The following is a 72089-nucleotide window of genomic DNA, read 5'->3' as shown; positions in this document are numbered from 1 at the left end:
GAGATAGGTTAGAGGGCTTGAGTTGGTTTGGTGGAGGCTCTCTGGTTGTATGGAAGGTACTTAGAAATTCCTGGATACTCTGTAGAAGGAAGTGCAAAGTCAGGGTCTTGTGGACAGATGACCACAGGGATCATCACCACAGTGGAGGGAAATGGCCTGTGGTCAAGGGCAGCCACAGCCAGGAAGCAAGTGGCAGTCATGGCCAGGTCTCAGAAGGATCTCTGGGTCTAAAGAGAGGCCCACCAGGGCCTGACCAGGCTGAGAGAGAAGAGGGCTCAAGTTTACAACAGCAGATGCCATCTGAGCAAACACGAACAGTAAAAGGAAAGACAGTAAGTCCAGTGAGACCTCGGGAATGCCAAAGCCCGCCTGAAGGCCTCGGGGCCATTCCCGATCGCCACTGGGACAGAAGATCTCATCCCTCTACCATCTTGACAGGGAGGATTCTGGAAGTCTGAGCATCTAACTGAAAAGGACTATTTTAAACCATAAGGAGACTGACATATTGTTAATGGACTCATTTAAAGTTCACGTTTGCTTCCCCACTACCCCAGGGCTGCAGGATCTTGAAGAAAATTCAATCAGTTATGGAGGAATAAAGGACTTACATTTTCTTTGCACAATTGGATTGTATGAGTAAATTTGTAATCTCGCTACACCTGCTATCTAACAGACACTACACACATATGTTTTCATAGAGTGCTTCCCCCCAATCCTATGAGATAAGTGTTATTATATTCCCATTTTACAAATGAAATTGAAACTAGGAGAGGTTGAGTAATTTGTGCAAAGTCACACAGCTGGTTAAGTAGGAAAGTTTGTAGAGAAGCCAGAACTGTCTATCTCTAATACTTAGTTTTTTATTTGTGGTACCTGTTGGAATCAGAGCACGATGATTCCTATAACAAGCATTGCTCAGACCTCAATGGTATAGCACAGGAAATCTGGATTATCATTTCAGACTAGGCAAGTTGGTGGCAGAGGCTAAGCTTTATATGGTCATCCTGAGATCCACACTCCTTCCATTCTCTGGCTTCAAGGTCCTCTAAATCCTCAGAGTCCTCTTCATTCATCCGTGGAACGCAGGAGGAGATACCATGGGGGGAGAGTTTATGGGACAGCTAGAAATGGCAGCACACCACTTTTCCCAACATCTATTGACTGGAACTCCGTAACGTAGTGCCACCTAACTGAAAGTTGCCTGGAAAACAAAGGAATGTAATTTGGCGGACACACAGTGTTCTTTGCTGCCACCTCACGTACTCATAACCTCAAAGACAGATATGACATCTTTCCACCTTAATCCAGCAGAATAAAATTTTCCTTCCATTAAATATGAAAATCAAAATTCAAAAATTTAGTCTGATCATAAAATGATGAAGATAATAAATACAATCAGAAAACTTTAGGCGTGGCTTCATGGTAACCTATAGTTGCTAGGAGTTATCTGTGATCTAATTTGGTTTCATACAAGGAACTAGAAGCTGAGTTCCATGACCAGCACGTCCTCTGAGTTTTTTTAAAGGAAGAAGGTAAAACTCTAATTCTTAGTTGAAATCGTAGTGTGAACTAGCTTTGTAATGTGTCTCTGGCTTGGATGTTGGAGTTCCCATGTTAGAAGAAACCCAAGGGAAGGCTATTTTCCTGTATTCTTGGAGAGGCTCTATCCAGCTGGGCTTAAGCCATTCAAATAACTGAGGATAATAATTATCTTGTAACAGAATACAAGTTACTATGTCATATTGAATTTTGTTTCCCAGGCTACTAGGATATAGATGAGTGGTTCTTGATTTGATCTGACCAGATCACTATCTTTTAAAGACAACAGTAGGAAAATGGGCTCAGGAAAATGCATCTTTGGATGAAATAAAGACAATATTCTATTGTTTTGTTTTTAAAAATCATTAATGTCTTCAAACTATTAATGATAAATACAGAAATAGAATAAATAACTATCCATTTGAGGATCACTGCAGTGTATGTGTCCCTGACTTGGGATGAGACTAAGAGATATTCTAGCTGTACTTTGTGGTATTTCTCAAGGTTTAATGGAGGAGATGAAGAGACCATGGCTCATAGGAAGTAGAGCAGAGGGCTAAAAAAGAATACTGCTCCCCTACCCTTTAATTCACTCATAGTAGCTCTGTTATGGTCTCTCATACATATTGGTTACCATGTAAAATCTGAATAATGGATGCTGAAGACATTGGTAAGCCACTGTAGTAAACCAATGAATTTGCATAGAATGTCCACTGTTCTATAAATATTTTCACTTATTTCTTTTTGCCTGAGAAAGAAAGAATTGGGCAGGTGATGGTAGGCAGCTCAATGTCCGTCTTCCTCAAAGGCAACTTAGAGAGTGAAAAGAGTATGAGCTTTGTAGGTAGAAAGGCCTGAGATCAAAATGTGGATCTTGTTAGGCATATACAATAATGAATTGGCCTTGTAGGATGGTATGGAAGACCACAGATTTAAAGGAGAGGCAATACATTGCAGTGATTAAGGATATGGGGTGGAAGTTAAGACTGCCAGATTCAAGGCTTCGACGCCTCCTCATTGGGTAATCATCAGCAAGTTAGTTAACCTCACCAATCCTTAGTCTCCCCATCTATAAAATGGATTTTACAATAGTATGCCTCTCATAACCTTGTTAGAAGGATTAATCAATGCCAAGAAAGCAATTAGCACAGGTTTGACACAAGGTAATGTATTATGATGGGATATTGCTAAAAATAATAATTAATAAAGTTCCAAGCTTAGATTTAGAAGACATTTAACTATGATAACTTTAATATAATATCTCTTATTAGAAAAAAGCAAAAATAAAGTGAAGAAAAAGGAAAGGGTGATAGCTGGTAATACAGAGTAAAAGAGTGATTTTTTTTTCCCTAAAAGTCTTGAAGATAAGCAGAAAAAATTGCATCGGTAAGTAAGCAGACATGGATTTGGGGACCATGGTAGTGAATAGAGGTACCTCGATTTCATGCTCAAATATGGTTTATGAACATGCAAAAAGAAAAGGTAAGCATCCTGACATAACTCACTGGACCTCATTCCCAAAGCAGGACACTCTTCAACAAATACCAACAAAATGCATGCATGTCACAGAAACCAGGTAAGGCACAGATAGATCACTTTCTCAACTGGATGAACCCACACCTGTGTCCTGTGGGGAAGATTATCGAGCTCAAGATTCAGGCAGGCAGCAAGACAAGGAGAGTCGAGAAAGGAGGGATGGCTAGCTGGGAAAGGGATTCTTTCTCCAGCTAGGGTTTTAGTGTTGTTTTGAGTAGCCTTCCATGTTCCACTTAATAGGAAAGTGTGTGGTGCCCAGTTGTACAATCTGTGCATCAGATGATAAAGAGAATTGTCTACAGGTAGCTCCTGCCCTCAAGCATCTGGGAATCTAAAATCATCAGAGAAGCTTTTTCCTAGGTTCTGCCTCTAAGACAATAAGTTCAGATGGCAACTTTACAAGCTTATGTATTAGCTTAATAATATAAAAGCCAATCCCCTCAAACTATCCATTAGAGGCAGAAGGAAAAAAAAATCACCCTATAGAAACTTAAAATTCAAACTGATTAATTTCTCAAATAAATAATTTAGATCTTAGACATGAAATCATTTGGAAAAGAGCTTCTACTTAAGTAATTTCATTCTATACCTTTCAACACCAATGGATATCATTATTTCATATAACCCCACGCTTGTCCCATCTGCAAAATGACTTCCTATGTAAGCAACCAATGGAGAAAGCAGAGCCTAATGGCAGGGCAGGGCTCCCTTGTAATTCTGAAGAGGAAAGGGCATGATGAGGGTGAGTTGCACCCTGGTCAATCTCTTTAACCTAAAATAGTTTCTTATGGTCAGGAATTGAGATGTTAATCTAGAAATATTAGCTGGAGACTTGATGCATTACCTATCCCTAAAGCATTTGAATAAAATAGATTCCCCCAACAAAGACTTGGTGATTATGTGTAAATCTGTCATTCATGATCAAGTTCATCATATTAAACATAAATTGTCATTATGTAGTAGCCATGTGGAAGGACATGCTAGTAACATATGACAATACAGGTGAGTTCGACTCCTGACTCCACTATTTACTAACTGTGTGACCTTGACTCAGCTCTGTGCCTCAGACAAAAGTCTCTCTCCTTTGCTAAAACTTTAGCTCAGAGACCTCCCAACCCTGGCTTCCCTCTCTGACCTTGTAGAATAAATTTTGAGAAAGAATGCTGCAAAAAAAAATTCCCCGCCCTTTGTATCTGATCTCTGTGGCCTGCCTTCAGCACCAATCCTATCAAGTTGGTTTGGCCAGAAACCCTGTTATCTTTGATGTTCCCTCTTGGAAAGCTCTCCACCTTACTCCCCACACTGCTCCCTGGTTATAAATCCACTTGTCCTTGTTGGAGTCAGTTTTAAGTCTAATGTCTCTCCTCTACTGCAAAAGCCCACTGCAGTGGTCCCTGTACCTATTGCCATGACCCCTCAAGAATAAAGTCTGTCTTAACAACTTTAGCAAGTATCAGGATAATTTCTTCTTTAACAGGTCAAAGTGAGAATTAAATAATTGACAAAATCAAGGTATAGGATTTAATACAGTATCTGACAAATCTTCAGCATCCCCTCCCTCTCTTAGTATTCTTACTGCTGGTCAATGGAGCATAGATTGTTTTTAAAAAGTACTATTATCTCTCTTACACTTTGCCTTTATGATTCTCTAGACCCTTCAGATATTTAAAAGAAGAAGAAGGAGGAGAAGGAGGAAGAGGAGGAAGAGGAGGAGGAGGAGGAAGAGGAGGAGGAGGAGGAGAAGGAGAAGAAAGAAAAGAACATTCTTTTTTTTAAATAGTTTTTTAGTTGTAGATGGACATAATACTTTTATTTTATTTGTTTATCTTTATGTGGTGCTGAGGATCCAACCCAGGTCTCACACATGCGAGGCAAGTGCTCTATCACTGAGCCACAATCCCAGCCCTGGAGAAGAATATTCTTATATGAGCTGCTCTACGTCACTTCTCTAAGACCTCTGAGTTTAGGATCCACCAAATTTGGTCTGACATCTAGTTGTGCCCATAGCTGTGTGACAGTGGGAAAGATGCCCACCCTCCTTAAATCTCAGTTTTCTCATCTGTTAAGTTTTGATAATGGTAACTATTCAGAAGGAACTTGTGAGGATCAAGTAAATTTATGTACTACACATGACAGCGCAGTCAATAGTCTTATCAACATTAATAAAGTAACAAACTTGTCCCTCTGCCTTCAGGGCCCTTTCCTCTAAAATCAAGGAATTATTCTAGATTATTTCTAAGATCCCTGTCAGAACTAACATTTTTAAAATTTCTGAATCTATTGCCACTTTATGGATGCAAAAAAAAAAAAAAAAAAAACGAGTCACATTTCACAAATAACAAATGCAAAGGTTTCCCAGACCATTACCCTCATAAGTAGACTCTAAATACTTTATCCCGCTTTAATTTACAGGCCTACCAAAGGCCCCCGCCTTTTGAATGTTCGACTGGAATGTTAATTATGGGAAATTCCAGAATCTGTGGCTTAGAGACAAGTTCTCATTTACTCTGTCCCTGGCACTGGGATCTCGCTTGCCTTGCCTTCAGAACACCAACGTACTTTCCAAAGCCCATGAAACTGAAGCCAGATGGCAGTGCTGCCTGGTCCCTGCTGCCGCAGGCCCTCCCAGCCATGCCAGTCCTAGGAGCTCCATCCTCTGGCCTTGGTCTCCAGTTCCTAAGCCCACCCTCACCCAGGTCTCAAAGGTGGCTTAAAAAAAAAAAAAAAAAAGCCTTCCTTTATACAACCTCCAGACACACACTCAAACCCTGTTGTAGGGCCTGAGCCACAACTAACCAGGGAGAATTGCAGGTTCCCTTGCTTCCTTTCAGATGAAACACCATTTATTTGAAAGAAATCATTTCTTGACTTGCTGCGGCTTTGCTTTTCCTTTGCTCCTTATGAGGGTGGTGAAATGTGCATGGTGGAATGGCACCCTTCAGACTGACTCATTTGGAGCATGCTTGATCCTTTCCCTACAAGGCAGCACAGGAAGTTTCCAGGGCATCACAAGTCTAGGGTTCCTCGAGGAAGCTGCACACTCCAATCCAGTTCCCCCTTTTGCCTCTCTACCCACTGACCTTTGCTAAGTTTGTGGGTTTCACAGACAGGCCAGGCTTGCCCGAGGCTGGAGGCCCTAAACATCTGCTTGGTGGTGGGAGGCTTAGGGAAGACTGGCATAGTGGGTACTCAGAGAAGAGTGAGGCTGTTCGCTGGAAAGGATTTTTAAAATCCTGAGAGTAATCAGAAGATAGGAAGGAAATCTTCGTTATGTCAACTCCCTAAATCACCAGATTCTTCCAGGCAATGACCTTCCTGCCCCAAGGCTAATCTTGCAAAGTGGAACCATTTTGAAGCGCAAAGGCACTAATTTACCCTGGAGGTGGATTGATGGGATGACAGGCAGGCATCTGTCAGATCATCCTGAGTTCCTTCAAGTGAGGAGACCAATGGGGGCATCATGTTTGCTTCTCTGTGGGCTGTGTGACTTGTGCCTTCAGAGACCCCAGAGCCTTGTTTTGTCTTAAAAGTAAATAACTCTTCACTTCTGCCTTTCACAAATGTTTTTAGGTTACCCTCATTTTATATAAAAAGGAGGCCTTTGGGGATCAACCTAAAGAATTTTCTTTAGGTTATGTGACCAGGTGAGCACAAGAAAAGATAAGAATAGTCTGCTCCAGATCCCTCCCCAGGTCCTCTCCCTACTGGAGCAATGGTACTCTGCCTGCTCTGTGCAGGGTCAGGGTTTGGGGTGTTGGCCTGAGATGCTCAGGTGGGCATGTCTTCCTTTTTCTCCTGCAGGGAACTAGTCACCTCAACAAGGGAAAAGGAATTTTGCTAGGACACCAGCAGAGACTTGGAAGCCTTTGTTTTTTTCCTCCAAGTATTCAACCTCCAAGTATTCAACTATCTGCCTAGTGTAGCAGAGACTCATGTCCATTTTTATTGGGAGGAAATACATACTAGCAACCTGCCAAGCACTGTTCCATGATCCCCCAGAGCCTTCCTCCCACTTTGGACTGATTTATGCTAAAAACAATTACACATCCTGGAGCTTTACTCCAGAGTTGGTTGTGAGGGGCACCCCATGGGGCCCTGTGAGAAGTCCAAGTGTTGGAGCTGCATCCCCTTGGAATTTCTACAGGTAGGTGCCCCAGGTGGACCCCAAGGCAGACCATGGTCTGTAGACCATGCATCAGTTTGACTGAGGCTGCCATGCACTGTGGGAAGAGATGCTAGTGGGGCCGTAGAAGCTCTCTGAAGTTGGAACAGACTGGCTGTCCCATCACAGATGCCCTCTAGTTCCTCTGGAGAACACAGGGCTGAGACCCTCAGCACTACGATATTCTTAGAAAGCAGGCCATTCTAGTCAGCCATATTTCTGCTCCCACATTCTGAATTATGTTCCTAACGAGGATTGGTTATTGTGTTCTCAGACTCCTTATTCCAAATTTCCTTGTTAATATGGTCATATAATTTTGGTCAATCTTATGTAACTTGATGAAATATGAGTTCAGGGGAAGAAAGGCTGTTTGGGATTTCTGGTTTTGTGAGGGTGTGGTGTGTGTGTGTGTGTGTGTGTGTGTGTGTGTGTGTGTGTGTGTTTAGTCTTAATTTTTTTCCCACATTTAAAAATGGGTACATTATAGTAGAAAAAAAAAGCCTGTTTCTATGAAACAATAAATAGAATGATTTACAAAGAATTGGTAAAGAAAGTAGCTAGAAAAGAATTGCTGGCTAACAAGGTATCAGCAAGAAAACTGTAACAGATGGGACAAAATAGCAAAAGTCCGGATTGGTTCTGTATTCGGATTGCTTCACAGGTGTCTTGAAGTTTGTATCATGGGTTAAAACCTAAGCTGAAGATCACAGGTATTGAATTAGGGGGTGCAGTTTAGGTTATATTACTGCTGAGCACCAATCTGGGTGCCTACTCAAGCAAGACACCTAAGCCCAAGACTAATAACAATAGGAGGAGCTTGTGAATAAAAGTACATTTATTTATGTTAAGAGAAAATAGCATTTGAGACATAAATGGATATTTTTCTATGATTCTCTTCTTTAGCTGATTTTTCTTTTCTTCTTTTTCTTTTTTTTTTTTTTTTTTAGGTAAGCAACTATCAGTCTGAAAAAGGGGCTTCTATTTTGCTAGAGATAAACACACCAACTTACCCAGAAAGTGAATTAGGCAAGAGTACGCTGCCACCAATCTAAAGGCTTTACTCTCTTTTATTGGTCATAGGGTCTTTGTTCTTTATGGAGTTTTTTAGTATCCTTAAGTCCCCTGAGAAAGGTACAGTGCCAGGGTCAGGAGAGTGGCCAGAGCAAGGTGGATGACAACACCCCCAAGGCTCTTTCTGGAAGCCCCAACCCCACCTTATCTCCCATTTTCCCCTCTACTGGCTTCCTAGCCAGATTCCACTCCTCCCCTAGGCTCGGCTCCAAGTCACTGTGACCCCATGACTTTGTCTCTGTGATCTCCTATCCCTGGAACACTCTACCCTTCTCCCCACCCAGAGCCTTCCATAGCCACCTCCTCCTCTGAGTGGGTCCTGCTCTTCCAGACAGAAACGTCCTCTTCCCACATCCTCACAGAACTTTGCTTGCTCCTTGTTCATGGAATTTACCATACTCTAACTTATTGTCTTAGATTGAACCCTTTTCCTGAATTGCAAGTCTGCACCTGACCAAGACACTCATTTTGGCATTTCCACACTGCCTGGTCCAGGGTCTTATTCATAAATTCTACCTGCTGCTTTGATTACTAAAATCCTGTATGTAAAGATTAACTAAGCATGGGAGAGGATTAGAAAAAAAATACTTGTTGATAGATTACAAATGTGTCCCCCTATCCCTGGGAAATATTGTGAATTGACAATGCAAACTTCAAAGCATCTTTTATTCACCAGCTAGTTTGCAAGTAATACAATGCAATCTGCTAAAAGGGGAATTCTTTGGAAGTTTTATTTGTTTGGGAACTTTGCATTCTATGGAGATTTTCTTTCCTGCTGGAAAACATCTGGATATAAAATGAAAGAAATTAAGTTTTCCCTCATATTTCTAGAAATATTATTCTTCAAGGGATTTTGTTTATTCTCACATGCTTAGAATGGAAAGGTAAGGAACTATGAAGCATATGACACCTCTTTGGAAATTTCAGAATTCTAGAAGTATCATTCTCCCAGTTGTATTATAAAGGTTGTGAATCTGTCTCATCATAACCTAGACAACTAAAAGTGAGAATGACCAAAACAGTTGCCCAAGATGTCCATGATTCCCAACCATTATAGCCTTTAGCCCCAAGCACCAAACACCCTTATAGGATTCCAAATTTGTACATCTCTGCAACACAATCATGTCTGATGAAAATAATGGCATTTCCATAATGCTCTTTATGTTGTTAATGAGACTTGGTTGGTCACCACACTGATCCAAGCAATATTTGCACAGCTTTGGCTAATGTCCATTACTTAGCACCAGTGAAGTACCTTATTCCTGGGAGGAAAGTTGTTTACCAGCAACCCCCTCCACCCCGCTTTTTGGTGATGTTGGGGATGAAACTCAGGACCCTGCATATACAAGGCAAGGTTAGAGCTAGATTCCCAGCCCTAGTCTACCTGCCTTTTAAGGACTTGGAGTGAAACAGTTATAAAATGCAAAGATCACAGAGCAGGGGTCAGACATCCCAGGCTGACCTCCACCTCTGCTCCTTGTGAGCTATGTGGCTTAAACTGACAGAGCCTGAATTCCCGCCTCTGCTAAACAAGAAGAAAATACATAGCTAGCAAAGTTGTGGCTCGTAGAAAGTCACTATGGATGAATTAATAAATTCCTTACTTTGATTTGTACTTGTTGTTCATAAACCATTTGTATATTCAACTCATTTGAGTCTCTTAAATTCCCTGTAAGATAGGGAAGGCAAATACTACAGGTCAAACTGTCTGAAATGGCTGATATTTGATCTTTTTTTTTTTTTTGGTACCAGGGATTGAACCCAGGGGTATTTAACCACTGAACCATATCCTCAGCTCCTTTTTTGTTGTTTTTGTTTGTTTGTTTTGTTTTGTTTTGCGTGAGATAGGGTCTCATTAAATTGCTGAGGCTGGCTTTGAATTTGAGATCCTCCTGCCTCAGCCTCCCAAGCCACTGGGATTACAGGTATGTGCTACACACCCAGCTAATATTTGACCATTTTACCTACCACAGTGGATTATGAGTCCACCTAATACTTTCCCTTTTCTATAGATAAGGAAGCTGCAAAACCCAGGAGTTCCATCTCTTGGGCCAGTATTTTGTTCTTCCAAGAGGTCTATCACCAAAGAGTTGTTCAAAATGGAAAAGGCAAACACACCAAAAAGTAAAAACTTAGGCAAAGACTATGAGTAGATACTTCACAGAAGAAACACAAATGGCAATAATTTTTAAAAAAGAGGCAAATTCATTGATATTCATGGTATATAAGTTAAAGCAAACACCAGATACTTCCCTCTCACCATCAAATTAGAAATTTTTAAATATTACTACTCACTGTTAAAGAGGGCAGAGGAAAGTTCATATACACATGGATATTTGATAGAAATATGAAGCTGTATAATTTTTCTGAAATTAACTTAAACTTATGTATAAACTCCCAAAATAATTCAGGAGTCAACATCTAGGAATTTATTTAAAATGACACTCTGAGAATTGAAAAATCAAAGATGGATATTACAGAATTATTGGTAGTATAAAATTATAAATAACCTTAATATTCACAATAAATAAATTTACCAGTATCATTATGGAATATAGACTGTTTCATTAAAAATCATACTTTAGGGTCTGGGGTTGTGACTCAGTTGTTGAGTTCCTGCCCTGCACGTGTAAGGCACTGAGTTTGATTCTCAGCACCACATACAAATAAATAAATAAAGATATTGTGTCCACCTACAACTAAAAAAATTTTTTTAATCATACTTTAAAAGATTATTTAATGACACAAGAAGTATTACATTATGTTAAGTAAATGAATGGGTTTAAATGATTTGTATATACAATATGATTTCAATTTTGTAATTATTCATATATATGCACATACCCGTGCATAAAAATGTCTTACAAAAATATACAAATTTAAACCATTATTTCCTGCCAGAATACTGAAATGTAGAAGTATTTTTCTTTCTTTCTTCTTCATATTCTCTCTGGACTTTTTTTTTATGGATATGTGTTTATTATCAGGAAAAAAATGGTTTGCCAAACATTAGTATTTGTAAATTGAAAGATTTACATTAAGTAAAAGAAACAATTTTTCCTGAAGAACAAAAAAAAGTAACCATAATCTTCACACATTATTTTGTCAGATATTGTCCTCTTTTTTATTTAATAAGCTAACATATCTAACAATTATGCTAAACACTATTATACCAAAAACAGGTACCAACCCTGTTTCGTCCAGATTCAGGACACAATTAAACCTGACCCAGCAATCAGCACAGGGAGGGGCAGATGGTGAAGGACCAAGATGTGGAATTTAACTCATCCACCAAACCGACATCTGGTCTTGCTGAGTGTTGAACGCAGGGCATCTGGGTTCAACCACTGGAAACCTGAGAGCCAGTGTAAACCAGAAGTCCAGGTGGTTGGGAAGCTTTGAGAGCAAGCTAGAAATGACATTTATTGAATGTATTTGTGGAATAAAAATGGCCAAAGCTCTCCATTCTCCACAGTCTGATGGTCTTAAATTGCTTCTGTTGTGGATATTTACTTTTTTTCCCATCTCCCTTCTTTTCACCCCTTACCCATCTATAATCATGTGGCTCAATCTCTACAAAGTTCAAGTGGGGCTGACATACTGTTTTAGTCAGCTTTTTCACTGCTGTAACTAAAGGACCTGACTAGAACAACTGTATAGGAGGAAAAGTTTATTTAAAGGCTCACACAGTTTCTGAGTCTCAATCCATAGACAGCAGCCTCTATTCCTTGGGGTCCAAGGTGAGACAGAAAATTAGGTGGAAGAATGTGGTGGAAGGAAGCAGCTCACATGATGATCAGAAAGCAGGGAGAGAGGGGGCCGGAAAGGAGGAAGACTCCCTGCATAATCAGATACAAAATATATACCCCAAAGCCTCACCCCCAATGCTCCACCTCTGCCAGCCACACCCCACCTGCCTTCAGTTACCACTCAGTTAATCCCATCAGGGATTAATTTGCTGATTGCTTTAAGGCTCTCACAACCCTAACCACTTCTCTGAACCTTCTTGCATTGTCTTACATGTGAGCTTTCAAGGGACACCTCACATCCAAACCATAACACATACCCACAATTGTCCTCCCTCAAACACACAGCAGGGCCTTTGCATTGACCTGCACCTAGTTGACAGGATCCTGCCTGTCCCTGGCATGGAGATGGGTTCAGAGGTGAACACATGACTCAGTCAGACCAATCAGTCTTTCCTGGCATTTTACCAGAGTTTTTGAGAAATATAGTTATTTGGGGTTGCCAGCAGCCATCTTGCCTATTTATGGAAAGAAATTGCCTGAGTATTAAACCAAGTGTAGGGGCTTGCAGAGAAAAAAAGATGATAAATACTATTTAAAAAATTGGATCCAACTCTTCCTGAAGTTAGCTGCTGCTCATGAAATTCAAAGATATTTAAGCAAATTAACATCCTTCTTCAGAAAAATAAGTTATACTTCAGGCATCTGTTACCTGAAACTGAAATATTCCTGATTAACACAGCTTTTCCTTTTCTCTGTCTTTTCAATATCATGACTGATATACTTAGATTTTTTATCCATTCCTACTTTAAAGTAGCCTCTCAAGAGAGAGAAACTAACAGGTATAGGAAATAGGTCTTAGATCCTTGTCTCCTTTAGCTATTAGAATAATGATACCCAGATGACTAAACAGGTGTGAAGAAGTAGGGGGAAAGGATTTGATCTTAGGTTATAGGTCAGAATTAGTCTTTCAGTTTCCAGGAGCTCCATCCCAGCTCAACAAGGTAGAAAATCAGACAAGGAATTAAAGCCATGCCATAACTGTTAATAAAATATCTGTTTCTTGTAAAAATATCAATAGTTACCAAGAAAGAGTACAGACAAGACTCTAGTATCCATGTCCTCCTCCCATTTCTGGACACACACTTAAACTACAGTTTACAATCTTCCTTGAGGTTAGAGATGTGGTGCTATGCCTAGGTCCATCCAATAGAATGCAAACAGAAATTCATGGATTTATACATTCAATAGAGAGGGAGAGGGAAAGAAGAAAAGGGGCCAGTGACAAGATCAGAGTCCCCAAGGGCACACCCCCAGTGACCTACTTCCTCCAACCATGCCCCATCTTCCTATAATTACCAACTAGTAGTCCATTCAAATTATTAATCCATCAAATGGATTAATCCACTTGACGAGTTCAGAGTCCTCATGATTCCACCTCTGTACATTGCTGCATTGCCTTTGACACAGGAGCTTTTGGGGGGATATTTCAGATCCAAACAGTAATAGTAGCCCATAGAGAAACTATCTGAAGAAGAGAAAGTGTGCCAACAGAGTCAGAGTCCTCAGAAAGGTCAGGTAAGTTCAAGCCCAAACCCAGTCCATCTCATGTGGCAATGGACACATCATTAATGAATGCAGTGCAGTGGGGGGCGGGGGGTGAGGAGTAGAGAGAAGGTAAAGAAATGGAGGCGGCCAGCGTAGACCTGGTCCTCTTTAAAGAACCTCAGGAACAAGCCACGTCAGTAGTTACATCTGATACATCTGATCATTAGTCCCCTATGGTGATGAGCTGAGCCACTGACAGACCCTTCCCTAGAAATGCAAAATGAAAAGAGAAAACACAAAAGTGACTTCATTGCTTTAAATCATGCAGATCAGTGTGCGCACATCTGAAACACGCTGTTGTCAAGACAACTGACAAAGCCTTGAAAACCCATCCCTCACTTCATTCATCCATCACCCTGTTCCCTGCCTGTGGGCGCCTGCCTTTTTCTCTCTGTTGCTGTAAGATAACCTTAATTTAGACGAGACCTGCTCATTTCAGACACAGTGAAACCATTATCACTTGGATTGGACTGTGCCTGTCCAAGGAGATGGTAGTGAAGAGTGGCCGCAGAGGTACTACACAAAATGTGAGGATGACAGTGACCCTCAGCATCAGATGGCCCAGTCACAGTCCTCTCCAGGCCACAGATGACCTGAAGAGTTCACCGCATTCCTTGAAACAAACGTCCCAAGGCCTACTACTCACTTATTTAAGAAAATGGGAATGAAAGTGTGAACCAGCCTCTTCTTGCAATAGTTGGGAAATAGATCATTAATAGCTACTAAGTATCCTAAGGGAAATCAAGGTCTTATAAATGATATTTAAGTCTAGCTGCTATGAAAATTTCCTGGGCATTGGAAAGTAAATTATGGCTCATGCTTCCACGTGGTGACAGGGTGACTTCAGAAGGTTCAATGGAACTACTAAGTTTTACATTATAATAAGCACAACCACTGATAGACTAAAGTCCAAGGTGGCCAAGGAACCCTAAGAAATTCAAGAGGTAAAAACAACTTCAGCGACCCAGATCAGCCCTGCAATGTCGTAACATGTCTTCTAAGAGCAATGTTTTTATTTCTTTAAAAAAATTTTTTTCCAGAAAACAGAAAATTATTATCTGGCAATTCTGGAGGCCATAAGTCTAAGATGCAATGTCCACTTTTTTTTTTTTCAAAGAGAGAGTGAGAGAGGAGAGAGAGAGAGACAGAGAATTTTTTTAATATTTATTTTTTAGTTCTCGGCGGACACAACATCTTTGTTGGTATGTGGTGCTGAGGATCGAACCCGGGCCACACGTATGCCAGGCGAGTGTGCTACCGCTTGAGCCACATCCCCAGCCCCGCAAAGTCCACTTTTATCAAGAATATTTTGCCTTGCCCTGCCACCAAGTAAGAAAACATCTCCCTACCCACTGGCTCCTTTGTATCTTTTTCTCCACACTGCACAGGCCTTTCCAGAACTGGTAAACTCCTCTGAGGTTGCCTGAGTCAAAGCCCAGCTACTGTTCCAGATAATTTCAGAGCCTTGCTGGACTTGGTAATCCCAGCAGCTTGGGAGGCTGAGGCACGAGGATCATGAGTTCAAAGCCAACCTCAGCACAAGTGAGGTGCTAAGCAACTCAGTGAGATCCTGTCTCTAAATAAAATACAAAATAGGGCTGGGGATGTGGCTCAGTGGTCGAATGCCCCTGAGTTCAATCCCTGGTACCAAAAAAAAAAAAAAAAGAAACAAAATTCTGGAGACCTCCCCTCTGCCATTCTGGGCCCCAGGTGCCCTGTGATAAGCACAGAGTTCAGCCCCAATGCCCACCCTCCTTTCCCTTCTCTCCCTTCCACCCTTATCATCCTCCCTATTCTAGAGAACTCTGGCTGATCAGGATGTGTATGGTTAAAAAGCTATGACCCTGATGAGTCTCTTTGGAGGCTGCTGTTAACGCACACGGGTAGAGCATGCTATAATTAATAACAAGCACTGCCAGATGTCTCATCGGAGCCTCTGAGTCTCAGGGCCTCAGAGAAAGAGGGCAAGTATTATTAGTAATGTGTCTATTTTACAGTCTGGGAGACTGAGGTTTAAAGAGGCCAACCCTAGCCAAAGTCACACGTTTTAATAGTTTCCTATGGCTGCTGTCACAAAATGTCACACACTGGGTGGCTTAGAACAGCACAAATTTATTCTTTTATAGCTGTAGGAATCTGAAGTCCAAAATCATCCTTGGGTGGGCCCAAATCAAAGGTCGGCAGGGCTGGTTTCTTCTGAAGGCTCTAAGGGGGAATCGAGTCCTTGGCCTTTCCAAAGGATGCTCTCTCAGCCCCCACACCCTCCCCCTGTGTCACATTACCTTTCTCCCTGCTCCAGCCATCATACTGCCTTCCCCTCTACTGTAACCAAGTCTCCCTCTGCCTCCCGCTTATAAGGACACTCATGATTACATTTAGGGTCCACCTGATAATCCAGGATAATCTCCCCATCTCAAGATCCTTAACTTAATTACGTCTGCAAAGCCCCTTTTACCATACCAGGCAACACTCACAGGTTCCAGGGATTAGAGGTGGATGTATTTGGGGGCTATTCTTCAGGCTACACACACACACACTAAGTACAGAGTAAGGGTTCTATAACCCTGGTGCTGTGTTTCCACTATTTTTTTCTTTTCTTTGGAATTTATGACCATCACAAACTTACAAAGGGAACCCTCTTCTGGTTACCGGCCCAGTCAAGGGAGGTGCACACATGTCCTCCTGAGCATGTATCAGCAAACACATCACACAGGTAAGGTGAACCTTGTGGCAGCTGACCTACGCTCCGACATACCCACCTGGGCTGCACATGGCTTTCACGATTCCATACCTGAGCCCTCAGGCCCCTTTGTTCAAGAACATCTTCTTTGCATTTTGTCTTTTATGCCACTGTGTTCCGTGTACTTTTAATCCTCCATCCCTCCCCACCTGAATCTGTGGGCTGCTTCTCCATTTCACCCTCACTCAGTACCATCTGCAGTTTTCACTAATGTTTTGTTTACTCCCTGGAAAGTCCAGTCATTTTAATGGCATTTTAATCTTTTCATTGCAAATTATGAAGACCTTTCTCAGGCCACAAAAATGGCCAATTAGAGAAGGCGTTCTTCACATCTGGCAAGGGGAAAAGCAACCACAGGAAACAAAGTGAGTCTGAAAACCCAGTTCCTCTTTGGGGGAAAGCAACTTAAAATCCACTTGTTCCTTTCCAGCCCCTATCGGTTTTTCCTGTCACATAATCACCAAGATTAAAACAAAAAAGGAAACTTGTGAGCTTCCCAGGTAGCCCAGGTCTGTACCTGGTGGCTGAGCACAGGCTGCTCTACGGGCACCTCTAAGCCTGAGGAGTTCTCTGCACCCTAGGAGTCTCCTCCAGCAGACAGTCTTTGTTGGTGCATCCACATCCTTCCAGAACCATCCATCTCCTTATGGCAGGCACACCCCTGGGGAGGAGGCATTATCTCTACTGGATGAGAAGATGGTGTAAATGGTTCCAAATCACAAACCTGTAAGGGCCAGAACCAGGATCATAACCTAAGTCCATCTGAATCCCATGTCAGTGAGTAAGCTTTGCAGGAAACTCCACAGGCACTGATTCCACGCTAGGAATCTGATGCAACCCAGGGACTTGAGTGACCCACCATAAGTAAGCAAGAAATAAAACTGGACATGAAGACCGCATTCACAGCCAGCTTCCTCCCACCTCACGTGTGTCCAGCTATTCCAATCACACTCATTACCTGATCAATTTGGGTAAGGTGCCTTTTTAAAAGTCTCTCCCTTTGCATGCTCTGTTATCGGCACCTCCCAACCCTTTCAAAATTTGTCTTTCGTTGAAAAGGTGGGTTTTTAAAAAGCTGTTTTCCACACATTCAGCTCTTGGAGTCCAAGACAGAACAGATCCTGGTCACAGGTGGCTTCTGGGTCGCGTGCGTACATGATGGCCATCTCTTTTGCCTTTTCGCTTTTGGTCATGTGATTCCAAAATCTGATTTGATCCTTTGTGCTCACCTGGGTTTGTATTTATAGGCCATTTCCGTGGCCTTGTCAGTCGGCCGTGGGCACCTGAGCTTTATGCATAACAGCAATGGGTCATTAGTCCAATTAAGCCTGTGGCCACTCCAGTGGTTTCTATAGGAGAAGATAGAGCACAATATGTAATTTCAGCTTTTCTTGTGAGGGTTTTCAATCCTCCCATGAACTAAATCATTTTATCAGTTTTTTAATTTTTTTTTTTTTTTACTTGTCCCATTAAACTACAGAACTGGAACCTACTCGTGAATGGTTTCTTTCTGCTTTAACTCGAGGAGTTCCTGACATAACAAAAACTGGTAATTAACTGGCTCGGAGACTTTTACAATAGCCTCTTTAAATAAGTTCCAGTACGCAGAGCTGGCAGTCCCTCTCTACGCTGCTGATAGTGGCAATGCGTCCTCGATTAAACAAGCTATCACTTCACGCTGCTGTCCCCCAGCTCTTCGCCACACCGTCGTTCTTCTTGGAAATGCCCACCTCGCTCCAGTTTCCTGCCCTAGTGAAGTCGTTCCCTGCACACGTGTCTCCTTCCTCTCTCCATCCCCAGCCAGTGTCCTTCTTCACTCCCTAAAAATTCAGTCTCAACAGCTCCCCGGGGCCAGGACTTGAGGGTCCTGAGGTACATATTAAATGTAGGTGCAAGGACTCAGTCAAGAGGAATGTCCCTTTGGCTCTCAGAACCAAAGGTTGTTAAGCACTTTCCACTACCAGCCCCAACAAAGATAGTACCAGTTCGTTTCTAGAATGATCCATTCATCTCCGTAAGTTTACACCAAAGCCTAACTAGTCTGCCTGCTTTCAAACTTGCCCACCCTGCCCCCAGCTTCCTTCCACAAAGTAACCAGAGCATTCATTGAAAATGAGGGTGTGTCTCTCCTGAAGGTTCTCACTGCCCTTAGAATAAATCTAATCTCTTCAAAAGGCCAACACCCCCCAGAATGCGCCTACCTGGTCAGGCTCACCTCTTTCCACCGTCCTCACAGTCACCATTTCCCCACCTCCCCTTTGCTCCTCAAAGCCAAGCTTGTTTCTCCTTTGGGGTATTTGTGTCAGCTGTTTCTTCTGCAGGCAAAGTGGGTCTGCATATGGCTCAGGTCTCAATTCAGAGATCACCTCTTCTGGAAACCATACCTGACCAGCGTGTGTGTGTGTGTGTGTGTGTGTGTGTGTGTGTGTGTGTGCATGCTCACACACATACATATTGTTGTAACATAGCCTTGGACTTGACTTACGTACAGCAATCTCACCCTACCTTATTGCTATGATCCTTTGTTTACCTATAACTATGTTTCACCCATAGAATGTACGCCCCTCACAAATAAGGACCTCATTTGCCTTGTTCATTATCACATCTACTGCATTTGGCACATAGATGCTCAAGCAATAACTCTCAAACAAAAGTTTTTGTGAAAGGAGTTACTAAGCACTAAAACGACACCAGTGGCCCAGTCCCTTCCCTCTGGGAGGAAACCTATGAAAATATCATCTGAACTCAAGTACACTCGAAAAGTGCAATAGTGATGTGTCATGGTGGAGGGCAACACAGGGTTCCACGAGCAGAGCCCTGCCCTCAAATTAAACCACCAGGGCGTGTCAAGATCAAGGGGAGGTGACCTTTGGCAAAGATTTGGTACTGAAACAGGGCAACTGTGCCCTGATGTTAAACACCAAAACCCAAACTGAAAAGAAGGCGGTTCCTGGTTAAATATACCAACCCTGTTACTACCTCACCCTGCTGTGCAAATTTATTAAAGCAGTCTCCAAATAAACAAGTCCTAAAACTAATCAGGAAGTGGAAAAACATAAAAATAATCCCCAGCCCACAACACACACCCATGAAAACAAGAAATAAAGAAAAATGTTCTATATAAAACCCGCAGGGCCAAAACTCTGTCCTCAATTAGTGGTGTAAGCTGCCAACTGAAGTCAATGGAGGTTTTCAGTCCAATAATAGAGGCAGGGTTTGGGGCCCACTATGCAAGGCACTCGCTTTTAGGTAATAAATCAGGAATGCCAAGTGGGTGTGTATTGGCTTCGATGACATGGTAATTAACTGAGCAGCACTGTCTTCCATGTTGAGATCCACTGAAGCTCACAGTGGCTGAGGAAGTCCAAAAGTGTGTGTGTATGTGTGAAGATACATGCCTGCATGGGCTGTGTCAGGCATCATTGGAAGAGAGGGAACTCTTTAAGTCAGGCCTATGCCCTTCCCAGGGCTGGCTACATATGTGTTGGTCCCGTGCAAAAGGAAAAGATCCCTCATTCAAAAATTATTAAGAACAGGATACATGTATGATGTTGTAATGAGAAAAAGAAAAAAAGAAGTGTGTCACATTAGATTGGATAGAGAGAAAGGATGGGAGAGGAGGGGAGGGGTAGAGAAGATAGGAAGGGCAGCAGAATAGAATAGACAATATGATTGATGTATGTACACTCCATGTATGTATTATATGATGTCAAAATACATTCTGCTTTCTTGTATGACTAAAAAAAATAAAAATAAAAAAATAAAGTTAAAAAAATTATTAAGAATTTCAAGATGATGATAAGAGAGCATTAAACCAAGCTCAGAGTCTCTCTGAGAGAGAGGTCCTATGCAGATGCACAGGTTGAGGTCCCACAAAGCCAGCCCTGAAGGTAGGGACAATTCTGGAGAGGAAGAATGGTTTCAGTTTACAATTCTCAATAAGAGTCAAAATTGACAATTTGTGAGACCTTCCTAGGTGCCAGAAACTCTTCCAGGTACTTTATACATATGAACTAATTTATTCTTTACAATATGCCTGTGAGACAAGAAGCCTGTTTCATTTTATGTATGTATTTATTTTTATCAAACCCAGGACCTTGCACATGTTAAGCGTATGCTCTACCACTGAGTTACGTTGTCACCCCCGTTTTAGTTGAAGAAACTGAGCCATCCAAGGTCATGCAGCTTTTAGGTGACTAAGCCAGGATTCAAACCCAAGCCATCCAGGTCTACTGCTTCTCACCATGTTAGCCAATGGATACCTTGTCCTGTGTTTATCTTATGCTGACAAGCCTCTCTCTCATATTTCTGAGACTCCTTCTTATCATTATCAAGGACTGTTTGAAATCAAATATCAATTTGATTATTTGATTATCATACTGTTATCAATACGGGTTTGAATAAGTTTCTTGATCTATCTAAGTCCAAGTTTATTTGTATGAATTAAAGAGGCTAAAATAGTACCTATCTCGAAGTGGTGTTGTGAGAACTTAATGAGTTGATTGAAATGAACTGTGAGGTGCATAAAAAATATTAAATAAAATCTTAGCTCCTGCTATCAATATTACTATTGGCAAACCTTACATCATTATGAAAATGAAAAGAAAAATATACCATCAAATCATGAATCTGATAAGGGAATTGTATGCAGATTATATAAAATTATTACAACACAATAATAAAAATATAAGTAATCTAATTCAAGATCTGCAAAATCCCCAGAACTGTTGGGAAAAAATTAGCAAAAAAAAAAAATTTATGGCTTTTTTTCCAAAGAAAATATACAGATAGCAAATAAATGCATGAAAAGATATTCAACATCATTAGCCATTAGAGAAATGCAAAAAAAATGACAATATGATGTCACTTCATATCATTTGAACTCAAGTACACTTGAAAAGTGCAATAGTGATGTGTCATGGTGGAGAGCTGCACAGATTCCATGAGCAGAGCCCTACCCTCAAGTCAAACCACCTCAAAAGACTCCGCCCACAATTGGCTTAGATCTGATCTAAGTAAAATCTGATGGCTAAAACCAAAAGGACAGAAAATAACAAGTGTTGAAGATGCAAGGAAATTGGAACGCTTATTTATTGCTTGTGGGATTATAAATGGTGCAACTGCTTTGAAAATTGGGCAAACCCTCAAAAAGTCAAACATGGAATTATCTTAAGATCTATCTCATAACTCCTCCTAGGCCTATACATAAGAGAAATAAAGATACATGTCTGCCTTGAAGCTTGTGCGTGAAGGTTCATAGCAAGGTTATTTGTAATTGCCAAAAGAGTGGAAACAGCCCAAATGTGCATCAACTGATGAATAGATAAACAAAATATGGTACAATCATAAAATGGAATATTATTGGGCAATAAAAAGGGACTGAAGTGCTACAAATGACTGATACATGGTACAAAATGGATGAATCTTGAAAACATTAACTAGAAGAAGCCAGTCACATACTGTATGATTCATTTATGTGAAATGTCTAGAATAGACAAATCCAGGACCTAGGAGAAAAAAGGAATGGGGTTTCCTTTGGAGGTGATGAAAGAATTCTAGAATTAGCTAATGGTGTTGGTTTCACAGCTTTGTAAACATAATTTAAAAACACTAAAATCATTTTTAAAAAGTTATTTTATGGAATGTATGTCATATATCATTAAAACTGTTATTAAGAACTAAAACCAAACTGGATGTGGTGGCACACGCCTGTAATCTACAAAAAGGAGGCTGAGGCTGGAGGATCACTAGTTTGATGCTAGCCTCAGCAAGTTAGTGAGGCTCTAAGCCACTTAGCAAGACCCTGTCTCAAAAAATGAAACTTGGTTGTAGCTCAGTGGTAGATCCTCCCTAGGTTCAACCACCCCTACCACCGGGGTGGGAGGAGCAGTAGAGGGACCACCAAACTCACAATGAGGTAGGCCTTATTTTTCCTGTTTTGTAGACAAGGGAACTAAAGATCACAGTGGATGAGCCACTTTCTCAGAGACGAAGAGCAAGGCAATAAGAACTACTTAGACCTCCGCACATCTTATTTTCACCTCGGTGTCCTTAACTAAACTGTCTCCGTAGCCTTGAAATGAAAACGTTTTTGTTCTAAAAAAAAAAAAAAAGAAGAGACTCCACCCACAACTGGCTTAGATCTGATCTAACTGAATTCAATTCTTGTTTTCCCAAGTCTTCTACCAACAGCTTGATCCTAGTGCAAGCTGATGAGCCAGGGGAAAGACATGTGGGAAGCCCAGGAAAGGTCATAACCCTTATGTCAATGTGACCACCGACCCACACTGCGGCCCACTGGCCCCAACCAAGAAGTCCAACCCTACAATCAATACTAATGACAGAGCCTCATTCAATTGCTCACGAATCCCCATCCATTATGTGGACAGCAGAATGACAACTCTGGCCTTGGTAGGAACTGTCTTTCACCTTCACGGGCTTAATGCACGTAGATGGCCCTTTTGCCCTTTCTGGTTCCCTACTCTCCTGAAGTAATACCAAATATATACTCCTATCATTTATTATCCATCGTGCTTACTAAGGGCTAGACATCATAATTATCTGTTGACCTGTCTTCCTCTTGCCCCTCCTCTGTGAGATTCTTCAGGGAAGGACTGTGTTCTCGTCATTTTTCAATCTCCATGCCATGGAAACTTCCCACAGTGCACACAGGATAACTTCCAGAGTGCCAGGCTCTGGGCTCAAGTTTTCTAAGAGTGATCATTTTTGTTTCTCCCAACAACTCTATGAGGTAGAGACTATCACAACCCTGACTTTACAACTAGTGAATGGCAAACCAATAAATCTCTTTGAATTTCTCTGGAATGTGTTCTTGGTCGGTATAAATATGCTTCTTTCTGGCTCACTCTAGTAAAGACAAGGGATGCGTTTTCATTGATTTAGATTTTGCTGTATACACTTGGCAAACAGATGCCAGGCAGTGTGGTGTCAACCGGGACATGACAGATGAACAGCACTCTTTTTGGATTTGATCATAAACACCATCTCCAGGGCAGGCTGCCTAAATTCCAATCCTTCCGCTCAGAAGGCAAGTTTATACAATTGCTACTTGAGAATTACCACTGTTTGAATTTCTAAGACTACATGAAAGGAAAGTGAGAAATGGTGTTCTGTTTATATAAGGTCTGAGAAATTTAGTTGAATGACACCCCTCCCACACACTTTGGTCTAGGTTGGAATGTTTTCTTAGAATTTGAGGTGATCTTGGGGAGTAAAAGCTATTGCACCCACAGTCTGAGACTTCTTTTTTTTTTAAGTTGTAGTTGGACACAATACCTTTATTTTATTATTCATTTTTATGTGGCGCTGAGGATCGAACCATGGCTCACACATGCTAGGCAAGCGCTCTACCGCTGAGCCACAACCTCAGCCCCAGTCTGGCAGTGCTTCATAATTTTCTGGAGTTTAGGAAATCAGCTTCAGGGATCTCAAGGCAAGTCATTAAAAAAGTGGAACTATTGCTCTTCTATTCACAATTGGCTAGCTAGAGAATTTGAGGCGTTTCACTCATGTACCAGACACAACATCAACTTTTAAAACCAGCTATCTGGTTTAAAATCCATCATCCAGGACTTGAAAGGGGATTTCCTCAAGTTCTTTGGGGTGACAGCTGTGGATGGGATTCCCATATCTTCCCCATCTCTCACAGCACTCCCAAGGGCCCAGTTAAATGGAGCTTCCACTTTTGACTTCACACATGGGGACAGAATTTAAGACATCAATTGGAGGATCCTCATGGCGGCCGCCTGTTGTCTGGGCCCAACCCTCCACCTTAGGTCACCATTTGTGCCCTGTGCAACCCCATTCCCCAGGCTTTGCTCTCCTTGACTGTTCCCACTTGAGCTTACCGCCGGAAGGTGGAGCTTTCTTGCTGTGGTGATGAATTTTTGAAGGGTAGGGGGCTCCCATTTTATGTCACATTTAGCTTGGGATGTTTGTTTTGCTTTATTTCTTTTGGCAGAGGAAGGTCTATAAAAATTGAAATTTTTTTTTTCAAGAATTCCTTCTCTTTTTTTTTGACCCCTGTGTCTCTTCCACTTCTTGGTGTTCTATTTTGCCTAGTTTTCTTGTCCCCAGAATCTCAATGTCCCCGTACTACCAATTGGCTGTACTAAGCCTACACATGACCCAAGGAGAAAAGGGGGGGAGAAGAATGTTAGGTGCCAGTCAAGACCAGAACAGGCTGGGTTCGTTTGGAGAAGCCATGAGCTACTGGAAGGCAGGGTAGCCCAGACACCAGCAGGGGCCCCAGCTCTTTATAGGTATGAAGACAATTGGTCAGAGCCTACCTCACCCCTGATCTGTGGCCTTTCAAAGCCCAGAGATCTCCTGCAGATTTCTGCTAATTCCTGGACCTCCTCAAAGCCTTTGGCTCCAACTTCTTGATTAATTGCCTCCATTCCACACTATCAATCCCCTTCCTCCAGTGTCATCTGATGCCTTCTTCACTTTCCACAATTAATATGTAAAAGTCCTTCGATTCTTTCAAAGTTTTATAATCTTTATCAAAATGTCCCAGGCAGGTTTAGATCTCTTCCTTCCTCCCACTTCTGCTCTTCTTCACCTAACTTCTGGATTCCACTCACCCAGCTCCAGCTCTGTGGCTGCCCTTCCCCAGAGCCTGCCTGCACTTCCAGACAGCCCACCCCCAGCACCTTTCAAGGTATCTATTTGAACCAAGAACATTCTCCTATAAAAGATACTTGGTTGCCAATTATTAGAATAAGGACATTTTTTCTCTGTCCTGTTACCTTGGGAACCCTGGGATGATTCATAAAAAAAGGATGGAGGTTGTATTCTACAAAAATGCTTTTGGGATTACAGATGAAGTTAGGTGCTAGGGAGGGTAGACAAGCAAGGACCGAACGGGTAGATTCAGACACGGGCACTTTTATAGTAGCACAATTCACAATAGCCAAACTATGGAACCAACTTAGGTGTCCACCAATGGTTGACTGGATAAAGAAAATGTGGTATATATGCACAGTAGAGTTTTCTTCAATCAGAAAGAAGAATGAAATTTTGTCATTTGCCGGAAAATGGATGGAACTTTAGAACATTATGTTAAACATAAGCCAAACTCAGAAAGCTAAGAATTTTATATTTTATTTCATATGGGGAAACTAGAAAGGAAAAAGGACAAAAAGGGGGGAGAGATTAGTAAATTGAGGAAAGGGACGAGGGGGAGGGAAAAAGGGAGGTAAAGGAGGAAATACGGAGAATGATATTAGCCAAATCATATTGTTATAATGTATGTGTGTATGAATATGTAACAAGGAATCCCACCATTGTGTACAACTATAATGCACTAATTTTAAAATATAGGGGAAAAAGACATGAGCTGCACAGATGCTGAATAAATAAGGGAAATAGGAGGAAACAGCATTCAGGAGCAAACACCAAGGGTTGGGGGCTTGTAGGAAAGTCTCGATGACAATGACATCAGGGCAAAAGATAGCAAGAAAATCCCTCACTGGACCCAGGATGTCCCAGAAACTATTTCTCAGTTCCATAGAGACTTACCAGAGCTCACTCCCAGCATAGCTGGGGATCTGGGTCCCCGAGAATGCCAGCAACTTCCCCATCTGCTGTAGAAAGGAATGTGGCAGCTCAGACTCTGAATTCAGGGATCCTAAAGGCTTTGAAGTACTTTGGGTTTCTTCAGCATCATTTCCTCCCTGCAAACTCCTGAGCTGACCTTAGCAGCGCTGCATGTGTTCCTGGCAGGCACACGGTGCCTTGGATTGAGTCCTGACTGAGCAGTTAACTAGCTGCATGTCAGGCAATTTTTTGAGCCTCCATTTCTTCACCTATCAAATAGAGATAATAACACGCATCTCACAGGGTTCTCATGAAGACTAGAGACAAGGGATAATGGGGGTCCAATACATAATGGGTGCTCAGTAAAGGACAGCCAGTTCTATAAATGAATGTATATGAATCTTTTATATTTCATTATCGTCTCAAACCATAATAGATACAATATGCCCTATTAACTTTATGGTAAACTTTTTGTTTTTAAACTGTCATCAGTGGTGTGTTGATAAATATATACTACTGATTGTTAGTTAAATTGCAATCAGATATGGAGGAGACACTAATTTATAGCATTTGTTTATTTGCAAGGTGTCAATGTTCCCACTCTGGCTAATTTCAAACTACTGATGTGAAACCACTGAACACAAAGTTGGGGAAAAAAAGGGCACACTCAGGAGCCATGTAAGCAACTCCAAATCACCTCTGACCATAATCCCAACTATGTTCAGATGTGTTCAGATATCAAATATTGGTGCTCCCTAATTATATTCATGCATTTATACTGAAAAAAATAGGAAATGTTATGATGTTGTCCCCTAAGTAAAGAATAGCCCCTAACCAAGAAGCAGCGGTTATTCTTTCCTTCTCTATATTTTCCTGATTTCACATTCTTTCACTCCTTGGTCACCATTTGAGTTTTCATACTTTTTAAAGAAATAAGCCCCTGAGAGGGGGGGGTGTGAGAGCATGCCTATGCACACATGCACATCTGTGTGCACAGGTACTGAGCCTATCCCACCGTCTTCTCTGAGTATCCACATGTGTGTGGATTATACTTTGCAATCAGCATTGACTAAACTCTTCTAACAGCTTGTAACATCACTTTAATGATAGATAAAATAAGGAAAATTATATTCTCCTTCATTTAAACACTAAGCACTTTAATTGTTTTATTTTTTTTAAAAAAACTCATTTCCTCTTGTAATTATCAATATATTTCCATCACCCCAAGAAATAAAAAGGCTCCTTTCAGGGGCAATTTTAACACCTGTAAATCCCCCAGATGTTAGAATGAGTTAGAGAGGAAAGCGCTTGGTTTATAGTCTGGCAGTTTCTCCATTTGCTTTTTACTTTTTAAAATCCTTTCATTGTATTTTTGATTAGTGCTGGATAAATAATGTTTGGATTAAAAAATCCCTTCTGTATGATTGTACTCAGCATTCTTGCTACTAGTTTCCCAGATTCAACATTTAATGAAAATATAACTGGGACTCAATATAAGAATCAAGAAGAACACAGACAGAATTGGAGGGGACTGAAAGGTCATCTCGCTTCAACTTTTACTTTGAAAAGGATCAAATTGAGGTACAGCAAGAAGCCACGATTTGCCCACATGGGGTATGACCTTTCATGTTTCTTCAGACACCACAATCACCCTCACCCTCTACGTGCCCACACACACACACACAGACACACACACACACACACACACGTGCACATACACACACGCGCATGCACATACACACATGCGCATTCACAAAGTGGGAGGGGCATTCACAAAATTCAGTAGAAACTAAAAGCATTGGGTAAGCTCCCAAAAATACAAAAGTAGAAATTTAATAAAAATCATGTGTTTATTCACCAAATATTTACTGGGTACTTACCATATGCCAGGCACTGACATTTCTGTACTATACATTTTTAAGTATATGATAGATACTCTTTCTTTAAGCTCCCATATTGTAAGTGTAACATGCAGCTCTCTCAAATGGAAATAAACTTGTTTAAAAAGTCATTTGTAGATTTTCCTGAAATGTTCACCAGAAGCTTGGCTGCAAGACACCATTAGGTTCAAGTTTACATCTATTTAAGGGGGAAAAAAAAACCTAAAAACTTATTGATTCTTTAACTCTGAACTTTATACCGACACCAATGAATTTGCTGAAATGACAAAATTCTAGCCATGAAAAAAACACTCTGATTTGCTAGGCATTTGATAGAATCAATGAGAGACCATGGTTTCTTGAATAGGCAGTGCTAGAAACCCTCACCTGGTGGGGGAAATTCAGCACAGTACTCCCCCTCTCTGAGCCTCAGTTTCCTCACTGGAAAAACAAGGATAATCTCATTTAGCTCAAAGGCTACTCAGGGGTGGGACCCACCCATGTCTGTGAAGTTCCCGGTATCGCACCTGCAGGACATGACCACACACCCACTCCCTTTCCTGTTGTCTCCCCCACTGAGGCAATGCAAGAGGAGCCAAGGACAGAAAGAAAATTCAGGGGATGAAATAGAAGGAGAGGATGGGTATGAAAAAAAGGAAAAAGAAGAGCTTCGTCATGGAACCCAGAGAACTAGAAAGGGAGAGACTGTGGTGAAAAGCAACTGGGACCTTCTCTGAGAGCCTCCCTGGGCAACGCTAGGTCCCAAAGCTTCCAGAGAAAGCAACCTTCATGCACAGAGAGAAGGTAAAAAGTCCTTCTCAGTCACAGAAGGACTATTGCCCCCTACTGATGTTCTGATTGGAGAAACTCCTATCAATCCACTCCCAAATACATGTCCACTAGAAGGCCCCATATTCAGAAAGATGCTTTCACATGGCCACCCTCAGAATTGCCAACCTTATTTCCAACTCTTTTGGGGGGTTGGTAAAACAGTCCTAAATTCAGAAAATCATCCAACAGTTCTCTAGCAATTCATCTGAATGACCCTAAACAAGGTTTTGGAGTCCCCCCCCCATAATGTGTTTTCAATCTGATTAGTCTATATAGACCAATCTTTAGGGCAAATGGAATTTTTGTTATATGTCATCATAGCCCATGCAGAAACGTTGGTTCCTCATCTAGCTAATCATCCACTGACCAGAAAGGAAGACAGGAAATAATACTGAGATGAATTCTGTTTCCTACTGAGGGGCATGTTAATAAGGGGGTAATGGTGATGTGATAATTGTCAGTTTATTTCCTAATATAGGAAAAAGTGTCTTTTATTTTCATCCTGATCTTTTAAATGATGCAAAAGTAGAATAGGATTGAATGTGAGAAGTGGGAAATGTTTCCAGTCTCTAGTCTAACAAACTACCCCAGAATTTACTGACTTAAAACAACTGCCATTTTATTTGCATTTCATGAATTATGAAAGTCAAGAATTTAGGCAGGGCTGTGCTGGGTGATTCGTCTGCTCCTTGTGAAGTCAGCTGAGGCTACGGGTGGTACTTTGCTGACTTATGGGTACTTAGCATCAAGATGGCTTGACTGACATGTCTGGCACCTTGTTGAGGCTGCCTAGAATTATGGGCTCCATTGGTTCTGCTGACCAGAGCACCTGACCTCTGCTGCATGGTAGACTCAGAGAAGTTGACACAACTTACATGACATTGATTCCCCTCAGAACAAGTGTCCCAAGAGAACCTCTGGGAAGCTTCATGACCTTCTCTAACATAATAGTAGAGGTCACATGGTATGACTTCCACCATGTCCGGTTGACTATAAGCAAGTCATGGGGTCAACCCAGGTTTAAAGGAGAAAAATTAAGATTTTTTTTGGCACAAGGCAAAGTCACATTTTAGAAGACATGTAGGATAAAGACACCATTGCAAACTCTAATTGTTACAAAATACACTCTATAAAGGAACTCAAGAAAAAAATTTCTTTTTGCCCATGGCATAGTACCTAAAACACCCAATTATAGCTTTTAGGCTAAAGGTGCATCTTTGTCACCAGTGCAGATTGAACCTGGGCATGTTCTACCATTGAGCTATGTCCTCAACCCTTTTTATTTTGAGACAGGGTCTTGCTAAGTTGCTGAAGTTGGCCTTGAACTTGCAATCCTCCTGCCTCAGTCTCCTAGTAACTGGAACTACAGGCATGCACCCCATGCCTGGCACCATTGAGAGATTCTTTGCCCTGATTTGAAGTTGTTTGTACAGTCATTTTAATCCTAGAATCCCTACTTCCTGCCACCCCAGTCAGTGGGTTAAGGGGATGACTCTCAAAGGACTAGCAGGGTAGCAACTTTCAGGGCATCAGTCTATAAAGGGTGCTAAAATAACACTTGTTCTTTTTTAAAAAATCACAGGAAATGGAATCATATGGAGAAAATTGAATGCATCAGAAGTCCTCTAAGGTAGCATGCTAGGTACCATTGAACAAGAGACTCAATCTATCTGACAGAAATGGGGAGTGAGTCTCCTGCTTACATAACAGCAGAGGGTCACTGAAGTGCCTTCTCAGGAGGGTGGGCCCAGCAAAGTCAGGAATTTTGCTTTCCTGAGTGAATTATGCAAGTCTAGAGTCAAAGCTGAATTGCTAGTGTGAGAAGAAAATGTTCATGGTGCTGCCACGGAGGGCTCTTAATCTCTGCCCCTCGCTGACCTAAACCTCAGCCTCTCTTCTGAAGAAAATATTAAACAAATAATTAAAGAAAAGCATTTCAGTGCCTAACTTGGTCTCTAGATCCAGTATTCTGGGTATCATATCCCCTACCCAAATAAACTTGGATCAAGCTTGGATGATAGTTATGATGCCCGAGCAGCAAGGTTGCAACTGGGCAGAGGCTTTGCTCTCTGAAGTTTTCTCTGCACTCTGCAAGTTTATGTTTTGATCTTGATCAAATTTTTTCACTTGTAAAATAAGGATGATAATAATATATCACTTTGAATGAATTATATTATATAACACCTGATAGCCATTAGCACACACTAGAGATCACAGTATTATTGTATGTGTAATGGAGAGTGTGTGTGTGTGTATGTGTGTGTGTGTGGTGTGTGTCTGTGGCGGGGGTGGGGGGTGATCCCTTTCCCAAACACTTGCATGGCCACCTTACCAGCCATGGTACAGTTTTAAAATGCCATAGGGTTAATCAGTGTCACCTTCACCATTACAAAGCTCTCCTTGTCTACACAGAGTTTTTGGCTAATGGTTCTCAAATTAAATAAAACACAAAAGATAATCTACCATCTCAGAACACATAGTACTTGATATTGCAGAACAAGAAGCTTGCATTCTTCTGCAGCCATTCTTTCTTTCTTGGCAATGGAGTCATTTTCAAATAAATATTAGTTCCAATAAGGACAGTGCCAAGACCCAGTGTGACAAAGCCACCAGCCAAGCCAGTGGAATTATTAGGAATGATCTTTTAAGAAAAGAATAAAATGTTGATTGAATATGAAAACTATGTAAAGCTTGGTCTTCACTGATCCACATAATTTTCTTTAGGATCTGGGCAAGCTACTTAATTTCCAAATGCCTGAATGTATTCAGAAGCCAAAGCACCCAACCTTCTCTCAGAAAGGTTGAAGGGGACCAGAGGGCTTCCCTGAAGATGATATAGAGGAAATGCCTCCCCACGCCTACATCTCCTGCTTGTTCTCCTCTTTGCTGGTTGTAAACATGCCACAAAATGGGGCAAGATGTTTGTGAACCAACTTCACAGCTGCTTCATTTCTCTGCTAATATCAGTATTAATTTCTGCAGGCTTCCTGTTTCAATACATCAGGCAAGAGATGCAACTTGTACACACCCTGGTTTTTGGCAAGGGGATATGTAAGCCTGCTCTAAAGGGCCCTCCCCTGCCACGCCCCACCCTCTTGCCCGCCCCCACACCATGGCACCATGCAAAAATCTGGTTCAACCCCAAGACAGCAGGGAGAGATCAGGAGAAGCAAAGTCAAGCCACTTCTTGCAGGCCAAATCACAGAAGCTGGAAACCAAGTACCTGGATATGATGTGCCTGCCTCTGGTGTTTCTGCCGCCAATTTCCCATTTGGCCACATGTGCACATTTAATTAATGTTCTGCTCATCACCTCCTGCAAGTCATTAATAATGATGCTCTGTAGATACCAGCCCATCTCAAAGCCTGCCAGAAGCATGCAACTGGCCACCCTCTCTCAGCCTGTCCACTGCCGCCCACCGGCTGCTCCCATGGCCTTCCAGCCAGGTTTCCATCCAGGAGACTGAGCTCAGAACCAGCTCGGTTGAATTCATCTTTCAAGTGAGATTTCTGGATGCATCCATTTCATTGCCTTCGCCCACTAATGTTGTGGAAGTGTTTTTTTTTTAATTCTATTAAAAAATGCAATTAAATTTGTCTCATGGAATTTGCTCTTTAAAAATCCAGACAGCTGCTTGCTCATGGTGGCATTATGCTCTTGATTCTTACACATTTTTTCTTCATCTCCATTCCATTACTTTACTGAGGATTAAAGACAGGCTTACCAGATGGCAAATGCCAGGATCTCTTCCCACCCCCACCTCCCATTCGGAAGACTAGTATTATATCGGCCAGAATACACAGACCAGGTTCCTCAATGCAGCTTATGGAAGAGATGAGCAATTGTTTCATTTAAATTCATCAGCTAATGCATAAAACATGATTAAGGGGCAGGAGGTTAGGAAAGAGAAGCCTAAGTACTGCTCCTAGGAACTTGCCGAGTAGGCCACGTGAGGTCTCTCCCTGTGCCTCAGTTTCCTCAACTCTTCAGACTCACTTGCTTCCTCCACCATTTCTCAGCCTAAAGCATTCATTAGGCTGTGAAGCAAATGAGGTAATGTCTGTGGTGAGATGGTTTGTGCGTTTCCAAAGAAAGACACCATATAAAAAGCATTCTGATTGCTAACACTCAGGGACGCTGAGGATTGGGCCTGGCTAGCTTTATAAACTATTTAACTGCCTGCTTCTTGCAAAAACTATTTTTATCAGTTAATTACACATTTTTCTTATTAAATAACAATGTGAAAGCATTTCTTGCTCATTTTCCTGTCATGATTAATTTAATCTGCCTCCCTTTATTAAAAGTCCAGTTTTCTTCCCCTCATCTCATTCACCCTGAAAGACTAGTAAAAAAGTCCCACAACTGTTCGGTTCCTTTAATTAACATTAACCCCTTCTATTTCATTCCATGCCTCATCCTGAGTCCTGGAAAGACTTCTTTCCTTCCTAAGACTGTGCAGCTGGTGCCTAAGGAAGCACCAACCAGTCAGAATGGGCCTGGCCCTAATGGATGGTCTCTCCTTCCCTTCCTGGCACCCTCCCTCAACAGGCAAATTCTCCGAGGTAGAGCAGAGCTAAGCCCCGCCTTGGGTCACATCCTGCGCAGGAGGAGAGCACAGGGTCAGAGGGCACAGATTCTGTTCAGTTTCAAAAGAGGCACCTGCGAGGACCAGAATTTGGGGAAGAAGGGAGAAAAGCCATTATTGGTAGCATTCCCTGCACTGTGGGACTGTTTTCAAATATCATTGATTATTATTAATTAAAATAGCTAATTATAATTAACAGTAGTATTAGTATTACATGCTTAATTCCTTGTGGTAGAAAGGGGACATAAGACAGGCCCTTAGGATATTGCTCAAACACACAAAGCAAACAGCTTGGAGAAGAGAGATCACAAAATAGTTAGCCACGACACTTACAGAAGTGATAACAGAAAAAGAATTTCTTGTCTTTTTTTTTTTTAATTTGTCCTTGTGGCAGGGAGACAGCTTCCAAAATGGCTGCCTCCAGATCCCCACCTCCTGACATCAAGCCTCTGTGTGACCCGTTCCCCTTGAGTGTGGGCTGAACTTACTGATGCATTTCTAGTGGACAAAATGCTGCATAAACATGGGCTGTCCCTTCCAAGATTGAATTTCGGAAGCACTGTGTCTTTCCTGAATATCCCCTCTGGCTTCTCCCCTGCTGTAAGTAAAGCCAGCTGCCCTGTGATGTGCTGCCCTGTGGTGGGGTCCAGGTGACAAGAACCTGAAGAACAAGCAGAAGAAAACTGAGGTCCCAGTGCTATAGCCCACAAGGGACCGAATCCTACCAATAACCACGAGTGGCTTGGAGGCAGATCCTTCAGCACACCATGCAAGTGAGCGTCAACTACAGATTAGATTGCAGCCCCACACAACAGCTTTGATTGCAACCACATGAGAGATTTTGATACAGAAGCACTCAGCTAATCCACATGCATATTCCCATGTCCCACAGAAACCGTATGATGGTAAATGCTTGGGGTTTTTTGGTTTTGTTTTTTTTTTAAGCTGTTAAATTTTGGGGTAATTCATTACTAAGCATAGATAACTAAAAAAAATAAAAAATCCCAGACCCAGAATTCTTCATCCAGAAGTAACCTAGCATATTACCATGATGGGGAAAATAAAAGTTCACTGTTTTCTTATTTTTTTTGCCCATGAAATTGTTAATCAACCAAAACCCTTTTTCATGTTGGATGTGGTCTTAAAACACTTCCCAACACAACACCCTAAGCAGCCACTCCCAACTCATTGTTTGGAGAAGACAGAAAAATCTACCTACTGTGCCCAGAGCAGTGTAAAGAGAAAAAGAACCAAAGTTTAGAAGACCTGACTTCTGCTTACAAGCCAAGAGACTGAGCAAGTAATTTATATTCTTTGAACTTCATTTTTGTCTTTGATAAAGTGGAGATCATCTGTTCAGATGCTGTTGGGTACAAGGAACAGATGCCCAACTAAAACAGCCCAAAGAGGATTCCTCTCCTTTCCAGTCTACCATCTTCAGCGTGTTGGCATCTCCCCTTGTGGCCACAAGATGGTTGTAACAGCTCCAAGCCTCATATCCTCCCTAATTAATGCCCCTGGGCATAAAAAGGGAGCATTCTTGTCTCCCAGCCTAGACATGAGGAAAATTTTCCCCTAAGATTCCCCCAGTCTAATTCCCCAGGCATCATACTGGCCAGATCTGGCTAATGCACCTACCCTGAAAGTCATCGCTGGCCTAGGGGATTGAGATTACCATGATCCATTTACTCCACCCACATGTCACCCCTGAAGATGGGCGAGGCCTGGCCTCCCCTGAAGCAAATGGCCATCCACAGAAGAGCTGGCACAATGTGAGGTTCTGCTTCACACAAAATGAGGCAGGAGAAGTGGGTTAGTCCCCACAGACTAAGTAATTAATGCTGGAGAATAACGCACATTTGGTTTAAACCAACAAAAACTTGCTCACATTCCATGTCAGTATCAGTCAGTGCAGGACTCTGTCCTCCACCAATTCGCTTAGAGTCACAACAACAGACTCCACCTCATCAGTGTGAAGCCTCCGGAGTTACTGTAGCACAGGAGAGAAGCCCAGAACTCTGTCCCGTTGTGTCACTTTCATTCAAATCCCTTTGGCCAGAACCCGCAGCCCCACCTGACTGAAAGTGGAGTCTTCCACGTACCAGAAGGAGGAAAATGAAACAGGAGTTGTTCTGACCCCATTAGACAAACATTGGCTGCAATCAAGTTCTCTCTCCTCACAAGGTTTGGGTGACATTCAAGGAGATAAAGGATTTATTTGTTTCTAAAACATTTATTAAACATAAGAGTCACCAGTCACTGGGCGGAGGTAGAACACCCAAAGATCTGTAGGACGTAGTCACTGCTGTCCTCCCAGATAAAGCCGTTGAGAAGATGGCTGACACTCTGATGGCAGGCAGAGCTTGCTTACCTTTCTCCTCCCCTTCCTGGCCCTGAGTGCTCACCTCACAAATGTTTGTCTTCCTACTGTTGGTTTCAAAGTCTTTGTCATGTCCTCAAAGAGTGGCCCTGGCCAGAGAGGACACAGAACCAATCTGAAATGGGTCAGAGTCCAGGGAAATGCCCCAGAAGAGGGGGAGACATCTTGAAGATGTCATCTTTTCCTTGATCCCCCTCATCTCACACCATTGGTAGAAGAATGAGTTGTTACCTGGTTTCTTTCCAGATCTTTCCTGCGTGGCTCCTGGGAGAGAAAAGAGGACTGTTGGAGTCCAACCCCTCCCTCCTCAAGTCATCATCCTCCCTCAACGGACATTATCAGTACCTCAGGGTTTGTGAGTCTCACCCCTCCATGAGTGTCAAATTCTCAAAGGCTTCTGTAGAGCTGGCTCACCTGAAGCTCCACATAGACCATGAAATATCAGGGGATCAATACCATGTGCCCGCCAGGATTACCTGGTCAGTTTAGCCCTGTTGGGAGAGTATTCGTGTAGAAATCAGAGACTCAGGCTAATGGTGGTTTTCCATTTCAACCAATATTCTAGGGCCACCCTGAACTCTGACATCCCCCTGAACACTGATCTGCCACCGGAGTGGAAAATCAAGGACACACATGAGGGAGGTTTTCAGTGGGCTAGGCCTGAAAATGGCTCCATCACTCCTGTCCACATGCCACAGGAGAGCACTGAGTCAGGTGACCATACCTAACTGCAAGGAAGGCTGGGAAATATAACTTAATGGTGTGCCTAGGAAGAAAGAAGAACAGATTTTGGTGGACAGCTAGAAGTCTCCCCCACACTCACCCACACAACTTCCTATTTTTCAACTAGGCAAAAGCTGAGATCACAGAGTATTTCTCTACAGCACACTGTCCTCTTTGGCCTGCCAAGAGGCCTTGTCCTTTCTGGGAGAGGATTCATAAACATCTTTGTGCAATTAATCGAAAAAGGCCTGACCCACTGTTCATTCTTCCTGTGGTATCCCTCCAACCTAAATCCTTGATCTGGTCCTCTAATTCTAGGCAGATAATCTTGAGGATATGAAGAGATCTAGACATTTCCAACCTACAAAAAAGCCAATGAATTTCCTATGTAAGAATCATCTTTTCCAAACAGAAAACAAAAGGATAAAGCTTTATGTGAAACACATTTTGCCGACCCCAAGACTTGAGGAAAAGTGCCTCTCTCAATACCTTCCATTCATTCATCCACTGAACAAGTGTTTATTTTGCATTCAGTGTGCGATAGGCTGAGCACCTCTTGTATGCCCGGCACTCTGTGATGCACTGAAGATCTGTTGATAGGGAGTGACGTGATCTTCTGGACCTCACAGACTAGAACCCACACATATTGCAATAAGCATTCACAAAAGAAAAATGGGGCCAAGCAGAGAGCAACTGCAGGGATGGGAAAGAGTGACCTGGAGTTAAGACCCTGAAGGATAAGAGGTTTGCTGGTCATGCAAAGAGAGCAAAGGAGACAAGCATTCCAGGTGCAGGGTGCAGCATATGTGAAGTATGAAAGGGGAAGTGTTTGACATCACTAAAGGACAGTAAGGTAGCCGTTGGGACTGAGGACATTGAGGGAAGCAGCAGCTGTGATGAAACTAGAGAAGCTGGCTGGGACCGGATCACGAAGAGCTTTGAGAGTCCTAGTAAAGAACTTGAATTTGAATCTAAGCAGGGACGTAAGTAGTAGAGGGACACGATGTCACACTGCATTAGTCTGATAGGGCTGCCATAACACAATACCACAGACCTATGGTAAAAGGACAGAAACTGGCTGTCTCATAGTCCTGGGGGCCAGAAATTCAAGATTAAGGTGTTGGTGGGGTTGGCTCCTTCTGAGGGCTATGAGGAAAGTAGGGTCAGGCCTCTCTCCCAGCTCCTGAGAGTTTGCTGGAAATCTCTGGCATTTGTCATGGGTGGTGTTCTGTGTCTTCACATCATCCTCCCTCTGTTAGTGTCTCTTTATCTCCATGTGATACTTTTTTTTTCCCGGGACAACAGTCATATTGGATGAGGTTCATTCTACTTTGGTCTGTCCTCTTAACTAATTACAACTGCAGAGACCTGATTGCCAAATACGCTCACCATCTGAAGTACTGGAGGTGAGGTTTGGCAGAGATCCGATTCAACCTATAACACACCCATTTTTAGATTGTTCTCTGGCTAAGTATGAATGGGAGGAAGGAGTGGTTAGAGTAGAGGTGAGGCAACTTGGGAGTCTGGTGTCATGGTTGTGAAAGTGAGAGATGTGCTTGCTTGGGCCAGGTACCCAAAGGTAAACTTTTTTTTTTTTTTTAATAAAACCGGCATGACCGCCGACTATTATATTTCACTGGTGCAGGAAAGAAGAGGTAAAGCAAGGACAACTTGTGAGTTTCTGACTTCAGCAAGGAGGAACACAATGATGCACTTTATGAGAGAGAAAAAAACTGGGAGATAGATACATGATTTAGGGTACAACCCCATGGCTTTATTTGGGTTAACAGTTTGAGATACTTGTGAACCAGAGTCTAGAGGAATCTGGAGCTCAGAGGAAAGATCTGTGCTAGAGAGACAAATAGGAGCCATTGACATACAGGATTTAAGAGTTGAGGTCCAGATTAATTAGCAAGCAGGGAGAGGCTCGGCTGCGACCAGGTGGAATCCCACCAGCCAAGCCCGCACTGACCCCCCGGGCTGAGTACGGGAGTTTAGACGGGGAAGGAAGCGGTACAGTCCCATCCCCCGCAGCGGACACTCCACCAAGGGAATCAGCAGTCAGCATCTTGAGCAGCTGATATATCCACCCATTCTCCGACAGATCTCAACAACAAAACAGGTGTGTGGCACTCAGCCCATCCCCCATACATCGGGAACTCGCATAAATTCTCTCCTAGGCTTGCCGGGGGAGGGAGAATCAGAGTGAGCCTGCATAAAGACTAGGGGGTAACTAGAGGCACCTGACCTGCAACCCCCCCTACCCATCTGCAGCCAAAAGGAAACCTGTCTGGCTAGAGCTGGGGGTGGGGCAAGCAGGAAAATCCAAAGGACAGAGTGCCTGGGATCCCAATTGCCAACTGTGGGACCCCGGAGATTCAGGCCCACTGATTCCTGCGGCCTGCCCTGCGGCTACAGAAGGCGTGGCGCCCCAGGGAAGCCATTAATTAGCAAGCAGGGAGAGGCTCGGCTGCGACCAGGTGGAATCCCACCAGCCAAGCCCGCACTGACCCCCCAGGCTGAGTAAGGGAGTTTAGACGGGGAAGGAAGGGGTACAGTCCCATCCCCCGCATCGGACACTCCACCAAGGGAATCAGCAGTCAGCATCTTGAGCAGCTGATATATCCACCCATTCTCCGACAGATCTCAACAACAAAACAGGTGTGTGGCACTCAGCCCATCCCCCATACATCGGGAACTCGCATAAACTCTCTCCTAGGCTTGCCGGGGGAGGGAGAATCAGAGTGAGCCTGCATAAAGACTAGGGGGGAACTAGAGGCACCTGACCTGCAACCCCCCCACCCATCTGCAGCCAAAAGGAAACCTGTCTGGCTAGAGCTGGGGGTGGGGCAAGCAGGAAAATCCAAAGGACAGAGTGCCTGGGATCCCAATTGCCAACTGTGGGACCCCGGAGATCCAGGCCCACTGATTCCTGCGGCCTGCCCTGCGGCTACAGAAGGCGTGGCGCCCCAGGGAAGCCATTAATTAGCAAGCAGGGAGAGGCTCGGCTGCGACCAGGTGGAATCCCACCAGCCAAGCCCGCACTGACCCCCCCGGGCTGAGTACGGGAGTTTAGACGGGGAAGGAAGCGGTACAGTCCCATCCCCCGCAGCGGACACTCCACCAAGGGAATCAGCAGTCAGCATCTTGAGCAGCTGATATATCCACCCATTCTCCGACAGATCTCAACAACAAAACAGGTGTGTGGCACTCAGCCCATCCCCCATACATCGGGAACTCGCATAAACTCTCTCCTAGGCTTGCTGGGGGAGGGAGAATCAGAGTGAGCCTGCATAAAGACTAGGGGGTAACTAGAGGCACCTGACCTGCAACCCCCCCTACCCATCTGCAGCCAAAAGGAAACCTGTCTGGCTAGAGCTGGGGGTGGGGCAAGCAGGAAAATCCAAAGGACAGAGTGCCTGGGATCCCAATTGCCAACTGTGGGACCCCGGAGATTCAGGCCCACTGATTCCTGCGGCCTGCCCTGCGGCTACAGAAGGCGTGGCGCCCCAGGGAAGCCATTAATTAGCAAGCAGGGAGAGGCTCGGCTGCGACCAGGTGGAATCCCACCAGCCAAGCCCGCACTGACCCCCCAGGCTGAGTAAGGGAGTTTAGACGGGGAAGGAAGGGGTACAGTCCCATCCCCCACATCGGACACTCCACCAAGGGAATCAGCAGTCAGCATCTTGAGCAGCTGATATATCCACCCATTCTCCGACAGATCTCAACAACAAAACAGGTGTGTGGCACTCAGCCCATCCCCCATACATCGGGAACTCGCATAAACTCTCTCCTAGGCTTGCCGGGGGAGGGAGAATCAGAGTGAGCCTGCATAAAGACTAGGGGGGAACTAGAGGCACCTGACCTGCAACCCCCCCACCCATCTGCAGCCAAAAGGAAACCTGTCTGGCTAGAGCTGGGGGTGGGGCAAGCAGGAAAATCCAAAGGACAGAGTGCCTGGGATCCCAATTGCCAACTGTGGGACCCCGGAGATCCAGGCCCACTGATTCCTGCGGCCTGCCCTGCAGCTACAGAAGGCGTGGCGCCCCAGGGAAGCCATTAATTAGCAAGCAGGGAGAGGCTCGGCTGCGACCAGGTGGAATCCCACCAGCCAAGCCCGCACTGACCCCCCGGGCTGAGTACGGGAGTTTAGACGGGGAAGGAAGCGGTACAGTCCCATCCCCCGCAGCGGACACTCCACCAAGGGAATCAGCAGTCAGCATCTTGAGCAGCTGATATATCCACCCATTCTCCGACAGATCTCAACAACAAAACAGGTGTGTGGCACTCAGCCCATCCCCCATACATCGGGAACTCGCATAAACTCTCTCCTAGGCTTGCCGGGGGAGGGAGAATCAGAGTGAGCCTGCATAAAGACTAGGGGGGAACTAGAGGCACCTGACCTGCAACCCCCCCACCCATCTGCAGCCAAAAGGAAACCTGTCTGGCTAGAGCTGGGGGTGGGGCAAGCAGGAAAATCCAAAGGACAGAGTGCCTGGGATCCCAATTGCCAACTGTGGGACCCCGGAGATCCAGGCCCACTGATTCATGCGGCCTGCCCTGCGGCTACAGAAGGCTAGCAGGAGAAACCAGGAAGCTAGAGGCAAGGCCCTCAAGACTGGGCAGCTGGAAATTGCAGGCCCGCCGGCGACAGTTCACCCACTGCCCGCATAGCTGGGTGGTAGGAGAACACCCGGCCACAGGTGACCGATCACCCGCCCGCGGCCTGTGATACTGGGCGGCTAGAGACCGCCTGCCTGCCGCGACTGGGAGCTGAAATCAAACAGAGACAGTGCAGTCACACCACCTCATCAGGACACCCAGGCAAGGAACTGGGGCCAGTCATAGCAAAGTAGTGTCGTCACTGGAGCTGGGACGTCGGATCTTCCTTCACAGTGGAATCCACGTCAGCAGGCATAGTTTAACAACACTAAGGAGAGGCATCAGAGTAAAACAGAACCAAAACAAATCTATAGAAGAGAACAGAAACACGACAATCAAATAGAGCTGGAAAGCAACGGGGACAACATGAGAAAACAAGGGAAAAAAGGAGTACAAACAATGCAAGACAACTTAATTCTACAAGAGGACATAGAAACATCAGAAGCAGGGATAGGGAAAGAACTCAAGGCATTCCTAACTCAAATGGAAAGGAATATTAGAGAAGACATGAGACAGCAACTCCAAGCAATAAAAATATATTTTGAAAATGAATTAAACAAACAAATTCAAATGGCAAAGAACGAGCTCTACCAGGAGATAGAGATCTTAAAAAAGAATCAAACTATAATCCTAGAATTGCAGGAAACTATAAACCAAATTAAAAACTCAAACGAGAATATTACAAATAGACTTGATCAAGTAGAAGTCAGAACATCAGATAATGAAGACAAGGTTTATCAACTTGAAAAGAGTATAGTCAACACAGAAAAGATGCTTAAATCCCATGAGCAATCTATTCAAGAGATATGGGATGTCATTAAAAAACCAAATTTGAGAGTCATCGGGATAGAAGAAGGCACAGAGATTCAAACCAAAGGAATGGACAGCATATTAAATGAAATAATTGTAGAAAACTTCCCAGAGATGAAAGATGGAATGGATTGCCAAATCCTGGAAGCCTACAGGACCCCAAACATTCAAAACTATAATAGACCAACTCCAAGACACATAATTATGAAGATAGCCAACATACAGGACAAGGAGAGAATATTAAAAGCTACCAGAGAAAAGAGACAGATTACATTCAGGGGTAAACCAATTAGGTTAACGACTGATTTCTCAGCACAGACTTTGAAAGCGAGAAGATCCTGGAACAATGTATTTCAAACGCTGAAAAATAATGGATTTCAACCAAGAATACTGTATCCAGCAAAATTGAGCTTCAGATTTGACAACGAAATTAAAATCTTTCACGATAAACAAAAGCTAAAAGAATTTGCAGCAAGAAAACCAGCACTGCAAAGCATTCTGAGCAATATACTACAAGAAGAGGAATTGAAAAATAGTGCCCAAAACTAACAACAAGAGGTATCCCAGTAAAGGAGGAGGAAAATAACCAAAAAAAGTAAAACTAGCCAAACTAAAATAAATAAATAAAGAAGCATGACTGGAAGTACAAATCATATCTCAATTGTGACTTTAAATGTTAATGGCCTAAACTCACCAATCAAGAGACATAGGCTAGCAACCTGGATCAAAAAAACAAATCCAACAATATGCTGCCTTCAGGAGACTCATATGATAGGAAAAGACATACACAGGCTGAAGGTAAAAGGTTGGGAAAAATCATACCACTCACATGGCCCTCGGAAGCAAGCAGGAGTGGCCATACTCATATCAAATAAAATCAACTTCAAACCTAAGTTAATTAAGAAGGATAAAGAAGGACACTATATACTGTTAAAAGGGACCATCCACCAACAAGACATAACAATTATCAATTTGTATGCACCAAACAATGGAGCTGCAATCTACATAAAACAAACGCTCCTCAAGTTCAAGAGTCAAATAGACCATAACACAATAATTACGGGTGACTTCAACACACCGCTCTCGCCATTAGACAGATCCTCTAGACAAAAACTGAATAAAGAAACTATAGAACTCAACAGCACAATCAATAACCTAGACCTAACTGACATATATAGAATATACCAATCATCATCAAGTGGATACACGTTCTTCTCAGCAGCACATGGATCCTACTCAAAAATAGACCATATATTATGCCATAAGGCAAATCTTAGTAAATATAAAAGTGTGGAGATAATACCATGCACCATATCTGACCATAATGGAATGAAATTGGAAATCAATGATAAAAAAAGGAAGGAGAAATCCTACACCACATGGAAAATGAACAATATGTTATTGAATGATCAATGGGTTACAGAAGACATAAAGGAAGAGATAAAAAAATTCTTAGAGTCAAATGATAATACAGACACAACATACCGGAATCTATGGGACACAATGAAAGCAGTTTTAAGAGGGAAATTCATATCCTGGAGTTCTTTCATCAAAAAAAGAAAAAACCAACAAATAAATGAACTCACACTACACCTCAAAAACCTAGAAAAGGAAGAACAAAACAACAGCAATTGTAGTAGAAGACAAGAAATAATTAAAATTAGAGCAGAAATAAACGAAATTGAAACAAAAAAAACCATTGAAAAAATTGATAAAACTAAAAGTTGGTTCTTTGAAAAAATAAATAAGATAGACAAGCCCTTAGCTATGCTAACAAAAAGAAGAAGAGAGAGAACTCAAATTACTAATATACGGGATGAAAAAGGCAATATCACAACCGACACTACAGAAATACAGAAGATAATTAGAAAGTATTTTGAAACCCTATATTCTAATAAAATAGAAGATAGCGAGGATATCGATAAATTTCTTAAGGCATATGATTTGCCCAGATTGAGACAGGAAGACACACACAGTTTAAACAGACCAATAACAAAGGAAGAAATAGAAGAAGCCATCAAAAGACTACCAACCAAGAAAAGCCCTGGACCTGATGGGTATACAGCGGAGTTCTACAAAACCTTCAAAGAAGAACTAATACCAATACTTTTCAAACTATTTCAAGAAATAGAAAAAGAAGGAGCTCTTCCAAATTCATTCTATGAGGCCAACATCACCCTGATCCCAAAACCAGACAAAGACACTTCAAAGAAAGAAAACTACAGACCAATATCTCTAATGAACTTGGATGCAAAAATTCTCAATAAAATTCTGGCGAATCGAATACAAAAACATATCAGAAAACTTGTGCACCATGATCAAGTAGGATTCATCCCTGGGATGCAAGGCTGGTTCAATATACGGAAATCAATACATGCTATTCACCACATCAATAGGCTTAAAGACAAGAACCATATGATCATCTCGATAGATGCAGAAAAAGCATTTGACAAAATACAACATCCCTTTATGTTCAAAACATTAGAAAAACTAGGGATATCAGGAACTTACCTCAACATTGTAAAAGCTATATATGCTAAACCTCAGGCTAGCATCATCCTAAACGGAGAAAAACTGAAGGCATTCCCTCTAAAATCTGGAACAAGACAGGGATGTCCTCTATCACCACTTCTATTCAATTTAGTTCTCGAAGTACTAGCCAGAGCAATTAGACAGACAAAAGAAATTAAAGGCATAAAAATAGGAAAAGAAGAAATTAAATTATCGCTATTTGCAGATGACATGATAATCTACTTAACAGACCCAAAAGGATCTACAAAGAAGCTACTAGAGTTAATAAATGAATTCAGCAAAGTGGCAGGATATAAAATCAACACGCACAAATCAAAGGCATTCCTGTATATCAGCAACAAAACCTCTGAAATGGAAATAAGGAAAACCACTCCATTCACAATATCCTCAAAGAAAATAAGATACTTGGGAATCAACCTAACAAAAGAGGTGAAAGATTTATACAATGAAAACTACAGAACCTTAAAGAGAGAGATAGAAGAAGATCTCAGAAGATGGAAAAATGTACCCTGTTCATGGATAGGCAGAACTAACATCATCAAAATGGCGATATTACCCAAAGTTCTCTACAGGTTTAATGCGATGCCAATCAGAATCCCAAAGACATTTCTTGTAGAAATAGATAAAGCAATCATGAAATTCATATGGAAAAACAAAAGACCCAGAATAGCAAAAGCAATTCTAAGCAGGAAGTGTGAATCTGGAGGTATAGCGATACCAGAGCTCAAACTGTACTACAAAGCAATAGTAACAAAAACAGCATGGTACTGGTACCAAAACAGGCAGGTGGACCAATGGTACAGAATAGAGGACACAGAGACTAATCCACAAAGTTACAACTATCTTATATTTGATAAAGGGGCTAAAAACATGCAATGGAGGAAGGATAGCATCTTCAACAAATGGTGCTGGGAAAATTGGAAATCCATATGCAACAAAATGAAATTGAATCCCTTTCTCTCGCCAGCCACAAAAGTTAACTCAAAATGGATCAAGGAGCTAGATATAAAAACAGAGACACTGCGTCTGATAGAAGGAAAAGTTGGCTACGATCTACATATTGTGGGGTCGGGCTCCAAATTCCTTAATAGAACGCCCGTAGCCCAAGAGTTAATGACAAGAATAAATAAATGGGACCTACTTAAACTAAAAAGTTTTTTCTCAGCAAGAGAAACAGTAAAAGAGGTAAATAGAGAGCCTACATCCTGGGAACAAATTTTTACCCCTCACACCTCAGATAGAGCCCTAATATCCAGAATGTACAAAGAACTCAAAAAATTAAACAATAAGATAACAAATAATCCAATCAACAAATGGGCCAAGGACCTGAACAGACACTTCTCAGAGGAGGACATACAATCAATCCACAAGCACATGAGAAAATGCTCACCATCTCTAGCAATCAGAGAAATGCAAATCAAAACCACCCTAAGATACCATTTCACTCCTGTAAGATTGGCAGCCATTATGAAGTCAAACAACAATAAGTGTTGGCGAGGATGTGGGGAAAAGGGCACACTTGTTCACTGCTGGTGGGACTGCAAAATGGTGAGGCCAATCTGGAAAGCAGTATGGAGATTCCTGGGAAAGCTGGGAATGGATCCACCATTTGACCCAGCTATTGCCCTTCTTGGACTATTCCCTGAGGACCTTAAAAGAGCACACTATACGGATACGGCCACATCAATGATTATAGCAGCACAATTCACAATAGCTAGACTGTGGAACCAACCTAGATGCCCTTCAATAGATGAGTGGATAAAAAAATTGTGGCAGCTATACACAATGGAGTATTATGCAGCACTAAGAAACGACAAAATCATAGAATTTGCAGGGAAATGGATGGCATTAGAGCAGATTATGCTAAGTGAAGCTAGCCAAGCCCTAAAAAACAAATGTCAAATGTCTTCTTTGATATAAAGAGAGCCACTAAGAATAGAACAGGAAGGAAGAGCATGAGGAAAAGACTAACAGTAAACTAAGACGAATGGGGGGAGAGAAAGCAAGAGAGAAGGGAAAACATATGGAAATGGTAGGAGACCTTCAGTGATACACAAAATTATAAGAGGTTATGAGGGGCAAGGGGGTGGGGGGAAAAAAAAAGGGGAAAGAATTGAACAACAGCAGAGGAGGTAGAGAGGGAAGATGGGAGGGGAGGGGAGGGGAGGGGGGATAGTAGGGGATAGGAAAGGTAGCAGAATACAACAGTCACTAATAAGCCATTATGTAAAAATGTGAGTATGTAACAGAAGTGAGTCTGTATTATGTATTTGGGGAGTACAAAACCCAATTGAGTCAAATGTATGAAAGATGATATGTCTTGAGCTCTGTAATGTTTTGAACAATCAATAAAAAAAAAAAAAAAATAAAAAAAAAAAAAAATAAAAAAAAAAAAAAAAGAGTTGAGGTCCAGGGTCTTTGTTGCTCCTTCTCAAGAGTTGCCGTGAACATCCTGCCCGTCAAACCTGCTGATCCCTGGCTGCTCTTGCTAAGGCTCTCTACAGATTCCATGGGTCTTGGTTTCTAGAGAAGATGGAGACAGCGCTCCTAACTCTGTCCTGGGTTTATGCAAAGTGTTCATCATCTATGTCCAAGAACACTCACATAGCCCAAGGAATGTGGGCACCCCAGTCACATGCACACTGGTGAACACACATGCACACACTTCACCCCTCCAACAGAAATGACCTAAACTTTGTGAGGTTCGCCTGTCCCTAGAGATGATCTCATTTGCCTGCTTCAAAAGCGCTTTGGTCTGCACAGCCTGTAGCAGCAAATTTACACTTCAAAAAGCAGACAGCTTTTTCCACATCTTATTCACTTAATGGGTGAGAATGTAAAATTAGTTCCGTTGCTGATGAGGACCTTGAGCCAAATGAAAAGTGTTCATTTGTCAGCACAGACTTACAGCCTGAGACATGATTATATAGCTAATCCAATAATGGGTTTTGATGCTGAGCATTTATTTATATACAGTATGTCTTGTTATCTGTTGATAATCAGGACCTACAATTTACTCTTTCTTGTGCGTGTAGTGTGAAATAGCAACATCTCCCAGACATATTGCATTTAAGTACCAACATGCAAACACATACAAAAAGCGCCATCATCAGCAAAATATTTTATTTGCTTTCCTTTAAAAAAGAAAAGAGAACCAATGCTTGAATTCAGGCTTTTATGTTTTCAAATATCAGTAGTAAATACCATGTGAGGTTTCTCTCAGGACCATATGAGGGTTAAAAATAAAAGAAAAATAAAAGAAAAAGAAAGATCTCCCAATCATCCTGATCCCCTCTAATCAAGTGATTTCTTCTTCTGACTCTCTAATGATTCTATCTGCAGGTCAGATCCTTCTCGTATTTTTACACAGAATGCTATAAACCCAAAAGATACCTGGGAAACATCTTCTTAACGTCACCCTCCCCACCAACTGGCTACCTGAATCCTATAACCTGCAAAGATGCACATTATCACCATGTGGGCACAAAAACTGTAATAATTATCTCAGGGGAAAAAAACTTTCTTTAAAAATTTGTAACAAAAGTAAATACAAAACCACTATGTTTCTATAAACTCTTACAGAGACTCTATACTGCTATGTTATATTGTTTCTTACCCTGTGGATGAGTATAAATGTCTGTCACTAAAATATAGGGACACTTTCGGCCTAATATAAACATAAAATCCAACATTTAAAACAAGAAGGCATTTTTATAGGTATGATGCATTGTCACATATTCCAGCTACTATAAAGCCTATGGGAAAGGAAAGACACGTCAGGATTAAGCCTTCTGTTAATTGCAAATGTGCAGCACACCTGCAAAATCTGTGAAAGATCCTACAACACTTGGGAAAAGTCAGCGCAAGTTCCTTTCTATACTACCATCCCTTTGATGGACCTAGAAAAATCCAGAACAAATGCAGAGACATCAGAGAGCCATTATGTCTGGTTGGCACTTTTCCCCCACTGAACCATCTCCAGCCCAAATGAAGCTGAGAGGACTGGTCACCATAATATATGAGAAGGAAGGGGGCAAGTTCACTTGTTTAAGCGGAAATTTATTCCACAATAAATACTTCAATGTTGGTGTGACATGATGTTTTATTGGATTACACCAGTTTGCTAAAGAAATCACATTGGGAATAGCAAAGCTTGCGGTTTTGTGGGTAATGCTTTTGTAGATGTGAGGGCTTTCCACTGAAAGAGTGTTGGAGAAGGATAACAAGCCAAATTAGGAAATGACTAAATACATGCAAATCTATATTATGGCACTACTTGGCAGTTCAAGTCCAAGAGGGTTTTTTTTTTTCTTTTTCTTTTTTTGTGGCGGTTGCTTTACCTAAGCTGGATAATTCATTAGGCTTTGACTCTGGTAAATATTAAATGAATATAGCATACATTACATTCTTACTTTCGTCGCAGAAACAAATCTTTCTTGTACCAGCCAGTGTAATCTTCAGAGTTTTCGTTATATAAAACACCTCAAGAAAAATGCACCTCAGTAAGATTTACACTTTATTACTCTAATGATTCTACAAACACTACCACAATGTGATGAAAGACAGAGCAGTCCCGGACTGATTGAGAGCTAATAAAAATCAGTACTGAAAACTGAAAAGAGCACCCTTATCATCTTTCTTTCATTTAGAGCTGATTACTAGGGGATTATAATGCAATCACAGCTATGTGTGAGAGGTAGCTATGGGAACCAGTTTTAACTGTTTATCTAGCCAAAGATCTTAATTTAAGTTTGAACACTCTGATTCATTTATATGTAAGACACCAAGGAGACAAAATGCAGAAGAAACAGATGCTCACTTGTTCTTTCCATTTAACTTCATAAGCTACCAGCCAATTTGTCTTTCAGGGACAAAATTAATTTCTGATGACAATGTGAGCAAGTAATAAACTAGAAGTTCCTGTCCTGGGAAACTTGTTAATGCCATGTAATGTTCTGGAGTTATTTAGGAGGGGAAAAACGAGATTTGCTCCTGGAGTTACGAGGATGTCTGTAACAGACCTGCCTTTGTCCCGGCTCTTAGTCACTCCTGCAAAGGTTTACGACACCTTTTCTAGAGGTGGAATGGGGGAAGTTCAAAAGAAATCATGTTGCTTACCATTTCTTTCCTATGGGGTATTTTTAAACGGCTCATTTTCCTTCATACTCTCCCCATGATTCAGATGTGCTCATAGTGCAAACCTCCAGCTCACTGCCTCCCAGGCCTGGCACAGGGGCACAGTGACTAATGATGAGATGAAAATGAGTCACAAGACCTCCTTCTTGGATCCCATGTAGCTTCGGCGGAACACAACCGTTTGCATACACGTGCACTCAACCTCGAGGCCATGACAAACCCTTCACAGAGAAACCCGGATGTGTGCAAGGAAGTCTCCGTGATGGGACTGAATGGGCTAATCCACAGCCATCCAGAGACAGCTGCCAGGGTGTATGACAACACACATGCACGTGCGCACTCGATTGGGAAATGAGACTGGCCACGACCTCAAAAGTAGTCAAGGATGCTGCTGTCTGTCTCCTCATGTCAGTGGCAAAAAAAAAAAAAAAAGAGCTAGCATTTATTGAACACTCACTGTACACCAAAGAATCAGGTGGACACTCTACATACATTGTCTCATTTCATGAACACAACCCTGTGAGGAGAGAATACTTATGGCCATTTCATAGGTGAGGAAACTGAGTCACACCAAAAAAAAAAATTAACTTGTCCAACAATGCAGCTAGCAAGTGGAAAAGTCCACCTTTGAACTCCATCTGTCAGACTCCAAAAATGATGTTTTCAAGTATTCTGAGAGGCAAAGCTCAACAGTCTTTATCTTGGCCATTATTATTTTCCCATCTCATTATAGGCTCAGATCTTTTTTTTTTATCTCAACCTTGCTTCTCTCTTAATCCATAGGTTCTGTGGTCCTTACCACCCCCCACACCAAGCCCTCCACCCTGCCTCTCCCAGCCTGTATTTTTCTGCTCTCTGGGGGAACTCCCCACGGCATAATGGCTGTCCATTAGTGTGTTTTTAAAACCTCGCTCTCTCCCATCCTCTGACAGTTTTCATATGCTCCACATGAAGGATCCTTTTCCAGAAATACTTTTGAAGAAAGTCTAAAGTAAGCTGAAAAGTATTACATTTTTCATCTCAACGGGGAAATGGATTTAAGAAAAGGAGAGAAGAGCCTGCAGGTCTTTCAGATTTTAAAAAGAATTCAACACACTGCTGCATTGGCACTGGGAACACATCTATCACAGAAACCAAGAGAGCATCTGCATTTACACGCTGCAACGGTTCCCTTCGTCCTTGATCACGATAATGACTTAGAGTTCCACTGAGCCTTTCATCCAGGGGGGGTGCCATGGTCCCTGCAGAAGCCAGCCCAGAGAGGAGCTCCCGCCACCTCACCGGGCTGTTCCCTCCAAGGTGAAAGGGGGGAAAAGGGACCATTAGGGGAAAATGGGAAACCACAAAAGGCAGTGAATTCTACTTCCAAAGGCAACTAGAAGAACAGTCCCACTGTCCATATTTAATTGTTCTATCTTCAACTTGGTCTCATAATGAGGCCCCCCCCACAAAAAAAAAAAAAAAACATCTACAGGGCATCAATAGCACCACATGAAAGAAGAAAAATGCTTTCAGGGCCTTCGAAAGCCAGGCCCTGTGAGCACCAGGACATTTTACTAATTGCTTTATTTCCAGTTTTTAAACCTACGTCAGGCAAAGGGGGGACCTTCCCTAAGACAATTCCCACATGCATCTCCTTGTCCCCAGGGTGGGTGGCTGAGCATGAGTAAGGAAGGCAGACACAGGCTAATTTGTTTGGGGGAGAATGGGATCCAGCATAGAGCTGCTTGCCATGCAGAACACAAACAAGGGTGCCACAACAGGGGGTCACAGGCTAGGGCTCTGTGGATCCTGGAATCAGGGTGAAAGTCAGACTCACTCTCAGCAAGGTATGTGGTGGACGGGTCCTGGGCTGGCCACATATACTGACCTAAGCCTACAATAGCAGCCTGCCTTTTTTGGAGGTACTGTTGGTACTCTGCCTGGAATTCCTCTTCCCTCTCCTTTCCCACTCCTCCTTGTCCACCACCAACCCTCCACAGAGGAGTCTCTTCTCCAGGCAGCCATCCTTGAACTCCTTAAAGGTGGGCTAAATGACCCCTCTCTGCTTTTCTACAGTGCCATGTGCATCCCTCGGTAACTGCATTTCCCAGGCTGAGTGACACACCGGCATTGCTCATTGGACACTTAGTGCTGATCACTGGGCTAAACACTTTACATAAATACCTCTTGTCATCATCACAGTCACCCAAGGTACTATCACCCCATTCTACAGGTAAGGAATGGAAAGTCAACAAGATGAAAATAGTATAATCAGGGAATAGCAAGCCTGGATTTGACACTAGGACTTCCTGCCCCTCAAGCCCACGCTTGCTCACCGCCCCCACCGCCATGCCACCAGTCCCTCACCCCCATCCCACCACTAATCTGCACTCTGAGGCTGGAATCACATTGCATCCATTTTGGAGTCCCCCCACCAGCACAAACTCAGGCATTTAGAGGCCCTGGACACACACTTATGGAGGTGACACCCTTGGAGGAAGCCTGGGGGGAGCCAATGGACCAGGACCTGCATCAGAATAGCCAGAGTGCTCTGGCCTCACTAGCCTCACACTCTCCCAGTTGACTACCCTGATTTGTCTGGGTTTTTTGTTGTTGTTGTTTGTTTTATTTTTATTTTTTTATTCTTATTTTTTTTTTTTAAGTAGAAGCATTTAAGCTGGGTCCTCAGTGTCACACTGACACATCAAAAAACGTGTTGTCTTGTCTTCCTGAATTCAGGTGTTCTTTTCACTGAATTCAGTCGAACCAGTTCTGCATATTGACACAAGAGGTGTAACTCAGAGCGATCCGATTGTTATGCATCGCTGCATAATCACCGCTGTCATCCATCGCTGTCCTTCTCCCGTCAAGGCTGTGGCAGCAGCTTCACATTTCCCCAGAGGATGAGCAGGGCTGAACACCCTGTGTGCAAAGACTGCGGAGGAAAGCCCCTTCTCCTGGGAATAATGAGAGTCCCTTCTGTTGGACACACAGACTGCCGTCCTCATTCTTCTTTCTTCTTTGTATCCGGGAATTCAAATCCACATATTTTATTCCTGTAAGGGTCTCCCTTCCATCCCTTCCCATTGTCCTTGCTACTTCCCTCTAGTCTTCTGACTCCAGTTGGCCCAGGTCATTCTTCAGGCCCCGAGAAACCATCCCTTGACCTGACTTATTTAGTATCTCATGCCTCCTTATCCTCAGAGCTATTATTGGTACCACATCATCTTCAGGATAAAGTCTGCCATCGCTAGACCTTCAGGCCCTCCCCTAGCTTGCTTTAACCCATCTCCCAAGCTTGTTTTCTGCTCTCCTCCAATTCAATCTCCTTGAACCACCCAGCTGTGCCCTGCCCTGGACCCTAGGATCATGCACACTTAGACTTTGCTTCAAGTTCATTCCAGTCCTTGCTCCTTCTCTAGGATCCTCAGTGACTTTTGTCTCATGGCACTTCCTATCCAGGGACTTGGCCCACCATCTCATGCAGCAGCTGTGTGTTATGATTTGACTTTGTGGGTCTCTGTGTCCAACACTGCTGGGGAAATTCTAGGTTCCTTGAGGGGAGAGACATTCCTTCTCGTCATCGCTGCCCTAGAACAGGCAGCTCATTTAGTGATCAATTAACACCACTTAGGAAGAAAGCTGTGTACACTCCATTAGAAACATCAAGAGTCCACGTAGCTCCTCTACAGACCATTTTGTCTCTTCATTCCAGGTGTGTGCACAAGATGTCCCGTCCACCTCTCTCCTAACACCTGACATCCCCTTCTCCAGTTCCAGTTTTCCTGAACAGCTACTTGGGTTCAACTTGGAAGTCACCGTTTCCAGAAAGTCTACTCTCAGCTCATTAGAGAGGATGAGGGTGGGTTCTCCCAGTACCTATGTTAACTCCAATCAGCAATGGTCACCCTGGTGTTAGTCTAGACTCTCCTGATTGTAAGTCATGCAGAACCAACTTGAACTAAGAAAAAATAGATCATTTATTGGCTCAGGTATCTTAGTAGTCCAGGTGAATTGGACTTGAACCACGTGATCTGTTTACATTCTCTCTTGGTTCCTCATCCTTTGCTCTTTCTCTTTCTCTGTCACTGGCCCTGCTCCACTCCACTGGGGCCTGAACACAGCAGCCTTCTTTCTCTTGGTCATACCATCTCCTAGGCCTTTATTCTTTGGCCTCTTCTCGAACCAGTCCAGCTATGACTATTTCTTCAGAGGCCAGAATATATCTCACAGCCTTGGGAAGGCGTCCATGAGCCCCAGGTCCACAGAGAGCCTCCAAGATGAACTCATGACCCTGGAGATCTGGCTTGACCTAGCTCTTAGGTCCCCATGTGTGACTTTATCTCTATGTCCCCACAGCTTTCCATGCAAATATTTTCAACTCCTTTGAGTAAGGAACATAATGGGACAGAGGTTTATGTTTCTTTGTATTCCCTGAACCACTCCTCCCAACACGGTAGTCACTTCTCCTCAAATGTTTAGTTTTTTAGGAATTTCTGGATCTTTTATGACACATCCAAATAACACTAGGAGAAAAACCTCCTCTGCTTTACAAGACTTAACGATTCCTTCTTTAATTCAGGATAGGCATGAGCTAAGAGGATAGATAGTAAAGTAAAGGGTGAGTAGAGTTTTGATTAAGTTCTCTCCTGATAATTGATTCCTTCATAGAGTGAAGGATTAGGAAATTATTTTGGGATGGACAAGATAGGAAAGAAAAGGTGGCCATCTCCTAAGTGGGTTTCTTGGTATAACTTCATTATTTACACCAAGGTGGGGGCAAATGTCCAAGAGAGTAGATACATCCTTCAGACACAAATTTGAAGTCATAGAACAGGAAGCTCTGGATCATGATGATGTTCTGAGCCCACATCTCTGCCTCACCTTTGTCCAAAGATCTTATAGAAATTATAGAAACTTTTTTTTTTTTTTGGTCAGTGCTCAAGATGGAACCCAGGGCCTCGTACAAGCTAGGCAAGCCCTTTACCACCAAACTACACCCCCAGCTGAAAACATCTTTTAAAATAATGAAATTGGGATCTGGGAGTATAGTTCTATGGAAAAGCCCATGAATAAGTTTCTGAGTTTAATCCCCATCATCCCAAAATAAATAAATTAGTGAAATAAAGTAAAATAATGAAAACTGTTCAAGGAAAGTGGAATGCAACCTAAGTCGACTAGGAGAGGGGAATTTCTGGATGACGGAGAGCACATGAGACTGGAAGGACAGTGAAACGAGAACGAGGAAGCCGCAAGAAGTCCTGGACGCGTTCCAAGCTCAGAGCCAACAAATGCAAAGCTCAGGGCTGGGGGGAGGTGGCAAGTGGGGGGAGTGAGAAACCATGAGAGCAATTAATTAAAATAACTGCATTTGGAACAGCTGAACCAATGGGGCACCACCCTCCTCCCCCTCTTCTCTGCACCGTGCCTGCAGATCAGTTAACAACTTAGTGGCTTTTGCCACTAAGTTAAAGCCTGAAGCGGAGGGGAAAAAAAATCTCCCTACACAGGGGAGGGACTTCATTGGAAGCAGAGCAGAACAGAGACAATTCTGGAATTCTATAATAGCTGCCAAGGAGAAAACTGTGAAAATCAAAGCTGCTCAGCCGTGAATAGGATGTCCCATCATCCTGGGTTGCCCAGATAACTCCAGTTTGTGTTATTTATATTCCCTACACAATTATTAATAGTTTTTCTTTCACTCTTAAAATTATCCCAGGGTGGGTAATAAATTATGTAGTCACCTTATCTATAAAGTCACACATTGAGATTCACGTTCTCAAGCCAGGGTCCAGGCGCTGTCTGCAAATTAACACCCTTGCAGTGGGCTCTGAGGTCACTTGGCCAACACGGGACATGGATGGCACAGTAAACACAAATAAAAATGTGGGTTCTGACACTGTTTTTGCTAGACTAGATGTTTCCCAATCTGCAATCGATAATTTCAAAGGTTTTCACTAAAATGAAAGCCAAACTTTAAAATTCTCTTGAAGACTTAAGAACTCCTAGCAATATATATGGGGATACATTCTAAGAATTATTAAATATTCCAGGAAATTATGGAAAAAAAAGAAAAGGAAATGATTTGCCTCTGGGAGAAAGAAATTATCAGAACATAGAAGATCATTTTGCTTAAAAATTCAATTGGTTTCAGAAAAGAATTCACGAGGACAATTATTCAACAACCAAAAACAAGGCACTATTTTTCTTAAAGTCCTCAGAGAACAAAAATTAATTCTTGGAAATGGAAAAACATAATGTCTAAATAAGAATCTCAGTGGAAAATATGAATAATTAAATGTATTATGAATGACAAAATGAGGTCTGGAAAACTCCAAGAAATCTGTAAAAATATGGCACAGGAAAACAAAGTAACAAGTATGAGAAAGAGTTGAGGTTTATAGAGTCAGTAACACTCATGGGAATTTAAGCAGCATAGAATACAGACTTGAGAAGGGAGGAAATAAACAAAGACATAATACAAGAAAAGTTCTCTGAAACAAAAGAAGGACATGGTTCTTCAGATGTAAAAGACCAACTAAATGATGAACAACTTGAATAAAAAGAAAAAGATACATTTCAATATGAATCCTGATGAAATTTCAGAAACTCAAGATAAAGGAACAAACTCAGATTTCCAGAGAGAAAAAATAAACTATCCACAACTGCCGAAGCCTGACTGGCTGGGCAAAATAACCAGGGGGTAACGAAAACTTGTGTACATTGATACAGCAGGAGTGGGAACCGTTTTTTGTAGGACAGGAGGGGTATATATACATTCCACACAGCTTATCTTAATTAACATAAACTAGATACAGCAGTCAACCAATAAGGAATCTCCACACTTAATGGCTCGCTGGCATTACTTCACAAACCACTCTCTCTAGCAAAATGCCAGGCGCCATCCTGACTTGTTTACAGACCCTAACACACAACAGAATAAAGATTGAATTGACATTATATTTATTTTTACAACACTTGATGTTAAAAAGTAAATAGAATAATACCTTCAACTTTTAAGTAATATTATTTTAAACTTATAATTCTACATCCAACTGCAAGAGCAAAAAAGCAATACATTTTCCTTCCCCATCACAAGGGTCATGACCAACACTCCAATTTTTTTAAAAAGACAGGTTAGCAAGAGAAAAGTGTAACAAATTTATTTAACAAAGTTTTGTGTGACATAAAAACCTTCAGAAATGAAGACTGGAAGGTTCAGGGAAAATTATTTTTATGCTAAGTCTCATGAAAGAAGTGGATGGTTGTAGAGAAACATTATTGGACCAAAAGAGTATGACTTAATAGTAATAAACTGAGAGGGGAAGCCAGCAAGTCCTGTTTGTTCAGATTCTTCTTGGCCCATCTCTAGGGAGAACAGAAAGAAAGAAGAGTAGGAGAAAGAAAGACTTTGCTCCTAATGTTCTCCTTTCTCCTTCAGTTCAAAGCCCTCAGCATGCCAAGTAGGCAATGTTTGTAAATGTCCACCATTTTCTGAGCCCCAATACAAAGAACACAAGAACACACACAGAATGGGGACAAAACAAAGATATTTGCAGAAATACAATGACCGAAAAATTTGCCAACATGAATTCTACATGAAAAAGTAATTAGTCAGGAAATGCTCCAGAAAAGCAAACGAACAAAGGAATGAAAGACTGCATGAGAGATAAGAGTGCAATTGAGTCAAAATAAATATATAAGATAAAGACATTTTTAAAGAATTCCTTTGACCTTGCTGGGTGCAGTCACACACACACACACACACACACACACACACACACACACACACACACACACACACCTATAATCCCAGCAGCTAGAGAGGTTGAGGAAGGATTATGAGTTCAAAGCCAGCCTCAGCAATTTAGTAAGTCCCTAAGCAACTCAGTGAGACCGTGTCTCTAAATAAAATATGAAAAAAAAATTCCTTTGACCTTAATACTCTGGACATTCTCATGTGAGAGAAATAGGCTGGTGACCCAGGCTCAGTTTTTTACTCTTCAGGTCCAACCACATACTCTTTAGTGGTTTAGTATATAATATCTTCACAATCATATAACACTTATTAATTTTTTTTACCAGGGATTGAACTCAGGGGCACTCAACCCACTGAGCCATATTCCCAGCCCTATTTTGTATTTTATTTAGAGACGGGGTCTCACTAAGTTGCTTAGTGCCTCACTGTTGCTGAGGCTGGCTTTGAACTCGAGATCCTCCCGCCTTAGCCTTCCAAGCCCCTGGGATTACAGGTGTGCACCACTGCACCCAGCTAACTTTTTGATTTTTTTAAAGCAAACTATAAACTAAGTACACAAAACATACAATAATAAAACAAAAATATAAATATAAACTTTAACAATGTAAATGACAATCAAAATTAGGAGAAAAAGAGAAGAGCTATAAGAAAGTGTAAGTAAGCTAACTTTTCATAGAAGAAAGTAAACAGAAGTCTCATTTCAGTAAACCATTAAGTAGAGTTTTGAATATCTACTAATTAAAATTATAAATATATTTGTTAGCTTTCCATTGCTGGGACAAAGTACCTAGATAAACAACTTAAAAGGAGGAAAGGTTTATTGGGGCTCATTGTTTCAGGGGGTTCAGTCCATGGACTTGTGGCAAGACAGAACATTATGGTTTGTAGTAGACCAAAGCCACTCACCTCTTGATGTCCAGGAAGCAAAAAGAGGGAAAGCCTCTGGGCTCCCAATATCTCCTTCAAGACACGCCCCCCCCCAATGACCCAATTCCCTTCCGTGAAGCCCCACCTCCTAAAGACTTCACCACCACCCAACAGCGCCATCAGCTGGGGACCAAGCCTTCAACACATGAGCTTTTGAGGGTATCTAAGATCCAAACCAAAATTAACAAAATCTGAGAATGGAGTGGAAGATGGGCGACAGGTAGTATTGCGATCGCACCAAATACTTCACGCCCTGTGGTAGAGTCAGCAGATCCACAGCAGATAAATCAGTAAGTGGAAGCACTTGGTTTAGTCACAATGGGACTGTGACAGGGGTTAGAGACAAACTTAACAGTGATTACCTATAGGCATGAACATAGGGCCATATCATGTGTACTCAGTAAAATTTTATATTACTCCCCTTTCACTGCTCAGAAGCCAAAATATGTCATCTTTTGAAATATCCATTTTTCACAAAAATTGGTCAATCCACCAAATTTGAATATTCCACCTTAGCTCTAAGGAAAATACTTCACCGGTGCAGCAGCCTGCTCTCACTAGGCAGTGTGGTCACTTCACATGGCCAGCTTCATCCAGCATGGCTCCATATTAATGTAGTGACAGGGACAGTCATCAGCCACAGGACCGTTTTCTTCTCAAGTGCACTGAGTTCTGTGCTGATGTTCACTCACTGTGACAGCATTATTACTCCTCCCATGTTGTAAGATGATCAAATGAGGGTTCCAAGTAATGAAGTGAGGTGTCCCAGGACTTACACTGGATACCCTACCTCCATCAAGCTCCTGAATGCCTTTCAGATGGTAGGAAAGGAGCTTCGCTTTGGTCAAGGCAAGGAACTAGAAAGGCTAACGTTCACTGGATGACAATGAGGCTGATGAGAAAGTCCTGAGTTTTCAGCAGACACATCTCCAAACCATTATAAACCTAATCCATCAAAATGTGGAAGCAAACAATAAAATATCCCTCTTCCTCAGCCTGATAGCACCATCTCGACTATGATTCCAAAACCCAAAAAACTCCTTTGCAATGGGAAGTCATTTAGACAACGTGTCTGTTATGCCTCCTCCTCTATTATAAACAGATAAAAAAGCATGCTTTTAAAAATAACAAGTTCACAGTTATTCTTTAATCATATAGTTGGTGCATTATCCAGACCCTTCGAAATTTGTTCTTTTATTTAATATTTTTAACTTTTCTTTTGTTCTCTACCATTCCTATTTTCCTCAATTATCATGATTATTTGTCCTATTAAAAAGGATTGATTTTGTTTGTTTGGTTGGTTGATTTTTTGTTTTTGAGCCCAGGGGTGTTTTACCACTGAGCTCCATACTTACCCCTTTTCATTTTTTTATTTTGAGACAGGACCTTGCTAATTTGCTGAGGCTGGCCTCAAACTTGTCATCCTCCTGCCTCAGCCTACTGAGTCCTTAGAATCACAGGTGTGCACCATGGCAATGAGTTGTTAAAAGTCTTGACTGAGGGGGGGAAAAAAACTTTACTAAGCTTATGTTATTTTGGGGGAATTTCATTTCTCCATATTATGCTACCCTCCATGCCTACAGGAAAAAAAAATCAGTATTGAAAATATCCTGTATGTTTTTGCACAATCTTATCAGATTTGCATAGCATTGACTTACCTTGAAAATAAATCTTGATCCTTATCAAGGGGATAATTTTCTTCTTGGGGTATAAGGAAGTTTTCTTTAATCTTATTATATCAGTTCTATAGTGAAAATGAAGGTGGGAATTTAACAATGTTGCATGTATTTTCTAAAGCAGAAAAGGCATCCCTGAAAAAACAATAACAAAAAATGTTGGTGGCTACTGAGTTCAAGAAATATGGCCCTATGTTCAAGAAATTCCCAGTTCTTGACCAGGAAATATCTGAATTATAAAGAAAAAAAAAACTAATCAGCTGGGGTTGGTGGGTCATTTGCAAGTGCAAGCTGTTTCTACTTCTGCCTCTTTTTCCTCTGGGGGAAACTGTGGGCTCACAAGTAAGGGCTTGAGGGGTAACTGCAAAATGAAATTCCCCTTCCTTTCCAGTCCTGCAACACTTTGGAGAAATGAGCGAGCTATGGAGGCTTAGAGCCAAGACAAGAGTGAGAGCAAGCTGAGATGATGGGTAGTAAAACTGACATGCTTACTGAGTAGGAAAAAGGACACACTCCCTTGGCTGCCGAAGGGCGTCTGGAGTGAGCTCTGTCCTCCTAAGGCTAAGGGCTGTCAAGCAAGAAAGCACAAGAGTTTCCAAAGAGGCAGATCCTTCCCCAGAGCTCTCCTCTCACATCTCAGTGCTCCTTCCAGGCACAGCACCTGGAATCTGCTGCAGAAATTCCAATCCCTGGAAAAGAGATGTGCGCTTTCCCAGAGCCTCCTCATAAGTCCAAACGGCCTGAAGCATCAAAAAGTGGAGCTGTTGCCCATATCTGGGAAGAGTTTTCAAGTTGTCTTCCCCAAAACGAATTGTAAGAAGAAATGGGTTGGACAGAGAGAAGGAAGCTTTTGATGAGTGGTGAAATTGTAAGGATACACCTGGAGCTTATAGCCCTGGAGAAAGGAAGGGGAAGGAAGTCTATTACCGAATGGTTGTGTCTCCTAGGCACCGTCTTTCACTTTATCCACGACCTCATTGAAGCTCCATGATGTAGAAATTACTGTTGTCATTTTCTAGATAAGAAAATAAAGGCTCAAAGAGCTGTACCCCCTGGGGGTGGGGTATAGCTCAGTGGTAGAACGTGAGGTCCTGGGTTCAGTTCCCAGAATTGAAAACTAAAAAGGTGAGGTTGGGGGTGTCTGCAGCTTGGCTATTCAAATGGCCTATTACAGCATAATAAACTACCATCAAAATTTAAAACCTTAAAAATGATAATTTTCCCGGTGTGATGTTGCATGCCTGTAATCCCAGCAGCTCTGGAGGCTGAAGAAAGAGGATTGCAAGTTCAAAGTCAGCTTCAGCAACTTAGGGAGGCCCTAAGCAACTCAGTGAGATCCTATCTCTAAATAAAATTTTTTTTAAAAAAAAAAAAGGGCTGGAGATGTGGTTGAGTGGTTAAGCACTTCTGGGTTTAATCCTAGGTACCAAAAAAAGAAAAAAGAAAGAAAAAAATGATAGCTTATTATTTCTCATTATCTTGTGGGTTGACTAGGTCTCAACTAGACAGGTCTTCTTAAGGTTTCATTTAGGTTTCTTAGGTATCACTCATGGCAGGTGCCTTGCTGGGGACAACTGTGAGGATAGGTGCAGCTGGGACGCTGGGAGAGCCAGGCCTTGCCCTTCCCTTGGAGTCTCCTCCCCGAGAAAGTTTGAGTTCTCATATGGTGGTTCAGGGCTTCAAAAAGGTAGACGCCAAAACTTCCAGTCCTCTTTTACAGCTAAGCCCAGGACTGGCACATCAGCACGCCCACCATATTCTGTTTTCAGAGCCAGTCACAAAACCAGCCTAGATGAATACTACCTCTCAAAACACAAAGTGGCAAGGAATTCACAACCCCCTTCAATCTACCCCACAGAGGATACAGACCCAGAATTTTTAACAGACTTTGGTGTTCTTTAACTGTCAGATGTGGGAGAAAAATAAATGCTGCAATAAGGACTCAAGGGACCAACAGTTGGAAGAGGAAACTAGTGAAGGAGGCTTGGAGGAGCTACGGGCCTCAGGGATGAATTGAGTGTTACTTGGACCAAGGCATCATTCAGACTCAGATCTCCAGAGGAGAAGAAATGTGGTTATAGACTAGGTTCACTCTTTGGCATCCATAGAATAGGATCAAAATGCATCCTTCTTCCTCACCTGCCATTAATGGCTCCTCAAGTGGAGATGGAAGTTGGACATTTCCGCTTACTCAAAATGCTTGTGCAACATTCTATTGATTCTGTGATCTCCTCCAGGCAATCTTGCCCCCCTCCCATCTTCAACTCACTCATTCATTTATTCATTCATGCAACAAATTATTATTGAGCATCTACATGAGTCAAGTCCTGTTCTGAGGACTGGGGATATAGCAATGAATAAAAGAAAAAAAAAAAACCTTACCTTCCTAGAGCTTGTATTTTTAGTGAGAATTATTTTAAAAATAAATACATAAAACAAGGAGGCAAATTACATAGTATTTCCTACATGGTGATTCAAATGGAGTTAGACGTCTGAGTTGGGGGTGGGAGTCATTTTGTTTAGAATAGGCAGAGGAGGCCTCCTGCAGAAAGGGACTTTGAACAAAGGCTAAAGCAGGTGAGGGAGCAGGCTCTGCCTCTATCTGGGAGAAGACTGCTCCAGGCAGAGGAAAGAGCAGGGGCCCAAAGCCTGGAGCCAGAGCACACGTGGCTTGCTGTGGGGAGCAAGGGTGCAGACACCCACCCTCAGATTCCCTAAGTTACCAATATTGACTAAATCACCAACACTGTACTCATTTCTGGGTACACAAAGACATACAGGACTCTCCCCTCAAAGCCTAGACTAGAAAAAGAGAGACAGGCAAACCAAAATTCCGACATGGCATTAATAAATGTGATAATGGGTATAATAAGTGTGTCGCAGCAGGCGAGCTGCTCAGCTTAGCTGAAAGTGTCTGTTCTCAGTCCATCTGTTGAGGGATCAGAGAGACAAGGGTTGCGTTTGGTACTTGAAATAGAATCTGCCCATATCCTCAAATATTACAGAATCATAATTTTTATTAAATGCAAATTTTATTATTGCACTTTAAAGCGAAAGTGCTGGGTAAACTGCATAATATAATCACCATATGACTATCACTTTGAATTAGTATTGCAGATACTTCTAACTACTTAATTATTTATTTTTAAAATATATTCCAATATTTTAATTATGCTCAGTTAAGTGTACTTGAATATTTGCGGCACTCTGCATTATTTATATTAGAGATAAAGCAGCCTAAATCAACTTGTTCTGGCATTCCATAATTTGTGCTTGCACATCCCTAAAATAGATTTATATATAGCTATCAAATGGTTATTCTGGATATGCTATGATTTTAAATTTTTATCTGAACTTTATTTTAATGTACCACAAAAATAAAATTTATTAGTTTCTTTATACTAGTACGTGTCTTCTCTGATTATTCATATTCAATATTTACAGAATACTAACTAGAGCTGCACATACTTCAATTAAATTCAAATGTGTAGATTTCATGACACGCATCCTAACCCCCACTCCACCCATCCCTGAGAATATTTGAGATTTGGCTGAATCAAATTCTCTGGCAACCCAAGGGGAAAGAGAAAGAGAAACTGTGTTGGCCTCCAACACCATTACAACCAGGGAGGAGGACGAAATTAGGGACCCCCAATGGGGTGTGCCATCCCATACCCAACACATAGTTTGTCACCCCAGGAAAAGAGGAATCAAACGGAAAATGATACAGATGTGGGATCTACTACTTGGCCTGAAAAATAACACAAGCTGCTCTGCTCTTTGGTATCTATCCAGTGTCTCTCCTAGTTTATAAATTCATTTAAAAGTCATTTCAATATAGAGGATAAAAATATTAAAGTTACAGTATTTCAATAACCCTCTTTATGTTTTGCAAATCCAATAGATAGGCGCCCACTAAAGAGATTACAGCTTGAATACTTAATCCCAATTTGGATGTTTTTTTTAAACAAGGCAAACCTGGCCTTAAATACAATGTGTGCAATTTAGTTAAGTACAAAATATCCATGCACAAACATGACTATAAATACAGCCAGGGAATCTGGCAGGTGGGCAGCACCCAATAGCCACCTCTGCACATTACTCTTCCAAATCAAAGGCTGGAAGAATAATCAACATACCCATTTCCAGGTTGAAAGTACTGGTGGATGGTGACAGATCATCCAAACCTGGGAAGGGAGGGGTGCTTAAAATGATTGTCATTTCAGAAACCAGGGCTAGGTTAGCAGTTTTATTCAGACAGGGTATGGGCTTCCAACTTCTCCTGCTTTTCTCAGACTTTCTCTTTGATAAAACAGGATGAGTATATTCTCAGTGCTCAAGCATGTGGTGGGTACGCAGGAAACATGGAGCAGTGTTATACATGGGCTCGACAGTCAGATTGCCTGAGTTCAAATCTCTCCCTCCAACTCAACCTGGACCAGTTTGAGTATGTTGCTTAATCTCTCTCTGCCTCGGTTTTCTCCTGTGGCCATTTGACACATAGTAGTAGTACTAGGACCTGCAATACAAAATCATTGTGAGAATTTTAAATGGGATAATATCAAGTTCATGAGAATAAGACTCAGCTAAACTACCGAAGTTATTCTAGAAGACCAGGCCGAAGCTTATGGTGCTACTCTCTATGGTGGTACTGGGCACGGCTGGGGGTTACCACCCCTTTCTCATTCCACCCTTCATTTGCTCTCACTTCTCCATGTTCCTTGCCCTCTGCTTCCTCTTCAATCACTGTTCCAAATAGATGAGTTCAATAAATATTTATTGGGGTGAATGAAATGCCAGGTCTGCTAAACCCCAAGAAAACCTTCCGCTCTGACACAGCCACGGTGTCCATGAGAGATGGCACCTGAGTGGCATGCTCTCAACTACTCCTAGCACCAGCCTTGTACATATTGGGTGAATAAAATTTTACCAGAGAAAATACAGAAAGAAAGAATGGAAAAAAAAAAAGGAAAGGAGGGTAGGAGGGGCAAGGCAGGAACTTGCCCTTCTGTCCTTGGGGAAGATAGCAACTACAACCACAGCCTTGCGATAAAAGGTGGCACTTCAAAGTTACATACAGTCCTTTGCTTAACTCACAATCCAGACCTATTTGCATTTTTCTGGATATGGCAATACAATTATAAATTTCCCATTTTAAAATGTCTTGTTATAAGAGCATCACAACAATGAACACCCCTATTCTTCTCTTCCATAAGTGGAAGTCATTCACACAAGAACTAGAAATGCCAGTTAAATAACTCCCAAGGGTTTTGTTTCTTTCTCTGGAAACTCCAACAATTTTATCAGAAATTGGTCTTATTAAAATATCACAGTTTTATATTCGTAAAAACTAAACTTATTCCTCCCACCTTGATTCCTTGTCCAACACTGACCATGGTCCAGCCAAGCCTGGAAACTTGAAGATGTGTCTAACCTTTTCCTCCCTCTCTCCCTCCCTCCAGTGAGGGAACTGGACATTCTATCTCCAAATGAGAAGTTGGCCAACTCAATTCTTACCCTGACTCTATTCTTCCCTGAATTCTGATAAGTTTTCTCAGTTATAGACCAGAAATAATCTCTGTTTCACAGGCTGTTGCAAAGATTAAGTAAGGAAGTAATATATTGATGAAGTGGTATGTGTACATCAAGTGCTCAAAAACGCTCATGTTAATATCATCATCACTAGTCTTTGACTAAGAAGAGAGGTGATTTTGGACAAGTTATTTAACTTCTCAAGGTCTCTTCTTCCTTATCCATGAAGACAGAATTCCAACACGATTCTTGATAGTTTCTGGCTATCAAATCAATACATTTGTAAAGAGGGTTCTATTTTTATGAAGCTTTTTTGTGTACCTTTTCTCATCCATTGTCATTCACCCATATGGGGTTCTGAGGTGGTGTTTCCTATTTAAAAGCTAGGAAACAGAAACAAAAAACAGCTATGGAAATGACCCAAAATAATTCAGGTCAATTGGTAGAGAACCAACACGCTGATTTTCTGACACTAAAACTGGGTTCTTTCGGGGTGCTGATTCCCTTCTCAAAGCTACAGGCAACCATCCCATCCTTCCCATTCCTAGTGTCACAGTCACTAACCAGACCTTCATTCAATCACCCATTCATTTTTTCATTCAGTAAATAATTACTGAGTGCCAGACTCTCCAATGGACATTGAGACTTCAGAGGTATTCCTTCCCTCATGGAGCTTACAGTTAGTAGGGGAGGCATTGATCAGATGATCCTGGAAATAAATGTTAGATTAAAACCATGGTAACATGGAACATATTGGATTCTAAAAGTATAAAATAATGGAATTTGGGCCAAATTAGAGAAGTCAGTGGATGTTTCCCTGAGGAAATGACCATGAAGTGAGTTCCAAAGGATGAAGGTAGTAGAAAGAGTCTGCAGATGAGATGAACATATATGCAAAGACCCTGAGGTGGGAGGAAGCAGGACACTTTGAAAGATTCACAGGTTATTACTACAAGATAAAAGGGAAATGTGACTTAAAAATACCTTGCAGAGGTAGAGCAAATCCAAGCTGCATAAGCCCACATCAAGCTGTTTTGTCTTTACCTTAAGAGCAACAAGAAATAAGAGTGGCAGGATTAGATTTTAATTTTGCAAAGATCGTTCCAGCTGCAGTGTCTGGATAAAAGGGGTGGATGTAAATGGCTGATTAGAAAGCTATTCCAGCAAAGCTAAGGGTGGTAACAAAGGTGAGGAGAAACTGGAGCACCCTGAAAGTGTATGATAAGACAACAGGACACAGGGATGGGTTAGATGTGAGAAGATTATTTTGACAGTTTCCCAATTGTCCTTCCTGCATCTTTTCCAGTCTATGAACCCTTCTATGTGCCACTGCATGGCCATCCTTCAATACTATTTTTTCCTCCAGAGAATATGAATGGCCCTTTTTCTACATATGTTTTTTTCCTACTACCCAAAATCCTCTCCCTTCTGTTCTCTACAAATTATATCCATCTTTTAAACAATTGCTAAGTATTTATTGAGTACATACTACATTCTTGGTATTATTTTAGATATTGGAGATGTTTTCAGTGAGTAAGAAAATTTCCTGACCTCATGAAACTTGTGTTTGATGTCTTTTTGATTCCCATACCCCTGCTGCCTTGTGAACATATAGCAAATTTATAAGACTGTTTCTTGCAAGTTGGGATCATCTCCTATTTCTTCTATTTGGTAAAATTAAACTGAGAACAGAGATAGATATCTTAGTTGCCTTCCAAATCCCCTCCAACATCATCTGCAACATACAAACAGCTTGGAAAAGATCATTGGTGATAATATAGAGATCTTGTGTTTGTAGAAATACAAAATGTCCTCATGTCCATTATATCAATGGTTCAACCTTTAAATTAAAAAGCACTATCAAAAATTTGTTGTTTCTGCCAGGCAGGGTGGTGCATGCCTGTAATCCCAACAACTCAGGAGGCTGACACAGGAGGATCACAAGTACAAGGCCAGCCTCAGCAATTATGCAAGACCCTAAGCAACTAGTGAGACCCTGTCTCAAAATAAATAATAAAAAGGATTGGGAGATGGAGCTCAGTAGTAATGAGCTCCTGGCTCAAATCTCTAATATCCACCCCCACCCCAAAAAAGTGTTGTTGCTCTTGCTAACATTGGTATCGTTGTTGTCTCACAATACCTAATAATTAGACTCTAAGTCTCTTCCCAGTCCTATTTCCACTGCGCTGTGATTAATAATTATGATAGAGGAGAATTGAATATAAAATAATATTACTTTATCAGAAGATCGAGTTCCTATCAGTAAAGAACCATGGACATCCACTGATAATCATCTAAAATAACAGACATCAAAGGTATATAAATCCTCATTTATTACATTGGCAGGCTACCAGGAGACTAAATTCCAAAGGAAACTTTCCCAATAGATGGCCCCATCTCACCTTTCATTACGACCTTCTATTTGTGAGACTGTCATTTTTACTAGTGGGGAGATTGTCCAACACAGCTCCAAGCACACTGTGATTTGATGCCACAGTCCCAGGAGGTTTGGTGCTGTTCTATCTGCAATTACTCACCCACCCTCCCATCCCCCAACCTCCAGAGAACAAGGATTTACACAGCCACTTTTTAGACAAATTATACTTTATAGAAGTCCTTAGACTAACGGGATTGGATAGAAAATGAAAATGTAATTTCTTGACAAAGGCACATTTTTCCCTTTAGAAATGAGTTGAAATTCAGTGAGTTAATAAAGCCTTTGCATTTCCTTCCATCCCGACCAATATCTCCCAGTGACCTGACTTGGTTGAAGGTTTACCATGAATCTTTGAGAACAGAACTGTAAAAGCTCTAGAAAAGCCAGACACCCACTACTACCCCACTTCATATAAAATAACTAAGCAGTATAGGTCTTGTGGGGGATATTATTTCATATTTTCTAAAACAAAATATTAAGAGGTGATTATCAAAGACTTAAAGACTAACATACACACACAAAAAAAATTTTAATCACAAGAAACACCCCAAAAGCCTACGAAAATTAATTTTAGAGGCATATCCTTTAATAAAATCTATTGTTACATGTGGTTAAAAAAATCATTATTTAATATAAATAGGTTAACCATTTAAATTTAACACCAGTTTGGCATTTAAATTACTCTCCAATTACGTAGTAATTGTGACCACATTTGGGGGTGTCAGCTCTTGCCCTATTAACCTGAAATTTCTACTGTTCCCCTTGAGATTCATTACAGACGATTAATCCAGAGGTGGACACTTGACCCTGGTTGAGCCAACCAGGTCCCCCCCTGGGTAATTGGGAGTTGGAACCAAGGGAACGTTTATCAGATCCACTATATGCCTGGACACATAATATAAAGTTTCTTCTAGTGAGTAGAGAAAGCAGAGAAGCCCATGAGAAGAGGGAGAGACAGAAGAAAGAAAAAAAGATGCTCCACATCATCAGGGATCTGCAAGCATCAGATACCACTACACATCACCAGAATGGGCAAAACACAGAGCACTGACCGGACCAAATCTGGTGAGAACCAGGAGCAACAATTCGCTCACTGCTAGAAGGAATGCAAAAGGGAGCTACCTTTGGAAGATAGTTTTGCAGTTTCTTACAAAATTGAACACACTCTATTATCACATGATCAGCAGTTTTCCTCAGTGGTATTTATTGAACTGAAAACTTCATCCACACAAAATCCTGCACATGGAACTCAATGGCAACTTTATTTATAAAAACTTTATTTTTACAAAACTTGAAAGCAACCAAGATGTCCTTAAGTCGGTAAGAAGAGATGCCGTGGGGAAAAAAAAAAGTAAAACCTTAAATGCATATTACTAAGTACAAGGCAGTCAAACTACACTGTAAGATACTGTAATGATGTACTGTAACGCAGTACACATTTGTCCAAGTCCAGTGAATGAATGAGTGGAAACCCTAAAGTAAACTACAGATTTCAGATGATTAGAAAAGAAAGAAAGGAGAAAAAAAGAAGAGAGAAATTTAAAAAAAGAAGGAAGAAGCAAAATAAATAAATAGGAGCTCAAAGGAGGAATGAAGAGATGTCATCATTTTTTTTTAATCTTTTAAAATCTCCAGTCCATTCTGGTCCGAGATCTTAGTTGCATTCCTACATCCTGGAATCCTTATGAGGAATTCACACAACCAAGTTGTGGAACTTGAACTTGCACAACCAAGTTTAAGTTTATTTCCATTGCTTGCAACCAAAGAGCCCCATCCAAAACACTCTTTTTTAAAAAAAAATCAAATGCAGCCTGGTCCAGAAGGCTTATATTCATTTGATCCACAGTCATTTGTGAATAAACTAGTGACAGTTTTTTGACTTCAAAAACCTCATGTTTGGTTGGGAAGAAAGAGAAGTAAAATTTGAAAAAAAAATACACAATGCAGATAAATACACAGTGTAGGTCAACACGGTGCAAGTTGTACACATATTAGTGAAGGGATGTGGCCCCAGAAGTAGAGTTACAACAAGGGTGGTGGACCTCACCCAGGAAGATCGGAGATGGCTGCTCAAAGGAGGTGATGCTAGTCCTCTCACTTCCGCAAGGTATGGAAGTGGTCCTTACCTCAGTTTTCAGGAAGAAAAATGAGTCACTTGACGGGCTCTGGGCACCCTGGGCTTCGGGCTCCAATGTGAATACCATCCATTCTCCCCTTAGTCACAGCAAGAACCAAAAGAAGACGTGACCTGAGAAAGCACAGGAATTCACACAACCAAGTTGTGCAACTTGCACTTGCATAACCAAGTTCAAGTTTGTTTCTGTTGCTTGCAACCCAAATTCAAGGACTGGGAGGTAAAATGAATTAAAAATGGAAAGTGGACTTCTTGAAATACAGATTTCTAACCATACAAAATGATATCAGGACACAGCTCAACAGAAGTGCCCTTTTGGACATTTTGATGAAGTCTTTTTCAGTCATAACTGTGTTAGAAAACAAATGGGAAAGAAAAACAAGAAAATATTTTGGGAGGAGGATAAAATATGTTGAAAAACCATAAAATATCACAGGCTTTAACACAGGGAGAAGTAAAGGACAAATCCAAACACAGGAGGATGGACAATAATGTGGACAATAATGAAAGCCGAGTTCAAGGAGAGCAGGTTTGGAATGATGAAGGAAACCCTATGTATATGAGATAGACCCAGATACCCAAAGCAAGATGTCAAAATAAAACTTAACTTCCCTAGTTCAACTTTCCATTCAGGCTTTAGTGAGAAAATTAAAAATGGGGGCGGGGGAACTCTCCAGGGAGAAACAGCAGGTAAGATGAAGTTTCTACTCCCAACTGTCCTCACACAATCATTGATAATTGCTTGTCCTGAATTAAATTATTTCATCCTACAGAACCAGATGGTCAAGCTAGGCTTTCATTTGGAGGATTTAGTGAAGTTCAAACAAACTTTGCCACCACACAAAAGTTTAATAAAGTCCAAAGGAACAGCTAGCACTTTCCTCAGGCCTTTCTGGGACCTGTAATCCAACAGGTCTGGCCGGCTGGCCTTGGTGCCTGGCCTGCTGACTTTTAATGTTGGTTCTTGATTGCAAAATAGCTCCAGCTGTTGGGAGGACTTATTAACCCTTCCCATTAGAACGGTGTAAGAAGAAGCAGGGACCCTCTGCACCTGCCCAGCAACTGGATCAACTAACTCCAATCTTAGACATTTTGGGTCCCAGGAACATGAAGTATGGTGCCTGAAGCCACCAGCCAATGCAGTTCCCTAAAGTCCATCTTGAATTTTAATTAGCCTATGAATCCCATGAGGGCTTTTTATAAATAGATTCTGATCCATAGGGCTGGGGAGGGTTCTGCATTTCTAACAAGCTTCCCCTCCACACCACCACCACCACCACCATGATCTTCACGGACCAAACTCTGTGTGAGATTATAGGGAGATGATGGAAGATTCCTGAAAACAAGAATCTCAGTGATCATTTAAAATACTTCAAATGCATATCTGGTAGGACAGGTGAGCCCAAAGCAGAAATGGCCATAAGACACAAGAACTTTTGTAAAGCTTTCATATCAGCTGCTGCCACAGTATCCCCAAAACAGTGACTTTCACAATGTGCCAGCTGGAGGTTGAGATAATCGTAGAACTTCAGACATGGACTTTATTGCTAGGGCAGATAATCATACCGAAAAGGGGAAGAGAGCCAGAAGGCATTCAAAATCTCTGGGCCAATATGACTTGCAATTTATTATCAAGCGAAAAGCATAAGTGGAAGCAGCATTGTTGATTTTTTTTTTCTCCAGGATATCGAAAACTTGATAGCATCGGAGTTGAGCTATCTCCTGCCAGACTCCCCTCCTGATGCAGTCCCATCCTCTGCAGACCTGGAGGACCTGACCCATCTTTGTCTATCAAAGGGGGTCATGTGTGGTTACTCAAGTTAGATAGATAGATTGCAAAAGAAGCATGACAGGGCAATGGACCCTCTGTACCACAAGAATAACGTTTGGAACAACAGACAGTTATTATCCCAGCGGTAACGTTGCATCCAGTGTCCCTCCAATTCTGCTGAGGACAGGAAAGGTCACAGTAATGGTGACAGAGAAGTGGATTCCAGGGGAGTGGCCGAGACCCGGAGACCCCCATCTTCTGTCTTCACGTCCATCGTCCCTATCCCTTTAGCATCCTGGAGAGCCCCTCCTTACCAAGAAAGCTGCTGTGGCTCATATCATTAAGAGGCCTTGGCTGTCTTCAGGCAAT

Source organism: Ictidomys tridecemlineatus, chromosome 11, assembly GCF_052094955.1.
Source record: "Ictidomys tridecemlineatus isolate mIctTri1 chromosome 11, mIctTri1.hap1, whole genome shotgun sequence".
NCBI classification, from domain to species: domain Eukaryota; kingdom Metazoa; phylum Chordata; class Mammalia; order Rodentia; family Sciuridae; genus Ictidomys; species Ictidomys tridecemlineatus.
Note: the sequence above shows the minus strand (reverse complement) of the source record.